The following is a 72,089-nucleotide window of genomic DNA, read 5'->3' as shown; positions in this document are numbered from 1 at the left end:
ATGACCATATATGGCTCTCACTGCTAGAGCATAGCATACCAGAATACCGCGTCAACTGGATTCAACTGCTTTATGTAGATCCACTGAGCTATGTTCAGGCCGCCGCGGGAGCATCCAGTGACTTTCCTATCACCGTCGGCGTTCATCAAGATTCAGCGCTGACACTGCTCTTGTTCATTCTAGTAATGGGCACTGAAATAGCAGACATGCGCCGTTATTTGCCATGGACGCTTCTCTACGCAGACGATGTTACGTTGTTTTCTGAGACCCAGGTTGATCTGCAAGAATGGAGCGACCGACTGGCGCAATACAGCCAGCACCTAAGTAGAAAGAAGACTGAATATATGAGGTCAGATCCACAAGCAATCGGAACCATTCAGGTAGACGATGAAATGGCGTATTGCTTTTTAGTACCGGGAGATCCCAGGGCGGGTTCGGCTAGCCAGGTGCAGGTCTTTTGATTTGACTCCCATAGGCGAACTGCGCGTCGTGATGAGGATGAAGTGATGATTAAGACAACACATACACCAAGCCCCCGTGCCAGGGAAATTAACCAATGATGGTTAAAATTCCCGACCCTGCCAGGAATCGAACTTGGAACCCCTGTGACCAAAGGCCAGCACGCTAAACATTTAGCCATGGAGCCTGACAGGTAGACGATGAAGCCCTGCCACGAGTGACAAGATTCAATTATCCGAGTTCCACGGTCACTGGCGATGGCCAACTTGTCGAACATGTCAGTGCAAGGATAACTGCAGCTTGGATTAAATGGAGAATAACAACCGGCCTCACATGAAACCGGAGGATGAAAGATAATCTCAAAACAAAAAATCTATCGTACTGTCAGCCGACATGTTGCACTGTATAGTTGTGAATGTTAGCCGACTACGACTGAGATAGAGCGTCCACCGGGTGTCGTGAAGACTAAGATGTGAAGATGGACAGCTGGCGTCACTAAAACTGGATCTCTAATGCATTTATCACGGAGAGATTTGGCGATATACCGATTCAAGAAAAAATGCGCGAGTGTCTTCTACGTTGGTTTGTACATGTACTAAGGGCAGACGATGACAACATCGCGAAGATGGAATACATGTTAGAAGTCGCCGGTAAGAGACCAAAAGGACGACCAAAACAGCGATGGGCCGATACTCCTCACAACGATATGAAGAGCGTCAATCTCCACCCTGACATGGCCCAGGACAGAAATAAATGGTACCGGCGAGTTGGCTCTGCGGTTAGGATCGCGCAGCTGTGGGCTTGTATCCGGGAGATAGTGGGTTCGAGCCCCACTGTCGGCAGCCCTGAAAATGGTTCTCCGTGGTTTCCCATTTTCACACCAGGCAAATTATGGGGCTGTACCTTAATTTTGGCATCGGCCCCTTCCTTCCCACTTCTAGCTTTGTCCTCTCACATTGTCGTCATAAGACATATCTGTGACGGTGCGACGTAAATCCAATTGCAAACAAAAAATAAAAGAACTAAATACAGACGATTCCATAGAGAGGACTCCACCAGCAGAAGAGACAATCGCTGAAGGAAAAAAGGAAAAAAAAAAAGGAAGAAATGGTTGCCCAGTTGTTCTTCGTCTTAAAACAGTAATCGCCGGCATTATTTGTAGTATATTGACAATAATCAACAAAAGCTCTCGTAAGCCACTTTTATATTCTCGAATTAGTGAAATTTTGGTGGTAATTTGACCTGGAACAGGATCCAGGAGCTGAGCAATATTGAAACAACGGTTTGCTGATATAGCGGCAAATGTGTTCAGTACCGGTACGTAGAAATGTGACCGGTTGATGGTGCTGATGCAATTGATTTATCTAAGGCTAGTGACAAAAATGAGTTCAATTGTACTAGGCAGAACAGTGCTTGAATGGGTGGCTATATGTCTAGAAAACAGAACTCAGAGAATTGGAATAGGTGAAGCACTATCTGATCTTGTAATCATTAAGAGGGGAATTCCTCAATGCATTAACGTTGGACCCTAATGTTTCTTTTTATATATAAATGATATGATTATAAAACTGGAATCAAAAGTGAAGTTTTTTGTGGATGATGTTATACTACGCTATATACAGTAGAGTGCTGATAAGATACAGGACTGTGAGCGACTGCAAAAAAGAACTCGACACCCTTGCGTGATGGACAGCTGTCGTGACCTACCTGTCCTGCGAGACGTTATAGTACTTTGATCACCGGCCGATGATGTTGGCGTATTACCTCTCCTGCCCAGCGGTTATGTAGGGAGGTAAAATGTAGGTGCGAACTCTGTCCCGCAACTTCCGATATAAAACATGAAATAATTTCACTGTCCTTTATTACCCAGGACGACTATGTACACTATATACAAATTCATTTACAGGTTCTGAATATGCTGGTCTGACCAGAGCTTGCTTCTCGATCCTAACCTACGGCTACGTGCTAAGTCCGAATACTGCCCTGTGGCACGTATATACAACTTCACTGTCACGAATTGCTGCTCGAAAGAGGCTGGTCAAGAGAGTACGAATTACTGGTCGAGAGAGAGACCCGCGCCATCTTGGCTTAGGGTTATATCTGCTCCCCTAGAAGCAAAGGTCGGCCCTTCCCACTACCTTAGGGGTTGGGCCCATGGACGTTACCTAGCTGATCGCCTTGTAGGTGGTGCCCTCAATTACTATTCCGAACTAATTGTCTCAGTAGTTGCTGCTCTCTGGGCAATACTGTCTCTGTCCTTCTCCTTACACTTTTGTTTCCTTATCTTTACTAGAGTACAAGTGTATTGGCTTTGAGCTCTTTGTCGGCGAGTCGCCTGCTCCAATATCGACTACTAGACTCCGCTTGTCAATACACAAACAAGCAAACATCCTCTATTGTAAACATATTTTTGTAGGCGCGTTTCGCAAGCCCTCTGCCTGACTAATGCTCTCCACTACTTGTAACTTCACTGAAAAGCTCCTTCTTCCTTCTAATTATTAAATCTTAATATAATTACCATACAAATGTTCTGAAACTACAAGGTGTCCCTTATTACTGGTTATTACTCTGACACTTATTTATTTCCCTTGATATTCTAAGATCGAATCTCGGCTGCGAATCCCGGCTGCCGTTCATCTGACAGTCCGCCGGTTCGAACCCTTGGGGAGGTCGGTACACGACACAACAGACAATGGTATAATATTAAATGGGAGGAAAAGACGGATTGTGAGCTTCACAAAGAGGAAATGTGCTCTCGGTTTTAATTACTGCTTTTATGGGAGAAAGCTCCTCATGGGGATCATTGTAAGTACCTGGAAGTTAATATGGGGAATGATCTTCATTGAGATAATCACATAAATGGGATTGCAAATAAAGTTTTCAGATCCCTTCATATGGTTGTCCGACTCCTTGGCTAAATGGTCAGCCTGCTTGCCTTCGGTTCAGAGGGGCCTGGGTTCAATTCCCAGTGGGGTCGGAGATTTTAACTGTGCATGGTTAATTTCCACGGATCTCGGACTGGGTGTTTGTGTTTGTCCCAACACATTCATCTTCATATTCACACAACACACCACATTATCAACCAAACACACGCAATAGTAAGTATATTCCTCCCTCAGGAAAGTGTTGACGTCGGGAAGGGCATCCTACAGTGAAACGGGGCCAGATACACATGTGACACAGTTCGCACCCACAACCCCACCAATGTGGGAATAACTGTAGAATAATAATAACATCTCTTCAAATGGTTATGCAGATATTTAGGGATTGTAGTAAGGATGTAAAGCAGAGGGCACATAAGTCTCTGGTAAGACCGCAATTTGAGCTTGGTTCAAGCTTATAGGACCGTCATGAGGATTATTTGATTCGGAAACTAGCGAAACAAATGTAACTCGGTTTGCTCCGACAAAAGAGTAGCGTTACCAAAGTGTTGCAAAATTTGGGCTGGGACAACTTTGGAGGAAGGGGACCAGCTGCTCGACTAAGCGGTACTTTCTGAGCTGTCGGTGAAAAGATGCCTAGGAATGGCTTTAGTAGGCTAATAAGCTTGAGTGGTGTTTGTGAAAGTAGGAAAGATCACATTATGAAGATAAATTTGGAATTCATGAGTACGAATTTGGATAAATATTCGTTTATAGAAAGAGGAGCTAGAGTCTGGAATAACTTACCTAGTGAAGTGTTCTTTGAAATTAGCGAAGACGAGACTTGGTAAAAAATTGACAGGGAATCTGCTAACTGGGTGACTGCCCTAAATGCGGGTCAATGGTGTTTGATTGATTGACTGCATAACTGAAAAGATATTAACCAACCTAAGGAGGTATAATTTTGACTCCCAAATTTCGCCTTTCATATCTTCGAGTAGTCGGATATAGGATGCAGAGCTGACCTTCAATAACAAGGCGGAGGACAATTTTAAATGACCGGTACTCAGCATAACCACTACTCCACCAGGGTGTGGGAAGAGCGGTAGAAGAATGTGCAACTCGACAAGGAAGCGGAGATGGAAGACTATATGATTGAAATCAAGTACCACATTCATGGCCTACGTCAGATCTATGTTATACTTCCATTCTAACTCGCAATATACAGAGACCGAACAGAACCATTCTCTCTGGCATTTGCATAAATATAGAGTGTACTGTAGGGATATTAAAAGACAGTTTTGATACTGATGACAACAGCACAAAATTCGCCTTTCCTATGAACTCCCATGAATATTTATAGCCGGTGTTTGCGGTACAGTGCACACACAGAAATGTATTTAGCTTCAATACTGGTATGGCCCTGAACTCTGTGAAAGGCACACCAATACAGCAGCTGTGGTCTATAGCAGAAATCTTTCATAACAAGCACGCCTGTAAAAAAATGTGGTACTTAATTGTGTTTTCCGAAAAATAGTCAGTTTCGATTTCTTTTGAATCTAACAATTTCATTAATATCATTAAACATCCATTTCAATCACATGAAAAGGTTTCCCATCAATGCGTTTTGTATTTGTATAAAAAATCCACCACAAAGGCATCTGCTTCAACGGGATGTTGGCTTCAGAGAATAGCTGCTGACGTCAGTAATACTTATCATCATGTCCCCTCCACCATGACTATTCATTAATCCTCTGATTACTCAATTGTTATATCCTGTCCGTATAGGCACGTTAATGGATGGGTTTAAAGCAATTGTTCATGAATGTGAAAATAGGTTTGTACCTATAGGTTTGTACCTTTAAAGGTGGTAAGGAATGGTAAAGATCCACTACATTATAACAGAAAAGTAAAGGGATTAAGAAAGAGGTGCAGGTTGGAAAGAAATAGAGTTAGAAATGGCTGTGGAATTAAGGAGAAATTGAAGGAACTTACTAGGAATTTGAATCTAGCAAAGAAGTCAGATAAGGATAACATGATGGCAAGCATAATTGGCGACCATACAAATTTAGTGAAAAATGAAAGAGTATGACTGTATAGGTACTTTACGGCAGAAACAGGTTCCAAGAAGGACATTCGAGGAATCATTAATGAGCAAGGGGAGTGTGTGTGCGAGGATCTTCAAAAGGCGAAAGTATTCAGTCAGCAGTGTGTAAAGATTGTTGGTTACAAGGATAATGTCCAGATAGAGGAAGTGACTAACACTAAAGAAGTATTAAAATTTACCTATGATAGCAAAGACATTTACAGTAAGATACAAAAGTTGAAAAATAGAAAAGCAGCCGGAATTGATAAGGTTTCGGAGGATATAGTAAAGAAAATGGGTTGGGATATAGTACCATATCTGAAGTACTTGTTTAATTATTGTTTACATGAAGAAACTTTACCAACTGAATGGAGAGTTGCTATAGTAGCCCCTGTATATAAAGGAAAGGGTGATAGACATAAAGCTGAAAATTACAGACCAGTCAGTTTGACATGCATTGTATGTAAGCTTTGAGAAAGCATTCTTTCTGATTATATAAGACATGTTTGCGAAATTAATAACTGGTTCGATAGAAGGCAGTTTGGGTTTAGGAAAGGTTATTCGACTGAAGCTCAACCTGTAGGATTCCAGCAAGATATAGCAGATATCCTGGATTCAGGAGGTCAATTGGACTGTATAGCGATTGACCTGTCTAAGGCATTCGATAAGGTAGATCAAGGGAGACTACTGGCAAAAATGAGTGCAATTGGACTTGACAAAAGGGTGACTAAATGGGTGGCTCTGTTTCTAGAAAATAGAACTCAGAGAATTACAGTAGGTGAAGCTTTATCTGTCCCTGTAATAATTAAGAGGGAAATTCATCAAGGCAGTATTAATAGACCTTTAAGTTTTCTTATATATATATCAATGATATGTGTAAAGAAGTGGAATCAGAGATAAGGCTTTTTACAGATGGTGTTATTCTGTACAGAGTAATAAATAATTTACAAGATTGTGATCAACTGCAAAATGACCTCGATAATGTTGTGAGATGGACAATAGGTAATGGTATGATAAACGGGGATAAAAGTCAGGTTGTCAGTTTCACAAATAGGAAAAGTTCTCCCAGTTTTAATTACTGTGTTGATGGGGCGAAAGTTCCCTTTGGGGATCATTGTAAATACCTAGGTATTAATATAAGGAAAGATCTTCATTGGGGTAATCGCATAAATATGATTGTAAATAAAGGGTGCAGTTCTCTGCACATGGTTATGAGAGTATTTGGGTGTTGCAGTAAGGATGTAAAGGAGAGAGCATATTCGCCTCTGGTAAGACCTCAACTAGAGTATGGTTCCAATCTATGGGACCCTCACCAGGATTACTTGATTCAGGAACTGGAAAAAATCCAAAGAAAAGCAGCTCGATTTGTTCTGGGCGATTTCCGGCAAAAGAGTAGCGTTAGAAAATTGTTGCAAAGTTTGTGCTGGGAAGACTGAGACGAGCTGCTCGAATAAGTGGTATGTTCCGAGGTGTCAGTGGAGAGATGGCATGGCAGGACATCAGTAGACGAATAAGTTTGAGTGGTGTCTTTAAAGGGAGGAAAGATCACAATATGAAGATAAAGTTAGATATCAAGAGGACAAATTTGGACAAATATTTATAGGAAGGGGAGTTAGGGATTGGAATAACTTACCAAGGGAAATGTTCAATAAATTTCCAATTTCTTCGAAATCATTTAAGAAAAGGCTAGGAAAACAACAGATAGGGAATCTGCCATCTGGGCGACTGCCCTAAATGGAGATCAGTAGTGATTGTAGTGATTGTTGTATGATGGGCTTTACAATCAAATGTTAAATTACATACCCTACTTTGTGGACAACGAGTAATTAACCAATAATTCAATATAGAACTTCTCAAGTTAGCAAATCAAGGTGCAGAAGTACATTTCCTCGCGTTCTGATCAAATGTATTTCATATAAGATTATTATTATTATTATTATTATTATTATTATTATTATTATTATTATTGGTTTTACGCCCCTATAACTATTGTCATGGTTTTCAGAGACGCCGAGGTCCTGCACGAGTTCATTTGCATGCCAGATCGTTATGTTAGGCACGGCGTCCATCCGACCACATTTCACCAGTTGTCCATTTCTCGTCTCGTGAAGTCCCAAAAGTCATGATGCTTGTTCTGATAAGGTCTCGTCTTTGCGCGTCATATGGTCGAAGACCCATTTCTTCGTGGTCTTTCTTAACGTTGACATACCAGGGAATTGTCGTTTTTGGTTTTGAGTCAAAACGCGTTTTGTCCATCGAGTGTCGCCTAGTCATCGTAGGTGACCGAAGAAGCGAGCTCTGCGTTTGCGCATTGAGTTTGCGATGTTCTGTATTTAGAGTAGATTTATTGTCCGGATTTTCTTATGTAGATCACGTTTTTTGTAGTTTGGGCCAAGTGTGTTGTGAGGAATCTTTCTCTCATTTTGCTCTAACTTATCGATCACACATTTCTGAGAGAGGATAAGGCATTCTGACGCATAGAGAGTTACCGGCTTGGTGGCAGTGCTGTAACGATGAATTTTGGTATTTATGGAAAAGCACCTTTAGGTACATATGTTGGGGGTGGTTTGGAAAGCTACCTCCAAAGCTTCTGTATCTAGTCCGTTTGATTAGATGCACACAACAAGATATTTAATGTTTCATATTCGGTTTTTAGTTGGGTCGTTTTGTATTTGATGTTTGACATTACTCTCGTCGTTCTTAAGAATATCCTCAAGCCTGTTTGTTCTGCTATCTCTTTCAGCACGTGAATTTCTTCTGTTCCAGTTTCAACATTTTCTCTCGATTTCCACTCCGTTCTTCTTCGCCCCAGTCCTTAAAGGTCTGAACAAGTTTCTGTCTTGTAGTATCTAAAGCCATTTCCGTATTACTTTCCCCAGTACGCAGTTGAACAAGAGTGGCGAGAGTCCATCTCCATGCCTAACACCCATTTAAATTTCAAACGTGCAGAGAAGCATCCTTGGAATTTTACTTTGGAAATGATAGGCTATTATTAATGGTTGCTCGTATTGCCGATAGCAGTTTTTCGTCGACTCCCATTTCTGCAATTATTTGAAGCAACACATCACGATCAGTGGATTTGTATGTTCTTCTGAAGTCTAAAAATATACATACATATGTTCGGCCTCTCAACATACATCTTATCATCGTTTTCAGATTGTGGACTGCTCTGCTGCTGATCGGCCGTTCCGAAAACCTCCTTGGTATTATTATTATTATTATTATTATTATTATTATTATTATTATTATTAACTATCGGAAAGTTTAGTCTATTAAGAGTGCCAAAGGTGGTCTAGAAATTCACAGAGGGTAGGTTAAATTCACCCCCCCCCCCATGGCACTACAGCCCTTGAAGGGCCTTGGCCTACGAAGCGACCGCTGCTCAGCCCGAAGGCCTGAAGATTACGGGGTGTCGTGTGGTCAGCACGACGAACCCTCTCGGCCGTTATTCTTCGCTTTTTAGACCGGGGCCGCTATCTCACCGTCAGATAGCTCCTCACTTCTAATCACGTAGGCTGAGTGGACCTCGAACCAGCCCTCAGGTACAGGTAAACATCCCTGACCTGGCCGGGAATCGAACCCGGGACCTCCGGGTAAGAGACAGGCACGCTACCCCTACACCACGGGGCCGGCTAGGTTAGATTACAAAGCCCGAAATGCTGTGATATTTAATTTGGCCACGCTAGCACAAAATCTGTTACCAGAGACGTTTGATTTGCCGATATTATAACCTTCCAATGTATGTCAGGATGAGATTGGTGAACACATTGGAAGTTTATGTCGAGAAATAATGTCAATGAAATCTTATGTCCGATTATCACACCTCCAGATGAATTAGAAGGCAGTTGATTTGTCTAATTACGTGAACGGCATCGCTGAATTGAAGATATCAGCGGATTGATAACAAGCTCTAAACCCCGTGGTATCTCGGAAATGTTGAGGCAGTTAAACATCGTGAAACATAGGGCAGGATTATATGAATAATACGTATTCTTCAAGTAAAGTTTCCGAAATGCATGAACGGCAGAATATCTATGACGGAATGCTACTGAGGGCCATGAAATATGTAAATAATAAATTCATATGAGAGGGCCATACCTTGTACATCTAGTCTCGCACGATCCAACGATCGAGATGAAGAAAAGAAACTGTCGATTAATAACCTAAATACGAGGCGGCAATTATTAAATAAGTTCCTTTGCTAGTACAGCTGATTTGTACGAGATCGTCTTACATTATGTGTCAAATGTTTCCAATTGTCAAGAACATAGGGGAGCTAGAAGCTGAGAAGAAATCCCGAAAAGCAAACCGTCTGCAATTATTATGTTGTAGTAGAATCTGTTTTGTCTCTGAAGAAGTTGACACACTCTCAATCGGCATCTCAGAAAGATCGGAAGCAAGAATTCATAGGGAAAAGATCGTATTGAAAGGAAATATTAGAGAGATATTGGCATATCATAAACATATAATATTGTAAAACAAGATATCTTGTTATTGAATGAAAAAGGCAAGTGTATCATTTGAACTGTAAAGATTGTATTAAGGTGTATAACTTTGTTCTAATTGATATCTCTGAGTTTCAGGTAATATGGAACCGTCAGCAATCAAATATTTAGACGAAGTGAATGCACGCATCAACATGAACAACTAAAATAGAGGGACCTCAAAGGATCTGACCAGAAATGCGATGGACAATACTTGATAATGTTATTGAGTGAGAGCTGAACTCGGAAGGTGACACCGTCGTGGAGCAACAACCCAGGATGAGTACTTGAATATCTTATATATTCCGCCACGTAATTGCTTATTGTAGATGTAGAGTAGTATTCATTTTAATGTCGATTTGACATGAACAATTTTAACTTGAAAGCGACCGTTATTTGTAGGATATTGCGTTATAATACTTATGATCGTTTCGTCTAGTATGGTGAGCCAGACTACGTTGTGATAATATGCGATGGTTGTGTAAGATTTCTTTAATGTTTGCTAGCAAGGTTTTACGAAAGATTTTTCGACATGGATGTTATTGGTATCGTAATGGTGTTATGGTACTGAACGTTAATTTTAACTTGTAGCTCAGAATACCTCGGAGGAGCTCGGTATTTTGCGACGCGCGTTTCTGTGGTCTTCAAAATGTTATGTGCTTGTGTGGAAATACAGTGTTTTGATAATAGAAGTGTGATACTATTGTGGTGATATGGAGTTAATGCGGCAACGTATTTAGTAATTTTACGTAATTGCCTGAATGGATTGTTCTTTAGTATTGTGAATTCGCTGTGCATGACGAGTTGTGCGATGTAACAAGGTGTTAATTACGGTAGGATCTTTGAAAGTATTTACGTGGATAGAGAGATGTGATGATTATAGACGTGTCATTAGGATTGCGAATTTTATAATGATGTTATGTGAAGATCCTGATGATGGTATTGATGGTAGGAAATATGTTGGTCATGCGTGAATTTTGATGTTGTCGTGATGAATAATTTATTTAGGTACGAGGCCGTATTTTAGAATAATGTTATAGGATGTTGCACTCACGAACACTAGTAGTTGGTCGTCACATTTATCCTATTTAAATACAAGATTGACCAGAGCGCACGATATTAAAGGGATGTTTAGGATCTTCGCAGGATAATCGGTAACGTAAAGATATTGAGGTCATGTCGTAAAGGAAATATGATCTTCTATGGTAAGTAAATCATTTCTTTGCTAGTTGGACTCTGTAGATCATTTGAGTTGACGCCTAGTGCTAATGTAGTATTACAGGTCAAACGTCGCAGTGGTATCCGGAGGCGCAGAATCAACGTAGTTAGACAAGAGTATTGTAGACGTTGCAATGTCTTTTGATGTCTTTTATCTAGGTGCAGTCACCGATGAATGTACGGGAGGATCGAGTCTGTCTTTTAAATGCATGATTTTGATGGATGTCATATTATGTTACGATCCTGTGTCTTTCAAACATTTCTGTTGCATTTATGGTGATTTTATGAAGTTAGAATAACGGTATTTTTCAAGTTGCTAGATAGACAGATACCGACATACAATGCGGTAATTTTTAAAAGAGAAATGACGGAATATTGTGAGATATTTGGGTAGAAAATAGCATTCTGAAGTGGATGATTCCACTATTCCCAGTGATTCATTTTAGAAAAATGCGAGATTGATAACTGATCTTTCACTGTAAGCCTTCAGCAGAGGGACACTTTGTCTCTTTTGTTTCGATTGACGATGTTGTATTTATTTGTAACAAGAGCATGAAGTTAAGTGTTTATATGAATTTAACATAATATTTTCCTTCCATATCCGTTTGTGTTGCCAATAATTTGCTCTTAATGTAGTTGATGCATTTGAAGTTATTTTAAAATCATTAAACGGGAGATCCTTCCATAAATAAAACATTTTACGAAGTTCTCATTTAAAGTAGTGTAGGAACATTAGGATAGTTATTTAATTTAGGATAAGATTAAATGTTGAACAATGTATCTCGTCGAATATGCCAATATTCTCGATCTCTTAATACTCTATTGTGGAATATTCACGTAATTTAGGCAGGAAATGGTGATTACATTCTACGTTAAAAACCACGATGATAACAGTCCACTTAATTAACCTGTGACCCAACTCTTCGGACTTGCACGTCCCTTGAGTGGAGCCTTCATGGATCTCCGACTGCATTGCTTCGCCGCGGCCTAACCCAACACTGAGATACAGAATTAAGATTTACAAAATGGTCACAGGGATTGCCGTCAGGGCACATATTTAATTTTACTTGGCGCCCAACTGTGGGGCCAGAGTTGAATTATTTTATTACCGAACGACTAGAGTCGAATTACTTATCGCTTGGCAGTGGACTTGAGCTGTATACATCATCGTTTAATGCCTGTCAGTGGAATTCGTGACGAAGAGAACAGTGTAGAGATTATTAAAGAAAGGAAAACTCGAAAAGACATTGGTAATCAGAGAACATTGAATCTACAACGTTGTTGGTGAAGGATGTTTGAAATATTTATTTAATCGTGTATTTTATGAGTAATATTGGAAGGATTTGGCCGTTAATCAGTACTACGATTTTACTTAGTTTTATTTTATGACATTATGGAAGGATTTTCCGTAGAGTTTCAGCTCTTGTTAATCGGGATAATGAGTCATTTAACTTTGATAGAGCGATAGGTTGTTCCGTGTCACTTATTATTGGATGTCCGTCATATTTCGGGTCAGATCCGGAGAGACCCATACGTTCATTTATTGAATTTAATTCGTGAGGTGCTAGGCAGGTATAGGTGTTGTGGAAACACTGGATAAGGACTATAGAGAGATTGAGGGTGATATATTCTTGATAAGGAACGATATAGGAAATTACGATGGCGTCTCTTGCTCAAGTAAAACTGTTATTGGAGGAGCTCGCTGGAAAAATGAATAAAATGCAGGAATCGCAAGAGAGTACAGAAAAGAGAATTCAAGAGGTACGAGAATCGCAAGAAAGTACAGAAAAGAGAATTCAAGAAGCACAAGAAAATACAGAAAAGAAAATTCAGGAGGCACAGGAAAGTACTGAGAAAAGGATTCAAGAAGTACGTGAGTCACAAGAAAGTACCGAGAAGAGGATTCAGGAAGTACGAGAATCGCAAGAAAATACCGAGAAGAAAATCCAGGAATCACAGGATACTACTAGAGCAGAAATTCACGAATCCCACGAGAAAATGCAAGGAACTTTTGACAGAATCACCGATATGGTGCAAGAAAATATGAAGCTGATGCAAGAAGAGATTGTATTGTTAGGATCGAAAGTCGCTGAGGTACAAGGGGAAGTATTAAATTTAAAAGAAGAAGTGAATGCGGCGATGAATGAGAATAAGAGGAATTTTCAAGAAAAATTCGAAGAATTGAAGGATGATTTTAAGTCGAACATCCAAGAGTTGCGAGTTCAAGTCGACCATGACCTTAAAGAGCTCAAAGAAGAAGTAGATGTGATGCAGGAAAAGATGAAAGAGTCTGATAATAATTGGGATGGAAAACTCAAGAAGGTAACGGATGAAGTCAACATCACCAATGAGAATATACGGAAAGAGATAACCCAAGCAAGAGAACAGATCAATGACAGATTCAATTTGATAACGGAAGAATCTGAAGAGAATAAAGCTTTGATGAATCAGCAAATAAAAGGATTAAAAGACGACTTAAATGCTATTCAAAAGGACGTACAGAACCTGAGGATTGAAAACGAAACAAATAGGAATTTGGTATCATCGTTGAACGACCGACAGACGATAATTGAGGATGGAAGGAAGACTGAAGTAAACAGTCAATTTGAGATACCTCAGCTTTGCGTTGATATTAATGACAACGGGACAATTCATACAGGAAGTGGAACCCAGATTGTTAACATTATACGCACTTATGAAGATAGGCCTAAGAAATTTAACGGAAATATAGGATCCAGTATGACTCCTCGTGGTTTTCTAAGAGAGATTGAGGAATACTTTAGGGAAGCAAAGGTAACTACGGAGCGTCAGTTAAAGACAGTGGAGAAACACCTAGAGGGTGCACCACTCATTTGGTTTAAGGCTTTTCGCTACGTTTTTGAAGATTATGCAGGCTTTAAACAAGCTTTCTTGGATAAATTCTGGGGGATCGACGTTCAGCAAGGAATCAGACTCGATCTATACTCAAAGAAATATTCTTTAACAGGACCGAGTAGGTTTGCCGAATACTTCACGATGCAATTTCATCGACTGAAGGAGCTCGATTCTCCACCTACAGAGACAGAAATGGTACGAGCAATAATCAAACAGTTCCCTGCGGATATACAGAGATTATTGACGGCGGCAAACATTCAATCAGCCGTGCAAGCGGAGTCGATACTTCGGCAAATTGACAGCACGACAACACATACTAATAGCCGCATAGTAAGACACGTCGATCCGACGGTAAATGTTGTGACACCAGCAGGAGATGAAGGCGTAGAAAGAAACCAGGGATACAATAGTCATGGTCAAGGAGATGGACCTAGGACGAATGAAAGCTACAGAAGAGTGGAACATAGGGATGAGAAGAGTGACAAGACGCGCCAGAAGTGGACACCGTTTCGAAACGAAGAGCGGAGATATCCTAGGTATTACAGAAATACAAGGTGGAGTCGGAACAGAGACAAATGGCCGTACCGCAGAAATAGGTATCGAGAAAATTCAAGACAATCAGATATTCGACAGGATGAGGAGATAAACAAAGAAAGAGAAAGGTACCTTGGCGAATTAAGAAAGCAGCAGGAATGCAAACAATGGGAACGAGCGATATTGAATCAAGATATGAACGCTGATTGCGTGGGCGCAGCTAGTCTGTTGTATCAGCAAGAACAAAGGAAAGAAAGCACTGATAAAACGTTAAATCCCGCAGCCACACCATTTGACAAGAACAATCAAGGCAATGACGGGGTGAAAAAAAAAACTTCGTTTTGGAATCAGTAACAAATAATAGAATTAGTAAGCTAAATCCAAATTATAGGCAGCATGAATGGGTCATAGCAGGAATCGAATCGTGGGAATTTGAACCCGAGGAATTGTTGCACGAAGACGGTCGACCAGAAGGAACGAAATTAAAGAGAGGACTACCCGTTATTTACGTCACAATATTGGGTATTCGAGTATTGTCATTATTGGATACTGGAGCGAGTATAAGTATCATCTCCAAATTATTATTCTCAGAGTTACAAGACAAAGCACACCTGCCTGTAATTCCGATTGCCAACATGAAAATCAAGGGCATAATTCCAGACAAGGTCACGAAATGCAAGATACAAACTTATTTGCCAATAGAGATCGGAGGAAATTTAATGGAACATCCATTTGTAGTCATGGATAAAATCCAATATAACTTAATTATTGGGTCCGATTTTATCAGGGAAAACAACATAGTAATTGATTTAAAGAGAGAAGAGATAAGGATCAGATGTGACGGTGAAAGAGGACAGGACATTACAGCTAGAATAGAAAACAAAGAAACGAGTGAGCTACAGAAAACCATGAACATTTCAATAAATGAAGCTGCACATGTTGCCGAGAAGATAATGGAAAGATACGACACAGAAGATGCTGTATGTGAACAGATAATCGACAGTGGAATAGGAGGAAATCCTGAACAGCAAGGGATAATTGAGAATCTGCTGAAAAGGTATAGCAATGCTTTTAAGAGCCAGCCTGGAGCAATAAAGAACTTTGAGTACAAGTTATTAGTGAAAGATTGGAGGCCGTTTAAGATTAAACCGTACCCTATACCAGATAAATTCATGCCCGAGGCTAGGAAGGTAATACAAGAAATGATTGATAATGGTATAATATCTAAAGCACATACACCATTCGTTAGCCCTCTGGTAGTGGTAAGAAAAAGCAACGGATCGATTCGCGTGTGCATTGATGCGAGACAGGTCAACTCCAAATTAATTCCTGAGTATGATAAAGCCCCAGTAATAAAGGAGATAATAAGAGGATTTCGAAACAAGAGATTTTTCACGATATTAGATTTGACTTCCTCATACTTCCACATAGTTTTGGAGAGTAAATCCAAGCTATTTACTGGTTTCATGTTTGATAATCAAACATATATCTTTGAAAGACTCCCATTCGGCATTTCTAATTCTGCGGCTGCGTTGGTACGAGCTTTAGACAGGAACTTGAAACCGGAAGTAAAAGAATTTATAACCATTTATGTTGATGACATCGTACTGGCGACAGCAACTTTCGAGGAGCATGTAGTCAAGTTGGAACAGCTGCTAAGAAATTTAGATGAGGCTGGATTCAAAATCAATCGATCCAAGTCAAAATTCTGCCAATCTGAAATCTTGTTTGTTGGACATGTAATTGATGGAACTGGAATAAGACCAAATCCAGTTAAGATACAGGCCATATGTAACTTTCCGAAGCCCAGAAGGATTAAACATATCCGACAATTCTTGGGAATGACGGGATTTTTCGCTAGCCACTGTCCAAGGTATACAGAGATATTAGCTCCCCTGCAAGATTTATTGAAGACCAATAATCGTTGGCGATGGAATGAGAGTCATGATCGAGCTTTTGTTAACGCGAAGGAATTACTAGCTAACAGTATAAAACTTGGATATCCGGACTTCGATCGTGAGTTTATTATTCAATCTGATGCCTCAGCAGTTGGAGTTGGAGCTGTACTGTATCAGGAGAGCAATGGGGAGAATAATATAAACTATTTGGCCTTCGTTAGTAGAAAATTAAGAAACCATGAGCTTAAGTATACGACCACTGAACTTGAGATGTTGGCCATTGTTTACGCATTACAACAGTGGAGGAAAATCGTGTATGGGTATCCAGTAGTCATCAGGACGGACCATAAGGCACTAACGTTTGTATTAAAAACCACCTTATCCAGCGAGAGAGTATCACGATGGGCACTTTATGCGCAACAATTTAATTTAAGAATTGAGTTCTGCCCGGGTAAAAGTAATGTGTTAGCAGACAGTCTAAGCCGAAATCCAACAGAAGAGCCTCTGGAGGTCAATGTGATCGAAGTAACTCAAGAGGATGAAGAATGTTTGGAAAGTCTAAAACGATTGCCGGAGTTGCAACTTGAGGATTCGTCTCTGAAGGAGATTATTGAGTATTGTCTAAGAAGGTCAGCTAATGATGGATCCGAAGATCAAATAGATGATTATGTGCTGACGAATAACATCTTGTATAAATACATAGACAAAGATCGGAAGAAATTAAGAGTGGTGGTGCCACGCAAATTAAGATGTAAACTCATATGGTACATCCATAGAATGATTGGTCATGGTGGACTAGATAAATTAGCGGCTACAATAGGAGAGACTTTCACATGGACTGGGTTCCGGAGAACCATAGGGAGAATAGTAAAAACCTGTGATATATGCCAGAGGGTGAAATACAACTCCGTATTATTGTATCAACCACCGATAGCTGTAATACCAGACCGACCTAGGGAAGTATATGCCATGGATTTGTATGGGAGTTTACCCGTAGGTAAACGTGGAAACCGTTTTGTATTGGTAGTCCTCGATGTGATGTCAAAATTTGTATCACTTCAGCCCATTAGGAAGGCCAACTCTAAGTCCATAATTAGGAGTTTAGAAAGAGTAACTATACCAAAGATGGGTAAACCAAAATGCATAATAACGGACCATGGAACACAGTTTACGTCAAACGAATTTGCAGAAGCGTTAAGGAAAATGAACATTCAACACCGGTTTAGTTCCATAAGGCACCCTGAATCCAATGCAGCTGAGAGGGTCATGAAGGAAATTGCGAAGTATTGTAGGATTTTCTGCCATGAACGCCATTGGACATGGACTTCTTGTTTACCGACAATAGCCGATTGTATAAATTTTACATGGCACGAGTCTATCGGCAATATTCCGAGTATTCTTCACATGAACGAGCAACCAAGACGACCCTGGAACGAGATCATTGCTAGACCAGTCGAAGAAAGTCCTAGCGTCGAAGAGAACATAAAGCAAGCTCAGGCGTGTATGAAAAGGCAGGCCGAAAAACGTCTAAAGAAGTTAAGGCATAAGAGATTTCGAGAACCTTTGGAGGTTGGAACCTATGTTCTTGTAAGAAAACCAGCCGTGTCTTGTCCCATGGAAAAATTCTATTCCAAGTTTGCACATTTGTACATTGGGCCGTTCAAGGTTATTGAAGCACTGGGCAATAACGCCTATAAAATACAGAGTTTGGAATCCAACAATATTGCTATTTTCAATGCTTCAAGTCTTAAGCAGTACAGTTTCCCGATCGTTGATGAGGAGGAAGTTAACATCATCGTAGAGGACGAAGGAAACGGAGATGCTTGGGATGTTTATTCGCTGACCGACGGATCAGACGACGAATGATGAAGTCCAGACAAGATTGGAAGGCAGGATATAGTATAACAGTATCTCAAGACCAGAGTTGTTTTCGTTCATTTCAGACTTGATAAAAGAAGATTTCATTGAAGAAGAGAATTATGATTAGATCTGGCATAAACATGAAATTTCTCCTTTCATACGAAATTTCATTTCTTGAGTAGAGGAGGAATATAACCTTCCAATGTATGTCAGGATGAGATTGGTGAACACATTGGAAGTTTATGTCGAGAAATAATGTCAATGAAATCTTATGTCCGATTATCACACCTCCAGATGAATTAGAAGGCAGTTGATTTGTCTAATTACGTGAACGGCATCGCTGAATTGAAGATATCAGCGGATTGATAACAAGCTCTAAACCCCGTGGTATCTCGGAAATGTTGAGGCAGTTAAACATCGTGAAACATAGGGCAGGATTATATGAATAATACGTATTCTTCAAGTAAAGTTTCCGAAATGCATGAACGGCAGAATATCTATGACGGAATGCTACTGAGGGCCATGAAATATGTAAATAATAAATTCATATGAGAGGGCCATACCTTGTACATCTAGTCTCGCACGATCCAACGATCGAGATGAAGAAAAGAAACTGTCGATTAATAACCTAAATACGAGGCGGCAATTATTAAATAAGTTCCTTTGCTAGTACAGCTGATTTGTACGAGATCGTCTTACATTATGTGTCAAATGTTTCCAATTGTCAAGAACATAGGGGAGCTAGAAGCTGAGAAGAAATCCCGAAAAGCAAACCGTCTGCAATTATTATGTTGTAGTAGAATCTGTTTTGTCTCTGAAGAAGTTGACACACTCTCAATCGGCATCTCAGAAAGATCGGAAGCAAGAATTCATAGGGAAAAGATCGTATTGAAAGGAAATATTAGAGAGATATTGGCATATCATAAACATATAATATTGTAAAACAAGATATCTTGTTATTGAATGAAAAAGGCAAGTGTATCATTTGAACTGTAAAGATTGTATTAAGGTGTATAACTTTGTTCTAATTGATATCTCTGAGTTTCAGGTAATATGGAACCGTCAGCAATCAAATATTTAGACGAAGTGAATGCACGCATCAACATGAACAACTAAAATAGAGGGACCTCAAAGGATCTGACCAGAAATGCGATGGACAATACTTGATAATGTTATTGAGTGAGAGCTGAACTCGGAAGGTGACACCGTCGTGGAGCAACAACCCAGGATGAGTACTTGAATATCTTATATATTCCGCCACGTAATTGCTTATTGTAGATGTAGAGTAGTATTCATTTTAATGTCGATTTGACATGAACAATTTTAACTTGAAAGCGACCGTTATTTGTAGGATATTGCGTTATAATACTTATGATCGTTTCGTCTAGTATGGTGAGCCAGACTACGTTGTGATAATATGCGATGGTTGTGTAAGATTTCTTTAATGTTTGCTAGCAAGGTTTTACGAAAGATTTTTCGACATGGATGTTATTGGTATCGTAATGGTGTTATGGTACTGAACGTTAATTTTAACTTGTAGCTCAGAATACCTCGGAGGAGCTCGGTATTTTGCGACGCGCGTTTCTGTGGTCTTCAAAATGTTATGTGCTTGTGTGGAAATACAGTGTTTTGATAATAGAAGTGTGATACTATTGTGGTGATATGGAGTTAATGCGGCAACGTATTTAGTAATTTTACGTAATTGCCTGAATGGATTGTTCTTTAGTATTGTGAATTCGCTGTGCATGACGAGTTGTGCGATGTAACAAGGTGTTAATTACGGTAGGATCTTTGAAAGTATTTACGTGGATAGAGAGATGTGATGATTATAGACGTGTCATTAGGATTGCGAATTTTATAATGATGTTATGTGAAGATCCTGATGATGGTATTGATGGTAGGAAATATGTTGGTCATGCGTGAATTTTGATGTTGTCGTGATGAATAATTTATTTAGGTACGAGGCCGTATTTTAGAATAATGTTATAGGATGTTGCACTCACGAACACTAGTAGTTGGTCGTCACATTTATCCTATTTAAATACAAGATTGACCAGAGCGCACGATATTAAAGGGATGTTTAGGATCTTCGCAGGATAATCGGTAACGTAAAGATATTGAGGTCATGTCGTAAAGGAAATATGATCTTCTATGGTAAGTAAATCATTTCTTTGCTAGTTGGACTCTGTAGATCATTTGAGTTGACGCCTAGTGCTAATGTAGTATTACAGGTCAAACGTCGCAGTGGTATCCGGAGGCGCAGAATCAACGTAGTTAGACAAGAGTATTGTAGACGTTGCAATGTCTTTTGATGTCTTTTATCTAGGTGCAGTCACCGATGAATATACGGGAGGATCGAGTCTGTCTTTTAAATGCATGATTTTGATGGATGTCATATTATGTTACGATCCTGTGTCTTTCAAACATTTCTGTTGCATTTATGGTGATTTTATGAAGTTAGAATAACGGTATTTTTCAAGTTGCTAGATAGACAGATACCGACATACAATGCGGTAATTTTTAAAAGAGAAATGACGGAATATTGTGAGATATTTGGGTAGAAAATAGCATTCTGAAGTGGATGATTCTACTATTCCCAGTGATTCATTTTAGAAAAATGCGAGATTGATAACTGATCTTTCACTGTAAGCCTTCAGCAGAGGGACACTTTGTCTCTTTTGTTTCGATTGACGATGTTGTATTTATTTGTAACAAGAGCATGAAGTTAAGTGTTTATATGAATTTAACATAATATTTTCCTTCCATATCCGTTTGTGTTGCCAATAATTTGCTCTTAATGTAGTTGATGCATTTGAAGTTATTTTAAAATCATTAAACGGGAGATCCTTCCATAAATAAAACATTTTACGAAGTTCTCATTTAAAGTAGTGTAGGAACATTAGGATAGTTATTTAATTTAGGATAAGATTAAATGTTGAACAATGTATCTCGTCGAATATGCCAATATTCTCGATCTCTTAATACTCTATTGTGGAATATTCACGTAATTTAGGCAGGAAATGGTGATTACATTCTACGTTAAAAACCACGATGATAACAGTCCACTTAATTAACCTGTGACCCAACTCGTCGGACTTGCACGTCCCTTGAGTGGAGCCTTCATGGATCTCCGACTGCATTGCTTCGCCGCGGCCTAACCCAACACTGAGATACAGAATTAAGATTTACAAAATGGTCACAGGGATTGCCGTCAGGGCACAATATGGAGTGTCGAATGGTCATTTTCTACCCCTCGGTAGTCCGACTACCTCGGCTGAGTTTGAACCCGTGATCTTGGGAACCGAAAGGTGAAAATCTACTACTGATCGACACAGGGAGTTAGAAACACGCGTTTAAGTTATACGTAAAATAACACATATTATGGTGTGGATATCACACAAATAATTATTTGCATGGACCTAATTATCATAATTCCCAAATGTAACATCGGAGAGTTAATTTATGGCCGATGATCTGTAACGTAAATCTTTGAATAAGTACGTGGTGCAAATAGGGCACGTAATTGGAGCATTTCAGACACAACTATGTAAACTTTGTGTAAAGTGGAGAAGATCCCCATTTTATTCCCTCGGGTTAGTATTTATCGTGTTACTGCCGTGTCAACAGTCGAAAGAGCGCAATGAAAGACTTCGATTATACTCTCTAATTGAATGGCATGCAGTGGTACAGAAAAACAATCTATTTGCGAAATAACAGTGTACATTGATGGACTCTTGATGAAACCGAACTGAACATTTCGCTACCGGTAGAGCAAGCCAACGAGCACGTAATTGCTTCGCCGAGTTTAATCAGGGCTTAGTGATACGCCCACAAGCTATCAAGGAGGATATGAGCGTAGGATGAGCCAAGGTGCATTAGGATGGCCTTTTGTTGTTCAAGTATTTCATAAAATAATCATCTACAGATGGTAATAACAGGTAATGGAGAACGAACTTTTTTTAAATCTGACCCACTCGGGAATAATCTGTTGTTAATCTTCGTGGTCAGGAAATTACTTTAACAGTGTTGGAAATTTTCACACACAAACACATACGCGCGCGGGCGTGTACTTACTGTCCACGCACACCGGTGATTTCGCGGTTCGATTATTGAAGTCTTGTGCAATGATGCTACATACGAACTGAGTGAATACAGAGCGGTTCTTTTCAATATAAAACAGACAATTTCGAGTGGTCATGAGTATGACTCATAGTCATAGGGTAGGCGGGAGAGTTGAGTTAAATTATTTCCCGAATGTCAGATAACTTAAAATACTGATTTTAAACTACAGAGTAAACTAACAGCCTACCTATTTACTAGCTAGGTACTTTGGAATTATGTTATGACTACCATTAGAACACTGCAAATAAATCCATCTATAATTTAAACCTCCAAACTTAACAATATAGATAGTAAATGTTTCCGCTTAGAATAAAAAAGCATCGTAGCCATAAGACCTATCTGTGTGGGTGCGACGTAAAGCCACTAGCAAAAAAAAATAAATAAATAAAATGCTGATCTCCGTAGCCCTAAGAAGTCGACTACAAGAGGCAGCAGGGAACTGAATGTACCTCAAACAAATTATGGCATCTGTTACGAAGGTGCCTGAAGATAAAGTCATATCGCTTACAGCTGCGGATTGTGATCAGATGCTCTTACCCTGGCCACCACGTTCACCGGATTTAACACTGTGTGATTTCTTCCAGTGGGGATTCGTTAAAGATCAAGTGTTTGTTCCTGTTCTACCGGTGAATATTCTGGAAATGAAGCAGCGCATCCGAGCTGCCTTCCTAAACACCACCGCTGGCATGTTGGGGCGTGTGTGGGAAGAGATGGATTATCGAGTAGATGTGTGCAAAGTGACAAAAGGTGCACATATTGAGAATTTTAAATGTACGTAAACAAACTTTATGAGTCACAGTACACAATAAAACAAGTTCCGTACTCCTACGTTAGTTATGATTTGTGAAACCCCGACAATCGTTTTGAATAACCCTGTATTTAATAAATAATAAACTATATCGTCTCTCTTCAAATGGCCCACCCAATACAATAGCTTCCATGCTAACAGCTAACATATCGTAATAGATGCACGGTGTTGCGCTAGGTACCAATACGGATAGGTAAAGTAAACTCGTGTATTCATGCCGAGGTGGTGCAGCTCTTTTCAGGCACACCCCCATTGGAGGTGAGCTGCAGATACCATTTCAACCACACACCAGGCCTCCTGCTATTCTTAAATTTCTGGCAGTACCGAGAATCGAACCCGGGCCCCCGAGGACGGCAGGTACTAACACTAACCGTAACGCTACAGAATCGGACTACGGATAGTGTATGATAAGCAGCCATCGGATGCATATCGAGCAGGCGGTGGTTATCCTTATAGGTCGGTAGATGCAGAGTGGGTCTTGTCCCATTAGTGACCATGGCTGATCCGTAGCAGACGTTGGGTGGCCACGGCTTTACCGTTGCTCTACGCCTCTGCGTTTGGGGGACGGGCCAGGCTGGACCTCATGGCTGGTCCCAACCGTCGTCTGTCCTGAGAATGGTTTTCCGTGGTTTTTCGACCCCCGGGACAGTTCCTAGCATAGGCCACGGCTGCCAACTCACCTTCTCCGTACATCTCCCTCACCGTAACAAATCTCCCGGTCTGAAAGACGACGTCACTGTCTAAGAGGCCTCCCTCCCCCTTCAGCGGAGGAATGAACATATTTTCGTAGTAGTAGTAGTATCCTTATAGTTGCACGTTCTCCCGCTAGGTAGCAACATGGGTAGAGCATTCTTAAGAAAATCCACAGCCTGTTTCCAGTCTAGCGTCGAGGATAGGAATTGTGGTGGCTGCCGAAGCCTCTCGTACTCCTCTGGGGCAATGATTAATGACAGACAGATGAGATGAAATCATATTGGAGAGTGTTGCTGGAAATGAAATGACAGGGAAGAACGGAGTAACTGGAGAAAAGGCCACGGAGGCTCAGGGCATTCTCATACTTGCATTATTTGAACATACGTGCGCAAATCTAGTGTTATTATACACTGACTGACAGAGCAAATGCAACACCAAGAAGGAGTGGTCAGAACTTTATGCCAATTGCACGGTAGACTGACGTCACTGAGGTATGCTCATGATGTGAAATGCGCCGCTGTGCTGCGCACGTAGCGAACGATAAATGGGACACGGCGTTGGCGAATGGCCCACTTCGTACCGTGATTTCTCAGCCAACAGTCATTGTAGAACGTGTTGTCGTGTGCCACAGGACACGTGTATAGCTAAGAATGCCAGGCCGCCGTCAACGGAGGCATTTCCAGCAGACAGACGACTTTACGAGGGGTATGGTGATCGGGCTGAGAAGGGCAGGTTGGTCGCTTCGTCAAATCGCAGCCTATACCCATAGGGATGTGTCCACGGTGCAGCGCCTGTGGCGAAGATGGTTGGCGCAGGGACATGTGGCACGTGCGAGGGGTTCAGGCGCAGCCCGAGTGACGTCAGCACGCGAGGATCGGCGCATCCGCTGCCAAGCGGTGGCAGCCCCGCACGCCACGTCAACCGCCATTCCTCAGCATGTGCAAGACACCCTGGCTGTTCCAATATCGACCAGAACAATTTCCCGTCGATTGGTTGAAGGAGGCCTGCACTCCCGGCGTCCGCTCACAAGACTACCATTGACTCCACAGCATAGACGTGCACGCCTGGCATGGTGCCGGGCTAGAGCGACTTGGATGAGGGAATGGCGGAACGTCGTGTTCTCCGATGAGTCACGCTTCTGTTCTGTCAGTGATAGTCACCGCAGACGAGTGTGGCGTCGGCGTGGAGAAAGGTCAAATCCGGCAGTAACTGTGGAGCGCCCTACCGCTAGACAACGCGGCATCATGGTTTGGGGCGCTATTGCGTATGATTCCACGTCACCTCTAGTGCGTATTCAAGGCACGTTAAATGCCCACCGCTACGTGCAGCATGTGCTGCGGCCGGTGGCACTCCCGTACCTTCAGGGGCTGCCCAATGCTCTGTTTCAGCAGGATAATGCCCGCCCACACACTGCTCGCATCTCCCAACAGGCTCTACGAGGTGTACAGATGCTTCCGTGGCCAGCGTACTCTCCGGATCTCTCACCAATCGAACACGTGTGGGATCTCATTGGACGCCGTTTGCAAACTCTGCCCCAGCCTCGTACGGACGACCAACTGTGGCAAATGGTTGACAGAGAATGGAGAACCATCCCTCAGGACACCATCCGCACTCTTATTGACTCTGTACCTCGACGTGTTTCTGCGTGCATCGCCGCTCGCGGTGGTCCTACATCCTACTGAGTCGACGCCGTGCGCGTTGTGTAACCTGCATATCGGTTTGAAATAAACATCAATTATTCGTCCGTGCCGTCTCTGTTTTTTTCCCCAACTTTCATCCCTTTCGAACCACTCCTTCTTGGTGTTGCATTTGCTCTGTCAGTCAGTGTATTTGTATGTCCTTCGGCTAGGCAACAACATCCGTCAACATGCCGCCATTATTATTAAATGTTTATAGTGAATACCTCATTCGAGGCGTCTTAGATAAGTGGTATGGAGATTGGAATTAAGATCTCAAACCTCTGTTTTGCTAGCAACGCTGTTCTCATTGCATCAAGCCAAGAATAATTTGAAGAACTGAAGAACTCGAGGATGTTAGTGCTGAACACAGTTTATGCATCAACGTCGGTAAAACCAAGCTTAAGCCTATGATTGTGGACCTGAATCGGCCAAATGTTCACAGAGGCGGTGCATTTTTTGGGAAACGTTGTGAGGAGTGACGGTAAGTGTGAGCAGAAGACACGTGAACAACCGGGGTTCATTACTATGACGCAGCTGACGAAAATGTGGTCGCAAACGTTAATAACCAATGAGACCCCTTTGCGTTCTTTTGTTACGTCCTACGCATTGTGTGAGAAGCAAAATGTGTAGTAAAAATGTAAAGTAAATGTATCATTTAAGTATCAACGTCGGTAAAACCAAGCTTATGATTGTGAACCGCGAAAACCTGAATCGGCCAAATGTTCACAGAGTCGGTGTAATTTTGGGAAACATTGTGAGGAGTGACAGTCAGCTGCATCATATCAATGCGCCCCGGTTTTTCACGTGTCTCATGCTCACACTTGCTGTGGCTCCTCACAATGTTTCCCCAAAAATGCATCGACTGTGTGAACATTTGGCCGATTCAGGTTTTCGCGGTCCACGATCATAAGCTTGGTTTTACCGACGTAAATGTAAAGTAAAAACCGTGGTGTGTTAACACAGGTGATAGTGAAGTGTTGATAAGCAGCCATTCCCTAGTAACTGGATGAAGAATATGCCACCCAAAGATAAGCAAGTTTCAATGGACACCCTGGTAAAGCAGGCCGTGCAGGAAACGCTGAGCGACAAGGGCACGCTGAGCTGTCTAGCCAACATAATTCTGGAACAGGTAACCAATGAAGTAGTGGAGAAACTGAAAGAAACTTTAGACTTCAATACAAAAGTGACTGAAGACCTGAAGGGAGCGTTAGCTGAGATAAACTCTCATATTAAGAACCTCGAGACCAAGCTGCACGAGAAGACGGACGAGCTCGAGCAGAACCTCGAGGCAGCAGTCTTCGAGTGTTCGGGGTGCCCGAATCCGACCGAGAAAACACAGATGATACGGTCATTAACTTGGCTAGAGATATAGGAGTTGACCTCAGTCTGCAGGATATAGATAGGTCACAAAGTGTGTGGAAGGGGAAACCAGGACAGCCGAGACATATCATAGTAATGTTCGTATCCTACAGGAAGAGGAATGAAGTATTCACTAACAATGAAAATAACCAACAAAACGATCGGTGAAGACTTCGCGCAGGCCCGTTCACAGATTCTCCAGGAGGCCATCTCCAAATTTGGTATCTGGTAGACGTGGACCGGGGACGTGACTATTGTAGTTAAACACCATGATAGGACGTTTTATGTTACAAACAAAGAAGACTTAAAAACATTCGCTCACCACTAACGAAGATTTGGTTAAAACTTTGTGAACCAATATTTTAATTAGATATAATTTAGGTATAGAATAGCGCTGTCATTAGTAATTAAGATAGGTTAGTCACTTCTAAATTTTACTTACTTACTATCTAAGGATCAAAGTTTAGGTTAGATTAGTAAAGGTGAAGTTGGCAACGCAAAGGTATAGGGAAACAACTGTCTCTAATCTCAGCCTGCATACTCCGGGAAGAGCACAACCGGTAGAAACACTCACTCCTCCTGTACCTAGTAACGCTAATTGCCTGGCAGATCTTGAATCTAAGCTGCGAGGTTCCTTGTTTGTTAGCCATGTCAATACACAAAGCATAGTCCCTCATTTTACGGATTTCTCTTATATATTCACCGGAAATGTTATTTACGTAATAATGATATCTGAGTCTAGGCTTAAAGAATCAATCCCTTCTTCATTTTTCCATATGGAAGGCTACTCACTTATCAGGAACGACAGAATGAGGAAGGGAGTGAACGGTGTGGCAATGTATATACGAAATGACCGGAAGTTTTAAATAATTCTTAAAACGCCGAATCTGTTCACCAATAGTCCCAAATTCCTATTAATTGAATTGCAAGTTCATAGTGTGAAGTTCCTACTTAGTGTCGTGTATCGTGCGGCAAAAACTAGACATATGGAAGAGCTGGAAGGAGCAATTCAGGACTTACTACCCAGGTATGAGCATGTAATTTTAATGGGAGACTTTAATACTGATTTGAAAAATCATGATTCGTTGGAGACTGAACCATTTAGAAACATGTTTACTTCCCTTAATATGCAAATCACATCCCTAAATCCTATCCACCATACAGCTACATCCCTACACCTGTTAGACCTAAGCGTAACCAATAACACAGATAGAATACAGACCTACGGACAGTTACCCGCCCCTGGATTATCATACCATGACCTCATTTATGTTGCCTACTCCCTCAAGTGCCCAATATACAAACCCGAATTGACGTTACGACCGTAGTATCTTAAATAAAATCGGACGCCATTGGCTGTGACGGAATACACTTGCCGCAGAAAGAAAACTTACGGAAATTGTTCTTTCCACAATCACACACATTACAAACACTTCTCTCATGACTGGAATTTTACCTTCTGAATCGAAGTGTGGCATAATACATCCTTTAGGGAAACAAGAGAACCCCAGCAAACAAGAAGAGTTTCAACCAATATCTACATTCCCCTGCCTAGGTGAAATACTCGAAAAAATCATACATAAACAATTCTCTATTTATCTACAAAAACACAACCTACTGGACAGACATCAATCAGGATTCCGACATAACCACAGCACTACGACAGCATTACTGAGAGTTACCAATGAAATTAATTAGAAATGGACAAAGGATGAATGACAGTTCTCATACTATTAGACTTAAGTAAAGAACTTGACTGCGTATACAAAGATATATTAGTGGCAAAATTCAAAGCTATTAATTTTTCCCCTACACCTTTATCTTGGCTGCAGTCATATCTCAGAGGACGTCAACAATGTTTATCAGTAGGCACTAATACCTCAGACTGGGAACAAACAGAAGTCAGTGTCCTGGCACCACTCCTCTTCTCCATGTACCTAAATGACTTACCAGAAAATCTAAGAAACTGTAATTATCACTTATATGCAGAAGACATACGGTTATACAAACACGCACACCCAAAATACATTTACTTGGCCATAAATAACGTGAACAACAACCTAAACAGAATTCGATACTGGACTGTTAATAATTCCCTTAAAGCTAATACCAAAAAATCACAAGCCGTCATAGTAGGATCTGAAGAAACCACAATAAATTGGAGAGAAAAACATTCCTCCGATTATGTTCCAAGGAACAGAAATTGGTCGGAAAGACTTCGTGTAGAATCTTGGCCTAATCATTAACAAAACTCTAAACTGGTCTGAACACGCAACAAAAATCTGCCAGCGAACTTTCTACACACTACACTCATTTAAAAGGTTCAGAAATCTTCTCCCATTTAAAACAAAGAAATTACTTATACAAAGTTTAATTCTACCCATTTTCGACTACGGATACGTTAGATCCAACAGTTTTAACAGCAATCTCAGTACCAAACTACAGCGTACATACAACGCATGTATCCGCTTTATCTTCCATAAACCGAAACATTGCCATATATCCCCCTAACTCAATCAGTTATCTTGGCAATATTATTTAGAGGAGAGACGAACGCTGCGCCCTGTGTCAGTTATTCATAGTGTTCTACGGAATGAAACACCGGTTTACTTGAGAGATTACCTTCAGTAGGCCTACCTATCATCCACAAATGGTCACCAAAGAAGGTCATTAACTAACTCCCTGCCAAGTTTCCCTATCCATCACACTGCTACTAAAAAAGTGGTTACAGTGATTCATTCATCTCCGCTACAATCCGCCTGTGGAATTCCCTGCTGACTGAAATTAGAGACTAACATTCATCTGTTCAAAAGAAGTCGCTGCAAATATTACTTACATATAACAACGTAATCTATAGCACATATCTAAAATAATTTACTTTCTTCATGTAAATATTAACCGTAGGAAGTAGACGATAAGCTTTTCCATTTAATCGATAAGTAGTATGTTGTAGAATTTAACACAAATTAAACAGTGTATTATAGTTGGGCATAATAGGAGGCTCTATAGTCTGAGCCACGCCATACAAAACAAGACGATAATAAATAAATAAATAAATAAATAAATAAATAAATAAATAAATAAATAAATAAATAAATAAATAAATAAATAAATAAATAAATAAATATTCACTTCAATAGTAATTTGAAAATGGCATCGTTTATTGTACTTCAGGCAAGAGACAACATTATATGAAGTACTAGTTCCCCTGTGGTTTATTTCACATTGTAGCGCACTGTTGAATAGCGTGAATTTCTGTAACTCACTGTAGATGGTTGACGTGTAATATGAGAACAAAGCTGGTAAAAGCAGGCGTGCGGCTGTGTTAACACCGTCTCATAGCAAAGCCCTTAGGTCTCCTCAGCTGGTGATTGAATTGAAGCTCATCTCACAGTGGTGAAACAGGGACGCGTTTCATTAAAGTCGAGTGACAAGGGCGATTGATCGATTCGCAAGGTATGCAAATAGACTGTCTAATTAAATATTTGCATGGATATGAAATGTCCCCAGAATTCCCTGCACTAGCCACACATTTAATCCTGAGAGTAAAACCTCTCCATCCTATCGTTCTCTAGCGTAGGTATTGATTTCTGGAAGATGAAATAATAATAATAAATAATAATAATAATAATAATAATAATAATAATAATAATAATGTTTTGCGTTTGTATATATGCACAGAGTGAGTCACCTAACATTACCATCGGCAATATTTCTTAAACAACATGGAATTTTGAACTACAACTTCCAGTAACTGAACATTAGGAGAGGTGCGCCTGAAATTAGTGGATACAGTTAATTTAAAAATGTACGGAAGTATAAATTTCAACACAAACTTACGCATTTTTGAATTATCTTTATCATAATTGAAAGCAAGAAAAAAGAGATTACTAATGTCGTTTGTTGCATTGTTGCATCGATACATTCATACATGCTCGTACAGTACTACAGACTCTTCCGCTATCTCTCTCTTTTTATGCTGGTGATTTAACGTCACTTCCACTATCACATTTAACACTGTCATCATTTCATTGCTGTCCGGCTCCTTGGCTGAATGGTCAGCGCAATGCTCTTCATTTCAGAGGGCTCCGGGTTCGATTCCCGGCTGGGTTGGAGATTTTAACTTTAAATGGTTAATTCGCTTGGCTCGGGGACTGGGTATTTATGCTGTCCCCAACATCCCTGCAACTCACACACCACACATAACACTCCTCAACCACATTAACACGCAGTTACCTACACATGGCAGATGCCGCCCACCCTCATCGGAGGGTCTGCCTTACTAAGAGCTGCACCCAGCTAGACATAGCGACACGAAATTATTTCATTGCTAAAGAAGGGTACTGGTAGGTTCTCTCCTTGTGTGCATTCATGATGAATGCACTATGTAGAGCTGTAGAAAATGTGGTCAAAATTAAGGGTTTCCGTACGGTATACCTTTTCTTATTCTACGTGTGCGGGATATCCTGAAAGTTTGGCCATACCCTATTGTTACACCCCGTATCTGCGCATCGGAGGTAAATGGCCTTATATCCACCTTTTTATTTTACATTTTGACTTACGTTGACAGTATTTTCTGTGATATTTCTGGGGTGAAAAACGCTATCTCCTATGCTCAATAATAATCGACTTATCCAGTTTGAGGCCAAAGGCACCAAATCCAGTGTACTTTCAAAACAAATGAAGGGAATTTGAGAAACGGGTGTTAAAAAGTCGAAATATAGACGACTATGTGTATTGCTGTGTGAAAGAGATTTAACGAATATTTTGTTAAAAACGGGCAGGTGAAACAAGCACTGAATAACCTTCTTTCAACTCTCGTGTAAAAAACTGTACACTTGTAACATGGTGTCTTTTACCTCTGGGATGTATAATAACATCAGAATTATTGAAATTACTTCAGTCAAACTTACTAGGATGAAATAACTGCGTCCGAGTTTGCAAAAATGTCATATTTCGGTATCACCATTGTTATCAAATTAGGCACATCCCCAAATGAAATTTCGGAATCCTCTGCATTTGTAATCAGGGCAAAGATTTTAATGACATTTCGTCTATTAATTGGTGCACCATTGCACCATACATATCACTGACTTATGTACATATCATGAAGTTGATCTCCGAATAACAGAACTGCATATTTATTTTTATATTCTTTGCCATATTTTATATACGCTATAGATCATATTTTCAACATTGCATCGTTAATTTGTCATTTTCAGAAATTCATTTTATTGATTTCTTATATACAGTTAGTCATTTCTCTAGTTCTATGTAATCTGGTCTAAAATTGGCTTGTGATCAGATGGGGAGGGGAGGTACTATATGTTGTAAGATAACGACAGCTCCAGATTCTATGGGGTCGCATTCATTTTGACTGCTGGAATGGAATGGCGTATGGCTTTTAGTGCCGGGAATGTCCGAAGACAAGTTCGGCTTGCCAAATGCAGGTCTTTTGATTTGACTCCCGTAGGCGACCTGCGCTTCGTGATGAGGATGATATGATGATGAAGACGTCACATACACCCAACCCCCGTGCCAGCGAAATTAACCAATGATGGTTCATGTTTGTGGGTTACTGTAATCACGTCCTAGTGCGTGAACCATGGGCAACGGCTGAGTGACCTAGAAAGTGGTCCCCAGAGTCGCGATACCAGTTGCTATGGAATGGGAGTGGGCATCTCGGACATATTCAGAGTCATGGCCCTCCTTGTGCTCAGGCGGCTAGGACTATACAATTCACCGGTGGTCCATAACCCGTTAGAGGAGAGATCCTCACTTGGACTATGTGCAAGTAGGGTAGCACCCTGCTTCATGAATTTACCGAGCTGGGAACATTTTAAGCAAGCCACGGACCAATGGGAGTAACGAAGTCCCACTCCCATTTGACAGGCGAGGGACTCCTTGGAAACAACTTGGCGAACGAAATGGAATTCGATGGGGAGCTATCAATATTAATGGGGCTTCTGGAAGAAAGAAGGTAGAACTGGCAGAGTCAGCAAAGAGGATGCATCTGGATGTGCTAGGAGTAAGTGATATTCGGGTAAGGGGAGATAACGGGGAAGATATAGGAGGTTATAAAGTGTACCTGACGGGTGTTAGAAAGGGAAGGATAGAGTCTGGGGTAGGGCTCTTTATCAGGATTACCACTGCACGCAATATAATTTCTGTTGGGCACGTAAATGAGCGAATGATGTGGGTAGATTTGTCAGTTGGAGGAAATAGGACAAGAATTGTGTCCGTGTATTCACCATGTGAGGGTGCATATGAGGATGAAGTTGACAAGTTTTATGGAGCATTGAGTGACATCGTGCTCAGGGACAACAGCAGGGATAGAATAGTGCTAATGGGCGATTTCAGTGCGAGAGTTGGGAATAGAACTGAAGGATACGAAAGGGTGATAGGTAAATGCGAGGAAGAAGTGGAAGCTGATGGGAATGGGAAGCGTTTGCTGGACTTCTGTGCTAGTATGAGTTTAGCTGTCACGAATACATTCTTCAAGCATAAGACTATTCACCGCTACACATGGAAGGCTAGGGGTACCAGATCCATAATAGACTATATCTTAACAGACTTTGAATTCAGGAAATATGTTAGGAATGCACGAGTTTTCCGGGGATTTTTCGATGATACAGACCACTCTCTGATCTGTAGTGAACTAAGTATCTCTAGGCCTAGGGTAGGGAAAGTGAAACCTGTCTGAAAACGAATAAGGGTAGAAAATCTCCAGGACGAGGAAATTAGACAGAAGTACATGGATATTATTAGTGAGAAGTTTCGAACAGTAGACAGTAAGCAGGTTCAGGATATAGAAAGTGAACGGGTGGCATACAGGGATGCTGTAGTAGAAACATCAAGGGGATGCCTAGAAACAACTGTGTGTAAAGATGGGAAAAGGCGACCATCTTGATGGAATGATGAAGTGAGAGCAGCCTGTAAACGTAAAAAGAAGGCTTATCAGAAATGGCTCCAAAACGAGGGCCGAGGCAGACAGGGATTTGTACGTAGATGAAAGAAACAGAGCGAAACAAATAGTTGTTGAATCCAAAAAGAAGTCATGGGAAGATTTTGGTAATAACCTGGAAAGGCTAGGTCAAGCAGCAGGGAAACCTTTCTGGACAGTAATAAAGAATCTTAGGAAGGGAGGGATAAAGGAAATGAACAGTGTTATGAGTAATTCAGGTGAACTCATAGTAGATCCCAGGGAATCACTGGAGAGGTGGAGGGAATATTTTGAACATCTTCTCAATGTAAAAGGAAATCACCTTGGTGGTGTTGCAAACTGCCAAGCTCATGGGGAGGAGGAAAATGATGTTGGTGAAGTTATGCTTAAAGAAGTGGAAAGGATGGTAAATAAACTCCATTGTCAAAAGGCAGCAGGAATAGATGAAATTAGACCTGAAATGGTGAAGTATAGTGGGAAGGCAGGCATGAAATGGCTTCATAGAGTAGTAAAATTAGCATGGAGTGTTGGTAAGGTACCTTCAGATTGGACAAAAGCAGTAATTGCACCAGGGAGGGATTCAGTTAGGTGGAAATATAGTAAGCAGTTTCGCCTATGCTGACGACTTGGTCTTAATGGCAGACTGTGCCGAAAGCCTGCAGTCTAATATCTTGGAACTTGAAAATAGGTGCAATGAGTATGGTATGAAAATTAGCCTCTCGAAGATGAAATTGATGTCAGAAGGTAAGAAATTCAACAGAATTGAATGTCAGATTGGTGATACAAAGCTAGAGCAGGTCTATAATTTCAAGTATTTAGGTTGTGTGTTCTCCCAGGATGGTAATATAGTAAGTGAGATTGAATCAAGGTGTAGTACAACTGATGCAGTGAGCTCGCAGTTGCGATCAGCAGTATTCTGTAAGAAGGAAGTCAGCTCCCAGACGAAATTATCTTTACATCGGTCTGTTTTCAGATCAACTTTGCTTTACGGGAGTGAAAGATGGGTGGACTCAGGATATCTTATTCATAAGTTAGAAGTAACAGACATGAAAGTAGCAAGAATGATTGCTGGTACAAACAGGTGGGAACATTGGCAGGAGGGTACTCGGAATGAGGAGATAAAGGCTAATTTAGGAATGAACTCTATGGACGAAGCTGTACGCATAAACCGGCCTCGGTGGTGGGGTCATGTGAGGCGAATGGAGTAGAATAGCTTACCTAGGAGACGGACGGTAAAAGAAGTAGAGGGAGACCAAGACGACGATGGTTTGACTCGGTTTCTAACGTTTCAAAGATAAGAGGTATAGAACTAAATGACGCCACAACACTAGTTGTAAATCGAGGATTGTAGCGATGTTTAGTAAATTCTGAATGCTGAAAGGCATAACAGTCTATAATGATAATGTATGTATGTTTAAAATTCCCGACCCTGCCGGGAATCTAACCTGAGAGCCCTGTGAGCAAAGGCCAGCACGCTAACCATTTAGCTACGGAGCCGGACATTTTGACTACTTACCGAATACCTACAGGGTTGAATAATAATAACAAACGTGCACAAATGTTAAAGAAATCGAAGTCATAGGTATTCATAACCTATACAGAGAACAAAACTTTAGCAAGGAAATATACACGTTTATCTTAGCATTTAAACTCTTTGGATCGCATTCTACCATTATTTTACGTCTTGTTGATTATGCGGTTTTTGGTCAAATGTATCACTGAAGATTTTTCACTGTGCTATTCCGATGAATTTATATTTAAAAACAGGGCACATAGGTGCGACAAAATGAAAGCTGTAAAGTTACAGCACTGAATGTTTGAAGTTCCCGTTATTATACAGGATTGGTCATTGTAGGCATGAGCTTAAGCACTGAAGTAGGTCCAGTTTAAATTTAATTCAGGTTGTTGAAGTACCCCAGTGCAAACGTAAGTAAGTACTATACTTGTTTCTTGGTTTCATTCTATATAGTGCGAGATTTACTTATTCATATGTGATTCATTTCGAGTGTTAGAATGTCAAAGATAAAGCCTTAAAGCTGTACATTAAGTAGAACATATTTCTGGATTCGGGAAGGATATTTTTCTGCAAATGGTCAGGTATTTTCCTGTAAAATATATGAATTGAAAGTGGCAGTAGATAGATGATTTACCATGCAGTAATATACTGGTCGCGATGAACATGTACTTGGTATAATGTTTTATAGAACTGATAAGTTTGCCTTTAAACATTGGTTGAAATCCTGTGTCTGTAAACATTAAGATATGTGTTATTATGCGGTTGGCCTTAGGGCCCTATTTCATTTTCCTGTAATTTCTGCCTACTGTTTAAAATACTGTATGACTCTTGTTCTTAATGCATATCATTTACCTGGAGCGCTAAACGGCAGTGGATGTTAACCGTACTTTGGCCCTATCTAGCGGTTAGTCGCGCAACTTCTAATACAGTCACTTATCGAGTTCAAACTGCTCATGATAATGAACTGATCGTCGGTTGTTTTACCTCACTGTGTAAGAGAATCGTCACACATTTGGTGCAGGTCCGAAGTTTTCTCTAATTTCTACGATGGAAAGGAGTGAGATGGAACCTCATTTGGATCCGGGGTGATGAAATCATCCTTGGGCAATATGCATTGATTTTTACTGCCTGGATTTTTTTTAATTTCCTGAATTCTTATTTGTAAGTATCGTTGTCGGTCTTCCCTTGGTGCCTGGATGAAACATTCTAGTATAGTCAACATATTATTCTTCATAATTTTGGGCGACTATAATTTTATTGTGTCCTAAAAACTGGAAAATCCTAAACGATCCTGAAGCTATATTACCTTAATAAACGAGAAATAATGGTGGACTGGAAACCATATAAATTTATTCAAAATTGATCTGGACTGTTGGAAGTTAAATTATCATTAGAAATTAATATGGGCTTCTTGTATTATAATTTAAGTAAAAATATTTTCTGGTAACATATACAATAGTTCCCTCGGAGGATATACAGGGTGTTAGGTGTATACGTGCAGATATTAAGCTAGTCGGCAAAGAAAAAGACATATCACAATATATGCTATGTACTTTTTACCTTGTCCTATTAGTTTGCCCATAACTGAGCCAAACATTTCAGGACCTAATGTGTTTTGAACGGCCGTAGCAGGTTATGCCGGTTACGTCATTCTGTCCACGCGTAGTGGAAGTACAGTAGCAGAATATAGGGCTTGTTGAACCTGTTTCTTATCGCAGGCCAACGCATGTTGTTGTGCACTTCCCCTAAAGGCTTGGCAAGTAGGAGAGGATGGCTCACGTGCCAGCCACTTGCTGTACTTGAAAACCGGTCTAGGGTACTCTGTATGAAATGTACACAGAATCGTTACAGTGACCTCGAAGATACGTACCAGCACATACATGCGAATCAAGTATTGTGTAGGTGTGTGTGATTCATAAGACGTCAATGGCAATACTCAGTGATCCAAGCTGACAAAATGAAAGGAAATAGTTAATACGTAAATGAAAAATGAGCGCAACATTTCGGTGCTGTTATTGCGACAGGCTACGATGGATTTCTGACAATAGACAATGCGAGTTGTCTATGCTTATTCATAAACTTTTCAGATCAATGAAATGACGGTGGACACTGAAAGAAAAGGCTGTAAGTATTCAGTCATATTGTTATTAATGAGACAGATTTCAAAAACCGTAGTTGCAACCATGCGTGAACATTGCTCGAAGGAAAAATAGCTACTGTGGATTTTTTTGCTAGTTGCTTTACGTCGCACCGACACAGATAGGTCTTATGGCGACGATGGGACAGGAAAGGGCTAGGAGTGGGAAGGAAGCGGCCGTGGCCTTAATTAAGGTACAGCCCCAGCATTTGACTGGTGTGAAAATGGGAAACCACGGAAAACCATCTTCACGGCCGCCGACATTGGGGTTCGAATCTGCTATCTCCCGATACTGGATACTGGCCGCACTTAAGCGACTGCAGCTATCGAGCTCGGTCTACTGTGGAATTGCCGCCGGGCATTTCTAATAGAAGGCTTATTCTTCTTTTTCCTAATCTGTTTACCCTCCAGGGTAGGTTTACCCTCGGACTCAGCGAGGGATCCCACCTCTACCGCCTCAAGGGCAGTGACCGGAAGCGTGAGACATTGGGTCGGGGGATACAACTGGGGAGAATGACCAGTACCTCGCCCAGGCGGCCTCACCTTCTATGCTGAACAGGGGCCTTGCGGGGGAATGGGGAGATTGGAAGGGATATACAAGGAAGAGGGAAGGAAGCGGCCGTGGCCTTCATGACGTTACAGCCCTAGCATTTGCCTGGTGTAAACATGGCAAACCACGGAAAACCATCTTTAGGGCTGCCAACAGAGGGGTTCGAACCCACTATACCCCACTCATGAGCTGTGGAACATCTCCATTCAATAGGACAAGGCGATTTCCAGCACCGCTTCTAATTAACATCTGGATGGGTGTAGTTGGAGGTCGGTTACATCTTTTTATTAATGTAGAGGCAGTACGTTACTGGAGCTTTCAGAGGATGTGTCGCTTCGACTACGCCGAACCACGTGGATTTTACACGATGGTGCAGACATTTCCTCAACGGTAGACAGGACGATGTGGAACTATCAATTGGCCAGCCCTTATTCCAGTGGATTGTTATGTCTGGCGGGACATGAAACACAAAGTATACTGAACTGAAGTAACCACTTCGGATGACCTCTGTAAACATAATTTTTCGGCACCAGAGGATATTCTGAACAACACAGGTTCCTTGTCTCGAATGCGTCGCAACTGCATTCGGAGAAGTGAAGCCTGCAGAGAAGCCCAGGGTGGTCACTGTGAACAATTGCTACGAGTTTCGCTTTGGTATGTCAGATGTTACGCCATTTCTGCCCCGTAATGACTTGGGAGTACAGTACAGTATCGATATAGTATTTTGAGTCCCGATAGTTCGATATTCTCATAAATCCGAGCAGTGAAATTGAAGTACCGGTAACAAAAATTATAAATCGAGAGTTTCAGTGCGCGAGTGACTTGTACGTGCCGAAAGCTGAACACAACACAGGGAAGACGTGCTTGTTAAAACTCTAGACATTGACCTTGAACGCATTTTGGCAGTTCCTCAATTCTACCCTGCATGTGGTTTTGGTTTTTTACGTGTGTTCGAGCAATTTATATTTTGTTTCTTATTCACTACGAGTTAAAACAAAAGGCTCTTTTAAGGGCCGATGACCTTAAAACAGCAATCATCATCATCATCACCATCATCATCATTAACACGTATAAAAATTCAATAAAATGCTTGTGTTATATTCATCACTACTGAAATAGGAAAAAATTCAATCAAATTAGTTATTTCATTCCCAGACCTCGTGGAGGAGTGGGTGGGCCTTCAGCTATGCGTGTAGCTCATGGGCCATGTAGTAAGAAAGTAGAGTTGTGAGGATGAAATAATTCAAGTTGGACGTATGTCTTGTACATACAATACATTGAATTGAATACGTTAGTAAATATGCTTGTTGTTTAAAGGGGCCTAACATCGAGGTCATCGGCCCTGTTAGTAAATACCTGACCGCGCAGAGAGATAACCGCAGCAACAACACGGACCCAAGAGGAGGTCCGCAGAGCACCCCACCCAGGACAGAGGTCCCCCCAAACACCCCGTTTATTGAGTAAATTTTCATGGTACGATGTTGACATAGTACAGTGTTGACATACATACATACATTGGTAAATAAACAAACAAACAGAGAGAAGTGGTTGGCCTTGAACTTGCTGGGCCGATTGAGACGCGTTCTTAGTCCAGTTATGTGAACAAAACAAGCACTGAGGTCATTGACCATGCTACACTCTTAAAGGCTACAGAGCAGATTAAAGGTGATGTATCACAAGGTCAAACTTAAACATGTAACAGAACGTAAGATGTAATTGTGACACATGAGAAACGAAACGCAATCCGGGCTGGGAAAACAAACACAGACCTTGCAGCACTGTCTTGAAGCACAGACAGAAACATAGATGTACCGGCACACGACACAAAAGGTGAATTAAAGACGGAAAAAGTATTGTGTCACGTGAAGCTAAAGAGAAGTTATAAATAAACGAAATAAACTAAATCTAAATAATAAAAATAACAATAATAATATAAAAATAACAATAATATTAATAACAAAATATCAAATATGAATAAGAAGTATACGACTTAAAAGGAGAGTAAAAAGAGGAATAAGACGAAAATATGAACAGGTGAATAATAATAATAATAATAATAATAATAATAATAATAATAATAATAATAATCAGACGAGGAAAAGAGTAATAAGAAGTAGTTCAATATGAGTAGTAGCAATAATAATAATAAGACTGAATAATAATAATAATAATAATAATAATAATAATAATAATAATAGTAATAATACCGGTAATGTTATTTGCTTTATGTCCCACTAACTACTCGTACTGTTTCTGGAGGCGCTGTAGCCTAATTTAGTCCCACAGGAGTTCTTTTTACGTGCCAGTAAATCTACCGACACCTTCGAATACCACCGGATTGACCCAAGATCGAGCCTGCTAAGTTGGAACCAAGAAACCAGTGCTTTAACCGTCTGAGCAACTCAGACTGGCCACTTTTATTTTGATAAATTTATTAAGCACTGCAAAGGAAGCAGTACGTTATACTTTATTTTACCATTACACATATGCTTTTCGTTTGTAAGCACGAAATAATAATGTAATTTTTTACGTCCTAATAATTACTTTGACAGATTTTGGAGACGCCGAGGCGCCGGAATGTTGTACCGCAGGACTTTTTTTAATGCAAGTAAATCTACAGACACGAAACTGGCGTATTTCAGCACCTTCAAATACCCCCGAATTGAGCCTCCATCGAACCTGCCAAGATGGGATCAGAATACCAGCGAACTATCGTCCGAGGTACTCAGCCCGGCATTAGAGCTTGGAATACGTTGGTCGTGCGGTTAGGGGCGCGAAATTGTGAACTTTCATTGGGGAGATACTGGGTTCGAACTCCACTGTCGACAGCCCTGAAGATGGTTCTCCGTGGTTTCCCATTTTCACATCAGGAAAATGCTGGAGCTGAACCTTTATTAAGGCCACGAACGCTTCCTTCTCACTTCTACACCTTTTCTCTCCCATCGTCACCATAAGACCTATCTGTGTCGGTGCGACGTAAAGCCAATTTTGAAAATCATCATATTTAGGACATTATACAACTGTCGAGATCCATAGTTATAAACGATGAGAAGTATTTTCTGGGCAGACATTATTGGCGAGTAGTCAATAAAAATAATAATAATAATAATAATTGTTACCGTGTTTTAGCGGTAGGTAGAGGCGTAAGAAGGTGCGGGCGTGAATGGGTTTCAAACTACGGAATCAAAGTTAATGTAAAATTAATTTAAAATTTAACTAGGTTATATTTTCTTTTCAAAAACAAGAGATAACAATCATAACAGGTACAGAGTAGCAAAAATGTAGGTACAAGATTACTGGGTTCGGGCTCAGTGCCCTTACTTCATAACTCTTGGGCAATCAGCCCCGCCTTACTCCAAAAAAAAATTTTAGCCAAGGGGCAGAAAACCCCATTCATTCCCAGGAGCACTGGCTCCAAAAATTACACATAAAGCCTGCACGAGGCATACAGAAACAAATTTCAAAGCGCGATCCGCTCTCAAAATTGTAAGCCTATCACAAGGCCACACCAAACTCTACCTTCAAGCTGTCCTCTAAGGACGTATTTACAGGGGTAAAATACCCAAACTACGGAGGTCTATTACATGAAAAGAAGGTTGATTACATGACCTCTAAAATAACAATTTGAGAGGAGGCGATCTTGCACTCCTAATACACTTTGTTTTTAAAACCTAATCTGGCTCTGGGCCACTAACGCAAGGGCTAATCCCATACTACAGAGGTGACTTAGAGAAGAACACTTTACATTACATAACCGAAGAATAGTTTGAGAAAATAAGTTCACCTCAAAACAAATGTGAGTGGGAGCTCGAGAGGGTTAGCACTCTCTATCCCAATATGTAGCTTTACAAGAAAAAGATGAAAAGAGTAATTACATTTTAGGAAAAGGTTACATGATGGAAATGCTTCGAACCCGCCGCGAGTGTTAAACTGCCGACCTAGCAAGAAAAGAAGTTATTAATAGGCCATTACCTGGTGTTGAACGGCTGAAGAAGAAAGAGGCGCTTCCCGCCTCCTGCTATGTACTTAATACACTGAAAGATGGAACAGAAGTGGCCCGGAGCCCCCAAAATCAGCAGTTTATATCCTCTCGCGGAAGATTCTAGGCGTTAGGGGAAATAAAACGCCCTCCCACAAAATCTTTATTGGTTCGGGAAAAGAAACCCCTACATAGAGGAAGAAGAAACACATTATTGGTGGAAAATTAATTAAAGAAATTCGGGATTGGCTAGATCCAAAATAAGGGGAGAAAGAGGGGTATACAGCCAACGTAAACCATGACAGAAAAAAAATTTAACAAAGAACAAACTCTTGAAATAAAAATTTCTCCAACAAAATAGTTCTTTGATTTCGCACTAGGTTGCACTATTGTAATTCTTCAGTAGTGTCCTCTAGAAGAGAAAGTTCACACTTCTTACTTCAAGCGAAACAAAAACACATCAAAAGTGACACAGTTCAAAAACTCAAAATTTTCCACGTGGTGACATCTTCTGAGAAAGTAGAGAATTAATAGAATAGATAAAGTTCAACCTTCCTCCAGAAGAGGAGTTTCAACTGGCGCAACTTTTAAATAAACGGTGTAGAGGTGTACCGCCCGGTACAGACCTCCCCCCCCAAAGGTTCCTCCAAGGGGTAACACAGAAGAACATAAGCTTTGTTTCCAAAATAAGGTCCAAGTTTTGATGTTGATATTAAGATTGATAGCAGAAGCATTTACAAGATTTCTTAATTCAGTTTCAAAATGTTGTTGTTGCAGGTAAATGAAAGTCTTTATGTTTGTAGAATTTGAATTTCTGAAGATAAACTTTTAATACTTGAAGGTGATGAAAAATTTGGCAATGTCCACCAAATATTGTTGTTGAATTCCCCAGTGTAGTTATTGCTTATGGTGACTGTCCATGTAGTTGATGTAGATTGAGTCGGATGGCCAGACCGGCCGTTGCAGCTTGCGTCCAACGGAGGCCGCTCGGACCCCTCAAGTACCCTGAGATACCGCTCGCCCGCACTATGAGGGGAGCAGAGGTGTTGAAGTACGCCGCGCCCGCGGTGAACAGATACAGGCTGCGGGCATGTAGCAGGTCGTGCGCCGCACATCAGCCTTGGCCGGGAGGTGAGCTCCGGCTCGCCGTGCACATGTCGTCCTCGCTGGAGAGGAGGGGGCCCATCCCCCTCCCCAGTCGCTGCACTGCGCTGCGCGGCTGCGGGGGCGCTGAAACATTAAAGCTAGGCGGCAGAATTGTGTTGGACAATCATTTTCTTTGAGGGTACAGGCTTGTGGAGAGGTTGAGGGGCCAGCGGCGTGTAGATATCCATGGCATTTACTATTATGAAGCCACAGTGTAAGGTGGAGCAGGAGACGGGAGCGTGGTAATGGCCGTGGCAAGAACAGGATGGCAGTTTAACGGGTCGGGGCAGGTTTTACACAAGGCTTACATCTAAAACCAAAATATTACAGAAGGGGCAGAATGCCTTAAAGTGAAACTCAAAAAAAAAATATAACCTTCATATCCTTTCAAAATAATATGAAGCAAGTTAACACAGAAATTACACCGGTTTCACCTGGGACAGGTGAACCCTAAATATCTTCTCGGTGGCTGGATTACTTAGCAATAAGGTAACCGGCGTAAGAAAATCGAGAATGATACAAGGCCCATGAAATCTGGGGGCAAGCTTGCCCGCGGGAACAAAATTTTTGACCATAACCTGGTCACCTACCTTCAAAGTGGTGGGTCTCCGTCCACGATCATACCTTTCCCTAACCTTTTCATGAGACACTTTAAGATTGGCTTTAGCCTTCTTCCAAAGATCTTTAATGTTGTCCGGATCTATTGTCTCGGGCAGAATGCCATTCAGAGACCAGAGGTTAGAGAGCGGCGTGTTGGGAACGAACTTAAACATCAAAGAAGCTGGAGTAAATTTGTGAGATTCATGAACCGCCGAATTCAAAGCAAAAGCTAACCAATGCAGGGACGTGTCCCACCTAGAATGATCTTCATGATGATAGGCAATAAGTGCGGACCTGAGATTACGGTTAACCCGTTCAGCCAGAGATGGTTGAGGGTAATAAGCAGATGTAGTTACATGAGAGATGGACAAGTCAAAACAGAATTTACGAAACAGATTTGATGTAAAAGCTTTAGCATTATCAGATACAATGTATTGGCACGGACCAAAAGAAGCAAAAATAGAATTTAGGCAAGTAATGGTGGACTGAGCGGTAGCCAGCTTAGTCGGAAATAACCAGGAAAATCTTGTAAAACCATCTACACACACAAAGATGAACTTGTTGGCATTACCCTTTGACTGGGGGAAGGGTCCCACATAATCGATATACAGGCGTTCCATGGGGCGCGACGCTTGATGAGAAGACAAAAGGCCTACTTTAGTGGACATGGTGGGTTTACTGATCAAACAAAATTTACAAGCTTTTACAAGTTCCCGAATTTCACCGTCCATACCTTTCCATATGAACATTTCACGAATCTTTTCACGAGTTTTAAAGATTCCAAGATGCCCCCCCAATGGGGTCTCATGATAGTATTTGAAGATCATAGGTACAAGAACCGCTGGAACAACAACTTTCATCAACTTATCATGCCTCGAAGGGCAACATAGAACACCATTCCTCAGAACATAAGGGACAGCATGTTCCCCAGAAGAAAGGGTTTCCATTATCGGAGCCAGCGTCGGATCTTCACGTTGGTATTTCTCAATATCCCTAAAAAGCATGGGGGCATCCGTTAGGATGGCATTAACCTCGGATAGTATGGACTCGGAAGGTGATGAACTGTCGACCGGTTCGTGGGTTTCGACGTCGTTATGAAACATACGGCTGAGTCCATCAGCAACAACATTTTCGGTACCTCTGATATGTCGTACATCAAATTGGAAGGCAGAAATACGGATGGCCCAACGGGCTATACGACCAGTACGACGCGGCCTACCTAAGACCCAGCTTAAGGCTTGATTATCTGTTTCCAGGTCGAATTTGACATGTTCCAGATAGAGACGGAACTTTTCTAAGGCGAATAAGACTGCCAAACCTTCAAGCTCATATATGGAGTACTTGGCTTCTTGAGCCGATAGAGTCCTAGATGCATAGGCGATGGGACGCCTCCCTAGTTCAGTCTCTTGAAGAAGGACTGCAGCTACAGCTGACGACGACGCGTCCGTTTGGACGATGAATTTCTTCGAGAAATCAGGCATAGCAAGTACAGGGGCATTACAGAGAGCTAATTTAAGATCTTCGAAAGCGGCTTGTTGAGAAGGTCCCCACTCGAATTTGATGCCTTTCCTACGAAGAAGGTTTAAGGGCGCCGCTCTATTAGCGAAGTTAGGAATAAACTTCCTGAAGAAATTCACCATACCAATGAATCTAGCGATACCTTTGATGTCCTTAGGAGGTTTAAAATCACGGATGGCCTGTGTTCTAGAATGATCGACAGCTACTCCATCGGGTGACACAATATGCCCTAGGAATGACATAGAGGGCTTAGCAAAGGCAACCTTGGACAACTTAACAGTTAACCCAGCCTTACGAAGGCGATTGAGAACTTCTCGCAAATGGTCTAGATGTTCTTCAAAGGTTTCGGAAAATACGACGACATCATCCAAGTAGTGATATAAGTACTCAAATTTGATGTCGGAAAAGACCCTATCTAGTAGCCTAGTGAGCACAGCTGCCCCCGTGGGGAGCCCGAAAGGCACGCGGTTGTATTCATATAAATTCCAGTCCGTGGCAAACGCTGTAAGATGTTTAGACTCTTCGGCAAGGGGAATTTGATTATAGGCCTGATTCAAGTCCAAGATAGTGAAGAACTTGGCCTTTCGAAACCATGAAAAGCAAGAATGAAGGTCGGGAAGGGGCACAGATTGCAACACCACCTTCCGATTGAGAGCCCTGTAATCAATGACAGGCCTGAAGCCTCCTTGGGGTTTCGGGACTAGAAAAATAGGCGAAGAATACGCTGACTTAGAGGGCCTAATAATACCATCCTTCAACATCTGATCGATGATTTCCTTCAGAGCCTTCATTTTAGGTGGAGATAGCCTATACGGTGGAAAACGGACAGGAATCGAATCCATAACCTCAATTTTGTATTCAATAAGGTCAGTAACACCAAGAGTATCAGAGAACACCTCGGGAAACGACTGACACAGTTTGCGAATACTATCAGCCTGCTCCTCAGGTAGATGTCTAAGGTCTAACAACATCTCATCCTGGGTAGGCGAAATAGATGAACATGATACAGAATTACACTTTAACAAGGGAATTCTACAATTGGACGCAAATTTGAATGTGCACGACCTACTCTGGAGATCGAGCACAAGACCAGTGTGAGAAATAAAGTCAGCTCCCAATATAATGGGGCAAGACAATTGCTTGGCCACAAACAATTTAACTTTCCATGTAAACTTAAAAACACGAATTTTGACCAGTAAGGAACCTAGAATTTCTAATGGAGATGAATTAGCCGAAACGTATTGAACAGGAGAAGAGACATAGTCAGGGAGTTTACAAACAGATTTCAATTTAGAATACCAATCAGCCGAAATAATGGAACAAACACTGCCTGAATCTAAGAGAGCTGTTATAGGCTCGTTATTTAACTCAATCTTAAGAAAAGGAACAGGTGCGGGGGTATCCGCCGCAATCCTAAGACACTCTTTAGGGCATTCAAAAGATGAATTTGAAGGCTGGTCGTTCTCTGCATTTACAACCTGTTTACTAGGGGCTGAGTCTCGGGAATATGGATTAGTCGGCTCAGCCGACGCCACTAGTCACTTTTTATTATTGGAATAGCTGGAATTTGCACCAGAAGTTGAGCAGGAGGGGGTGCTATTTGAGTTTGGGCAATTCTTGGCGATATGTGAGAAGGCCCCACACTTAAAACAGCCTTGTGATGACCCTACTCCATTCCTTGTCCCACTTGACTTGATCAGAGGACACTTATTCCGCAGATGTTCAGGCGACCCGCAAGCATAACATTTACGGGGATTGACTGGTCGGCGAGGTGGAGGCCGAGTGTTACTAAAGGAAGGCGGGGGTTCTTTCGCGACACGCAAAGAATCGGCATACCTAACTCCTTCCGCAGAGACGGCTAATGCTTCCAGTTCAGAGAAGGTTTGCGGGCACGCCGCGAAACACAAATATGACCTGTAGGGTGGTGAAATCCCTTCGACAATAGCTTGCACGATCTGATCCTCAGGGAAGTGGAGAGCAAACACCCTAGTGTAGAATTTGATATCTTGAATGAAATCAGCCAAGTTTTCATCCAAGCGCTGTACACGGTAATAGTACTTCTGAATCAGGGAGGACCTGGCCCTAGCCGGGATGAAGTTAGCTAGCAAATGGGCATGGAAATCCTCAATAGATGATTGCTCGGCAATGGCTCTTACGATTTTATCAGAGAGAATACCAATAGCATACGGATAGATAATTTGCAAAATTTGACATGGCGAAAGAGAAAAAACCAGAGCATGATCCTGAAATTCCACTAGAAATCTTAAAAATGAAATTACATCACTGGTGGTGTTGACGGAAAACTTAGAGATACCTCTAAGCAACATTGCCAATGGATGAGGCAAGCTACTGAACCCAGGTGACATAGTCGTTAAAGGTTTCAATGGCAAAGAAGTTAATTCCGAGCGGATGTTACCCAATGACGCACGGCGTTCAGATTCGTTGTTCGATGGGGCAGAGATAGTTTGAGCCGCAACGGTTATCCTATTGACTTCTCCCTGAGGAGGCTCTTCCTCGTTACCTACATTCACCGTGGCGGGTTGATCAGTTTTGGGAGGAGCTTCGCCGGTTAGCAATTGAGTGACCTTATTAGACAATTCAGAAATAGTTTCAAGGAGCGTATTAGCTTGCTTCCTCTGAACGTCATTCACCTTTAGAGACAACAGATCATTAACTCTATTTGCAAAGTGATACAGCCTGCCTTGCACACGCTTAATTTGATTGGGAGACGGATCGTTTTCATCAAAAAAGCTGACTACAGATGCTAGCCCAGTAATATTCTCGACGATCGTGGAAAGAGAGTCATCAATTTCTTTCTCTCCCAAATTGGGGATGGAAATGGGCAAATCAAGGGACGCTCTAAGCTTGTTAGTATCTATTGCAACCGTGCCTCCAGATTGAACGTTTCTGATAGTTAACTCATATATCAACTCCTCTTTGCGCAAGTAGTTAAGGAGGAGAACATCGCGAGGGCCGGGCATGATGACAGAACAATTTTGAAAAACTCAAAAATTCCAGCAACTGAGAAAATTGTTAGAGTTCGAATCAAAGCAATGTTTAGCCGTCAAAAGGGGCTAAATTGAGACCCATTCAACCACGCTCTGCTACCACTTGTTACCGTGTTTTAGCGGTAGGTAGAGGCGTAAGAAGGTGCGGGCGTGAATGGGTTTCAAACTACGGAATCAAAGTTAATGTAAAATTAATTTAAAATTTAACTAGGTTATATTTTCTTTTCAAAAACAAGAGATAACAATCATAACAGGTACAGAGTAGCAAAAATGTAGGTACAAGATTACTGGGTTCGGGCTCAGTGCCCTTACTTCATAACTCTTGGGCAATCAGCCCCGCCTTACTCCAAAAAAAAATTTTAGCCAAGGGGCAGAAAACCCCATTCATTCCCAGGAGCACTGGCTCCAAAAATTACACATAAAGCCTGCACGAGGCATACAGAAACAAATTTCAAAGCGCGATCCGCTCTCAAAATTGTAAGCCTATCACAAGGCCACACCAAACTCTACCTTCAAGCTGTCCTCTAAGGACGTATTTACAGGGGTAAAATACCCAAACTACGGAGGTCTATTACATGAAAAGAAGGTTGATTACATGACCTCTAAAATAACAATTTGAGAGGAGGCGATCTTGCACTCCTAATACACTTTGTTTTTAAAACCTAATCTGGCTCTGGGCCACTAACGCAAGGGCTAATCCCATACTACAGAGGTGACTTAGAGAAGAACACTTTACATTACATAACCGAAGAATAGTTTGAGAAAATAAGTTCACCTCAAAACAAATGTGAGTGGGAGCTCGAGAGGGTTAGCACTCTCTATCCCAATATGTAGCTTTACAAGAAAAAGATGAAAAGAGTAATTACATTTTAGGAAAAGGTTACATGATGGAAATGCTTCGAACCCGCCGCGAGTGTTAAACTGCCGACCTAGCAAGAAAAGAAGTTATTAATAGGCCATTACCTGGTGTTGAACGGCTGAAGAAGAAAGAGGCGCTTCCCGCCTCCTGCTATGTACTTAATACACTGAAAGATGGAACAGAAGTGGCCCGGAGCCCCCAAAATCAGCAGTTTATATCCTCTCGCGGAAGATTCTAGGCGTTAGGGGAAATAAAACGCCCTCCCACAAAATCTTTATTGGTTCGGGAAAAGAAACCCCTACATAGAGGAAGAAGAAACACATTATTGGTGGAAAATTAATTAAAGAAATTCGGGATTGGCTAGATCCAAAATAAGGGGAGAAAGAGGGGTATACAGCCAACGTAAACCATGACAGAAAAAAAATTTAACAAAGAACAAACTCTTGAAATAAAAATTTCTCCAACAAAATAGTTCTTTGATTTCGCACTAGGTTGCACTATTGTAATTCTTCAGTAGTGTCCTCTAGAAGAGAAAGTTCACACTTCTTACTTCAAGCGAAACAAAAACACATCAAAAGTGACACAGTTCAAAAACTCAAAATTTTCCACGTGGTGACATCTTCTGAGAAAGTAGAGAATTAATAGAATAGATAAAGTTCAACCTTCCTCCAGAAGAGGAGTTTCAACTGGCGCAACTTTTAAATAAACGGTGTAGAGGTGTACCGCCCGGTACAATAATAATAATAATAATAATAATAATAATAATAATAATAATAATAATGATGATGATGGTATTTGCGTTACGTTTACGGTTTTCGGAGACAATGAGGTCTCGCAGGGGTTCTATTTACGTGTCACTAAATCGACCGGCACGAGTGTGACGTATTTGAGCACATTCAAATACCACCGGACTGGGCCAGGTTCGAACCTGCGAGGTTGGAGTAAAAAGGCCAGCACCTCAACCGTCTGTGCCATACAGCCCGGCAGGAAGCACGAAATGTAGGTACGTACACCGGTAGCAGCCTTCAGCTGCTATCGTACTTCAGTTGCTCGTAAACATAAAACCAGTTTGGCAAGTATATTACGTAACATCTCGTTACAGTAGTACATTTGCTCTGAAACATAAACAGAAACCGGTTTGGCACGGGTGGCGCGTGACTTGCCTGTTATCAACGGAAAGCTATTCATTCGCAGAACAAGGCATACTACCTATTCTAAAAACATCGTACCCCTTTGCTTTCGAAAATAACTTCCGCTGATTACTAAAAGTTTGATATATAGTGGTTCGTGACATCGTTCTCTATTGCTACAAGAAATATCTGCACGTATACACCTAACTCCCTGTATGCATATCGTAGTAAGGAGGATGTAACTTACTCGGCTCCAATTACTAACATGTGAATCCTATCCAGTAAATTTATTGTTCAAGATAATTTTAAGTATTATTATCTGTAATGAAAATTCTGGTTACACTAGTCAACAGCCATTTTGCATCTGGAATGTGATACATCAACTAGTATGTATTTTGGTGTGTATAATCCGAATATACCTTTCAAAATGTTCTAGCACGTACCATTTTTGAGTTTTTAAAGGTTTTTTATTTTTGTATTCAGTATTTCGCTTTTGGCTGCTCTTCTGTTTTGATGTCTAATTGTTTCTTTTTGATTTGCTGAGGAGAGCTAAAAGATCTAGAAACCCCGACAACTTTTGTTATGTGTGTGGGAAATTCACTCCAAAGTCCAAAGAAAACCAATCACTGATTTGGTTAAGAAGGCATATAAATTTTATTTTGATTGTCCTGTTGGTGATCAAGATAAAAATTTTGCACCTCATATTGCCTGCATAACCTGTACTACAACCTTAACCGAGTGGTTGAAAGGAAAACGCCGAGCCATGCCATTCGCTGTTTCGATGGTGTGGTGTGAGCCTAAAGACCATTATTCAGACTGTTACTTCTGTTATTTCGGGACATTCAAGCAAAACTAGACATAAAATAAAATATCCAAATGTATCTTCAGTGCATTTGCCTGTGCCCCATGATGAGGGGTTGCCTGTTCCTGTCTGTAACTTGAAAGCCACGGAACCAGACACCATGTCAAGTGAATCAGAAAGTACTGAACATATAGAAGAGTACTGCCCTCAATATCATGACACTTCACCTCAGCTCTTTAATCAAGAGGAATTGAACGATTTGGTTCGCGATCTAAAACTTTCGAAACAGCAAGCTGAACTCTTGGGGTCGAGACTGCAGCAACGGAACCTTCTAGCTCCAGAGACAAAAATTTCCTGTTTCAGATCAAGAGGTGCTTCCTTCGCTCAATATTTCGATATGCAGAATTCCAATGTGTGTATGTAGAGATGTCAATGGTCTGATGATGCAGCTAGGTGTACAACAAAATCCACAGGAGTGGCGACTGTTTATTGACTCCAGTAAAACCAGCCTGAAAGCAGTACTACTGCATAATGGCAATGCATTTCCATCGGTACCTTTGGCTTACGCAGTAGACATGAAAGAAACTTATGAAGCTATGGCTTTGCTGCTAGAGGCAATCAAATATAAGGATCATGAATGGCAGCTTTGCTGTGATTTAAAAGTTGTTGCACTCCTTACAGGTTTACAGGCTGGATTCACGAAATACTGCTGCTTTTTGTGCCTTTGGGACAGCCGTGACACCAAGAACCACTATACAGTCAAGGAATGGCCTATAAGGAATTCATATGTTCCTGGAAACGTAAATGTGAACAATACCCCATTGGTTGAGCCCGATAAAATCATTTTGCCTCCCCTTCATATCAAGTTGGGCTTTTGTAAAAGCTCTGGATAAAGAAGGTGAGGCCTTCAATCACTTAAAAGAAAAGTTTCCTAAATTAAGTGAGGCAAAGCTGAAAGAGGGTATATTTGTTGGACCACAAATAATAAAATTGCTGAAAGACCCAACCTTTGATACCAAACTCACAGATATCCAATTAGCTGCTTGGTCTTCTTTTAAAGCAATTGTGAAGGGCTTTTTGGGTAACAGGAAAGACAAAAACTATGTTACAATTGTGAATGATCTGTTGGACAACTATAAGAACATGGGGTGTAGAATGTCGCTTAAAATTCACTTTTTACATTCTCACCTTGATTTCCTCCCGGAAAATTTGGGAGCCGTAAGCAATGAGCATGGTGAACGCTTTCACCAAGACATTCTTACCATGGAACACCGTTACCAAGGCCATTGGAAACCTTTGATGAGGTGACTACTGCTGGGGTCTTGTTAGGGAGAGTGATGAAACGGCAAACAAAAGAAGAGCTCCGTCGTCGCATTTTTCAAAACCAAAGACGATTAAAGGTGAAAACATCTTCTGAACTAATTTGGACCTTTTATTGGCATCATGCCCATATATACATACAAAACAGTATTGATATCAAACGTTCTGAATGTGTATTTTTGTTTGACTTAATTGTGTCAATTTTCGCTATTGCCGTTTTTTATTCTGCTGTATATCTAGGAAATGGGACGTCATAGAGAAAAACTGATTTTACCAGTGTATTCAGCACCCCAAAATTAGGAAAATCCACCCATTTACAAACCAGATGCAAAAGAAAAGTTTAAATTTGTTAACTAGTGTTATTAGAGGCTGTTTAAGATATCAATTGTATGGACGTCCATGTGGACTTTCATGTATCTGAATTACCTTGGGATGTATATTCTCTTATTACATTGATTCGATTGTGGTTTAAGTTACTTGATTTTCTTCTTAATTTATACTACTTGATGTACCCGTGCTTGGCTACGGAATTCAATATTGTATACAGAATTCTAGGTTAGGTAGTGTACACGTTGTGAGTAAGAATGTATTAAATTGCATAACTCTTACCGTTGCCCCAGAAACACGATGGGGAAGTCACCAAGTGTCTTTTCTCATGAAAAGACTGGGTTAGGGAATTTTCATTGTCATGGTAGGCCCAATTGCCCACCATCAGTCACAATCAGGTAGGGGAGTTTTAGTTATAATGGCAGACACTCATTCTCCACCTGCCTTTTTACATCCACACAAAGACTGTCTTAGTGGTTTTCCCAACTGAAATGAACATAGGTCATTACAATGACGTCAGTAGGAACGGCGCGATTAAAAGCAATGCTTTTATATGAAATACTCGATCAAGTGAGAACCCACACTTTTTCTGACTTTTAACGGATAATACTACGCTGCCGATTTAACAGTCCAAAATTCCAGAGCTGGAATGACCAGGCCGCAGACATCCGTGATCCGTGAGCACCCTTCGTTTTTTTTATCGGCGGGGGGGGGGGGTTGAATAGTGGAGAGTCAGAGAGCAAAATCTATTATTGTTTACTTATCAGTTTCCTAGTAGTACACGATGAGTGGGAAAATCTCAATTCACTACACTGGCGGGGGGATAACCTATCTGACTTGAAGGAAAATTTTTCCTCCAAGACACAGGAGAAACCACATCTCCGCTGCTAATATGGAATAAAATAAATGTAGATTTAATAAACGTGAAGAGGAAGAAGCTTCTCTTAATAAACGGCTTTTTCAGGGTCGAATTTTGAGTTATTTAGTGAATTATGGTGCTATAATTTGGAATAGGCCAAAATTGTAATTCTAGACCAGGTCATAAGTGAGCATCTGCCATTTTTCCGTTAACTGTTCATACTGTTCATTCCAACCAGCGCGTCAGAGTAGGGATCAAATAGCTGGAATGCTATGATGAACCAGTGTGTTACGTACCAGCAGTATAAGAACATGTATGAACCAAAGGAATGACATGCTAAAGAAGAAAGTTTTATAACTCCCCAGCTATTTCCCGCCAATATTCAGTTAGGCTGTTATACTCGGTACGCAGCAGTAATCCCATCTATCGGAGATAAGTGCCAGCGTAAGAGACAAGGAATGTCACAACAAGTAATGGTCAATTTGATGTTATTGTTGATCTGTTTTATGAGCTTTCGATATTGTAGGTTTCCACATTTAGTTTCCTTCCGATCTGAAATACCACTCGTATCATAGTCGGTACGGTAAAATTGAATAAAACATAAATTATAGGAAATTGTATTCTTTATAACTTTTGTTGAATAGTAGGCCTACTTTTCGAAAGGACCAATAACATAGGTATTTAAGAATTACATTTTAGGCGTCTTCCCCTAAACTACCATTTCATCCAGGTTGAAAATGCTGTTTATAGGTTAAACTGTAGTTTCTTATTCCCCGAATCTATACACTGTTTTTCATTAAATTCTGTTTACCCATTTCCTCGTGGCTCGGCGGTGATATGGACTTAGCATTAAAAATACAAATTCATGAATATCTGTTACCCTAGCCGGTACGGTGAAAATGAATAAGATACAAATGATCGGAAATTGAATTCTATATAACTTTCACTATGTAGTATTTATCGATAGGACCACTAATAACATAAATATTTGAGAATTTAGTTTTTGGCCTTCCCCTAAACTACCATTTCACTCAGCGTGAATAAAATTATTTATAGCCTAGATTGTAGTGGCTCATTTCCCGTCTTTACATACCGATTTTTTTTAAAATTCTCTTCAGCCGTTTTCTCGTGATGCGTGTACAGACAGACAGACAGACAGACAGACAGACAGACAGACAGACAGACAGACAGACAGACAGACAGACAGACAGACAGACAGACAGACAGACAGACAGACAGACAGACAGACAGACAGACAGACAGACAGACAGACAGACAGACAGACAGACAGACAGACAGAAATTACGGAAAAGTAAAAAGTGGATTTCCTTGTTACGGTGGAGATGACCGATACAGAAATACAATTCGTTTCAAATTCTGAGCAATGTACGGGCATAACTCTTATTTTATATATACAGGTTATACATATAGAATGTATTCCTTAAATACCACCAAAGGATTAATTTAAATTAATGAGTTGAAAATCGTTTCTTGTTTCTATCTTCAGTCATGATATGGGACGCCATATTATTTTTCTCTTGTCACGTGATCTTGTTGCAATGACAGCTACTAATACCATTTTGGAGGCGTGTCCTATTGTTTGTGGAGTTGACATATGAGTAGTATAATAGGCGGGTTCTGCGGCCACCTCCACCTCAGGCCCCCAGTGGCCACCTCCACCTCCACCTCAGCCAGAGGCCTCCCAGATGCCTCCTCCACCTCCACCTCAGCCAGAGGCCTCCCAGAGGTCTCCTCCACCTCCCGCGGGAAATTTGAATTTGTAAACAAAGCCACGTGCTTTTTGACAGCTGTCATCGACAACAACGCATCGCTAACCTCAGTACTGCCATCTTGACGGGCCTAAACCTCAGTAGTGCCAACTTAACCTAACTAGCGCGAGGTAAACAAAGCCACGTGCTTTTTGACAGCCACGTGCTTTTTGACAGATTTGTAAACAAAGCCACGTGCTTTTTGACAGCTCTCATCAACAACAACGCATCGCAAACCTCAGTACTACCATCTTGACGGGCCTAAACCTCAGTAGTGCCAACTTAACCTAACTAGCATGAGGTAAACAAAGCCACGTGTTTTTTGACAGCCACGTGCTTTTTGACAGATTTGTAAACAAAGCCACGTGCTTTTTGACAGACAACAACGCATCGCTAACCTCAGTACTACCATCTTGACGGGCCTAAACCTCAGTAGTACCAACTTAACCTAACTAGCGCGAGATAAACAAAGCCACGTGCTTTTTGACAGCCACGTGCTTTTTTGACAGCTGTCATCCGCCATCTTTAAACTACAGAGCACCGTGCTGCCCTCTTTCGTCACCTGTCATCGGCAGTGCTGCCATCTTGACGGGCCTAAACCTTAGTGCTACCAACTTAACCTCACTAGCTCGAGATAAACAAATCCACGTGCTTTTTGACAGCTACGTGCTTTTTTGATAGCTGTCATCCGCCATCTTTAATCTATAGAGTACAGTGCTGCCCTCTTTAGCTACTTACCTTTGAAATGTGGTGGCGGATAATTTGAAAAATGCTTTTCGACAAGCAGCCATCTTTAATCCAGAGAGAACAGTGCTGCCCTCTATGTGGTGGCGGCAAATTGAAAAATTCCACATGCTCTTGTTTGAAAACAAACTCACGTGCTTTTTTGACAGCTGTCATCTGCCATCTTTAATCTATAGAGCACAGTGCTGCCCTCTTTAGTTTGAAATGTGGTGGTGGTAAATTCCACGTGCTCTTGTTTGGAAACAAAGCCACGTGCAGCTGTCATCCGCCATCTTTAATCAACAGAGCACTGTGCTACTATCATGCGGGCAATTTCATCACCTGTCATCCGCCATCTTTAATCCACAGAACACCGTGCTGCCCTCTTTATGGCTACTACCTTAAGCACGTAGTAGCGGACAATTTGAAAAGTTCTGTTAGCTATCATCCGCCATCTTTAATCAAGAGAGCACCGTGCTGCCATCTTTAGCTAGATACCTTTGAAATGTGGTGGCGGCAAATTGAAAAATTCCACGTGCTCTTGTTTGGAAACAAACTCACGTGCTTTTTCGACAGCTACCATCCGCCATCTTTAATCAACAGAGCATAGTGCTGCCCTCTTTAGTTTGAAATGTGATGGCGGCAAATTCCACGTGCTCTTGTTTGGTAAACATAGCCATGTGCTTTTTTGACAGCTGTCATCCGCCATCTTTAATACAGAGAGCACCGTGCTGCCCTCTTTATCGTAGTAGATGTAAATTCGTCACCTGTCATCCGCAGTGCTGCCATCTTTAGCTAGATACCTTTGAAATGTGGTGGCGGATAATTTAAAAAGAAAAATTCTACAGCAGCCCTCTCTCGACGCTAATTGCATAAGATGGCGGCTATACATGACTCCTTAAGGGTGCTTACGCAAGATGGCTGCTATACACAGGTTCTTATGAGACGCCCTTGGGATGCTTGCGCAAGATGGCAGTTATACATGCCTCCTTATGAGATACCCTAGGGATGCTTGCGCAAGATAGCGGCTGATCTTATGGGACGGCTTAAGGGTCCTTGGACAAGATGGCTTGAGACGCCCTAAGGATGCTTGCGCAAGATGGCGGACACAAGATGGCAGCTATACATAACTCCTTATGAGACGCTTTAAGGGTGCTTGCGCAAGATAGTTGCTACTCTTAGCTTAGAGGCTAACGTGTCATGCTAGTTCGATTCATTAAATTTGGGGCTTAAATGCAAAATGTTAAATATATCGAAAACGGTGCACCGTAGAGCAAAACGGACAAAATTTTTCTGCCTAATACCTCGGTTCGCAGTATGAGGAACAAGAAAAACATAGTCTAATGATGAGATCAACGGTTTGGTTCCTACTTAGGCCCTTTGGCATTCACTCTGTTTTAGCTTGTATTGAAGCGAGTCTTCGTAACATGATCAGGTTTAGCTATGGTAGAGAGTATAACGTGCCGTGCAGGTTCGATTCATTAAATTTGGGGCTTAAATGCAAAATGTTAAATATCTCGAAAACGATGCATCGTAGAGCAAAACGGACAAAATTTTTCCGCCTAATACGTAGGTTCGTAGTATCAGGAACAAGAAAAAACATAGTCTAATGATGAGATCAACGGTTCGATTCCTACTTAAGCCCTTTGGCATTCGCAGCTATCTATTTCCACAAGATGGTGGCTGCTCTTATGAGAAACAAGATGCCTTGAGACGTCCTAGGGATGCTTACGCAAGATGGCAGACACAAAATGGTGACTATACATAGCTCCTTATGAGACGGGCTAGGGGTGCTCGCACAAGATGGCGGCTACTCTTATGAAGAAAGTTAGCTTAGAGGCTACTGCGCAAGATAACAGCTGCTGTTATGCATGTGGTGGAGGGCAATTTGAAATTCTATGTGCTTAATCAACAGAGCACCCTGCTGCCCTCTTTAGCTGAAATGTGGTGGTGGATAATTTGAAAAATTCTTTTGACAGCTATCATCTTTAAAAACAATGGCGACTATACATAGGCTGTTAAGGCCTTATCATTCTCCTCCTCCTCCTCCTCCTCCCCCTCCTCCTCCCCCTTCTCTACCTCCTCCTCCGCCTCTTATGTCAAGGCATAGCTTTATATCGAACAAGTTTAAACCTGCATCGCGAAGGCAAGCGTGTGCAGCGATAACATTATTGTGCATGTTTAGACTTTCGAAACATAAGAAGAGTAGAATCAAACGCTGTACTCGATACGACATGTGATCAGAACATTGATTGATGCGTTCAGAAAACAAAATAAGTGATCAAGACTAGAATCGAACGATGTACTCAATACATCATGTGTTTAGAATATGTCAGGGGATACGCTTGTTCTAAGAAGATCATATTGAAACATAACAAGACTAGAATAGAACACTGTAATCGATGTTGTTAACTTCAACATGTGATCAGAACATTGATTGATGTGTTCAGAACACAAAATAAGTGATCATGACTAGAATCGAACACTGTACTCGATACAACATGTGATCAGAACATTGATCGACGTGTTCAGAACACGAAATAAGTGATCAAGACTAGAATCGAACACTGTACTCAATACAACATGTGTTTAGAACATGTTAGGGGGTACCCTTGTTATAAGAAGATCAGAATGAAACATAACAAGACTAGAATCGAACACTGTAATCGATGTTGTTAACCTCAACATATGATCAGAACATTGTTTGATGTGTTCAGAGCAAAAGTACAATTTTGATGATTTGCTTAGTGTAAAATCAAAAACTATGGAAACACACTGTGCACATATCGCGTAGCTAACTCGCTCAGTAAGCAATATCGCAAAACTACAACTTCAATGATTTGCATAGTGAAAACATCAAAAACACACTGTACCCATACTGCGCAGCTAACTCGCTCGGTAAACGATATAGCCAAAGTATAACTTCAAATTATTTACCTTCCATCATTCGTCTTGTGTGTAAAAATCAGTCGAACAAGTTATCGCATAAACATGGCTGAAAAAAAATCGTGATAGGGTATGGAACCCAGGGGTTACATCTTATCAGAAGGGCAAAAAGGATGAAAGGACTCTTCCTCCTCCTTACCGCACATTCCTTGAAGGGCTAATTGGCTGAAGGGCTAATGGGCAAAAGGGCTAAAGGGCTAAAGGGCTAATGGGCTAAAGGGCTAATGGGCTAAAGGGCTAAAGGAGCAACAACCTCGTCGATCGCTATCAACAAGAACGCTTGTACTTTGTTAAGTGTAGAAAATTAATCTTTATTTGTAAATGGTTTCATGTTCAGAACAAGGAATGGAAAATCCCCGAGGTGCGATGAGTTACGTTTTTCGAACTAGTGTTTGGAACACTGAACTTTTCAAGATGATAGCAGAGAGTTTAGCAATGTTCTGTTGTTGGATTTTAAATTCCGCGCTACAACATGCATAAGGTGGTAGCCTTGAGGTTTACCGCCGTAAAGATGGCAAGAGTGAGGTTAACAATGTTCTGTTGTTGGATTTTAAATTCCGCGCTATAACATGCATAAGGTGGCAGCCTTGAGGTTTACCGCCGTAAAGATGGCAGCAGTGAGGTTAGCGACGCTCTATTGTCCTTCAAAGTGAGGTTAGGGTTCGTCAAGAAGACAGCTGTCAAAAAAGCACGTGGCTATGTTTACCAAACAAGAGCACGTGGTCGTGACGTCACGGTCACGTAGTATGTTGCCTCAGCATGTATAGTTCAATGTCTACACCTACGTAGTTAACACTCTGCTATGTTCACAAGATTTTTTACACATAACTATTCTTTATGCTTTAAGTTCATGCACATAGGCTATGCTAAGATAGCAGTACAAACACATGCGAACTTTGTACATTCTAATGGAATAAGTTTAGTACTGTGTGCGTCATGGATACATGATGTGTGCACGCATTTAATCTTGACTATACGTAATGCTGCTGCTTTGTTTACAAGATTTTTATACATTGCTATTCTTTATGCTTTAAGTTCGTGCACGCACAAGCGATACTCGTACGCTCTAGCAGGAGAAGTTTAGTATGATATTCGATACATTATCGATAGGTGATGTGTACACGCTTTAGAACATAGCTCATCTTTATGCTTTAAGTTCGTGCACATGGGTTAGGGATACACAAAAGCGATTGCTACATGCTCTAGCGGAAGAAGTCTAGTACGATAGTCGATGCATGTAAAATCGATAGGTTATGCTAAGATAGCAGCACACTTACATGATTTTAGCACAATCTAGTGGAAAAAGTTTAGCATGATAGTCGTTTCGTGCAAAATCATTAGGTAATGTGTAAACGCTTTGAAACAAGGCTATTCTTTGTACTTTAAGTTCATGCGTACAGGTTATGCTAAGATAGCAGCACAATCTAGCGGAAGAAGTTTAGTACGATATTTGATGCATGCAAAATCGATAGGTGACGTGTACACGCTTTGAAGCATGGCTATTCTTTGTACTTTAAGTTCATGGGTATAAGTTATGCTAAGATACCAGCACAATCAAGCGGAAGAAGTTTAGTACGAGATTCGATGCATGCAAAATCGATAGGTGTTGTGTACACACTTTGAAACATAGCTATTCTTTGTACTTTAAGTTCATGTGTATGAGTTATGCTAAGATAGCAGCACAACCTAGCGGAAGAAGTTTTGTACGAGAGTCGATACATGCAAAGTCGATAGGTAATGTGTACACGCTTTGAAACATAGCTATACTTTGTACCTTAAAGTCATGCGTATAGGTTATGCTAAGATAGCAGCACAATCTAGCGGAAGAAGTTTAGTACGATATTCGATACATACATTATCGATAGGTAATGTGTACACGCTTTGAAACAAGGCTATTCTTTGTACTTTAAGTTCATGCGCCTTAGTTATGCTTGCGATAGTCGATGCATGTAAAATCGATAGGTTATGCTAAGATAGCAGCACGCTTACACGATTTTAGCACAATCTAGTGGAAGAAGTTTAGTACGAGAGTCGATGCTTGCAAAATCATTAGGTAATGTGTACACGCTTTGAAACAAAGCTATTCTTTGTACTTTAAGTTCATGCGTCGTAGTTATGCTAAGATAGCAGCACAATCTACCTGAAGAAGTTTTGTACGAGAGTCGATACATGCAAAATCGATAGTTGATGCGTACACGCTTTGAAACATGACTATTCATTGTACTTTAAGTTCATGGGTATAGGTTATGCTAAGATAGCAGCACAATCTAGCGGAAGAAATTTAGTACGAGATTCGATGAATGCAAAATCAATAAGTAATGTGTACACGCTTTGAAACATGGCTATTCTACGTACTTTAAGTTCATGTGTATAAGTTATGCTAAGATAGCAGCACAACCTAGCGGAAGAAGTTTAGTACGATATTTGTTGCATGCAAAGTCGATAGGTAATGTGTACACGCTTTGAAACATGGCTATTCTTTATACCTTGAGGTCATGCGTATAGGTTACGCTAAGATAGCAGCACAATCTAGCGGAAGAAGTTTAGTACGAGAGTCGATGCTTGCAAAATCGATAGGTAATGAATACACGTTTTGAGATATAGCTATTCTTTGTTCTTTAAGTTCATACGTCTTAGTTATGCTAAGATAGCAGCACAATCTACCTGCAGAAGTTTAGTATGAGAGTCGATACATGCAAATTCGATAGTTGATGTGTACACGCTTTGAAACATGACTATTCATTGTACTTTAAGTTCATGGGTATAGGTTATGCTAAGATAGCAGCACAATCTAGCGGAAGAAATTTAGTACGATATTTGATGCATGCAAAATCAATAAGTAATGTGTACACGCTTTGAAAAATGACTATTCTTTGTACTTTAAGTTCATGTGTATAAGTTATGCTAAGATAGCAGCACAACCTAGCGGAAGAAGTTTAGTACGATATTTGTTGCATGCAAAGTCGATAGGTAATGTGTACACGCTTTGAAACATGGCTATTCTTTATACCTTAAGGTCACGCGTATAGGTTATGCTAAGATAGCAGCACAATCTAGCGGAAGAAGTTTAGTACGAGAGTCGATGTGTGCAAAATCGATAGGTGATGTGTACACGCTTTGAAACATGGCTATGCATTGTTCTTTAATTTTATGGGTATAGGTTATGCTAAGATAGCAGCACGATCTAGCGGATGAAGTTTAGTTCGATGGTCGATGCATGTAAAATAGATAGGTCATCTGTACACGCTTTGAAACATAGCAATTCATACTGCTGCTCTGTTCCCAAGACTTTTAAGCATAGCTAACCCTAATACTGCTCTTAACGACGTCGAGCTAAGGATTGATTACGTGACCGTGACGTCACAGCCACGTGCTCTTGTTTGGTAAACATAGCCACGTGCTTTTTTGACAGCTGTCTTCTTGACGAACCCTAACCTCACTTTGAAGGACAATAGAGAGTCGCTAACCTCACTGCTGCCATCTTTACGGCGGTAAACCTCAAGGCTGCCACCTTATGCATGTTATAGCGCGGAATTTAAAATCCAACAACAGAACATTGTTAACCTCACTCTTGCCATCTTTACGGCGGTAAACCTCAAGGCTACCACCTTATGCATGTTGTAGCGCGGAATTTAAAATCCAACAACAGAACATTGCTAAACTCTCTGCTATCATCTTGAAAAGTTCAGTGTTCCAAACACTAGTTCGAAAAACGTAACTCATCGCACCTCGAGGATTTTCCATTCCTTGTTCTGAACATGAAACCATTTACAAATAAAGATTAATTTTCTACACTTAACAAAGTACAAGCGTTCTTGTTGATAGCGATCGACGAGGTTGTTGCTCCTTTAGCCCTTTAGCCCATTAACCCTTTAGCCCTTTAGCCCTTTTGCCCATTAGCCCTTCAGCCAATTAGCCCTTCAAGGAATGTGCGGTAAGGAGGAGGAAGAGTCCTTTCATCCTTTTTGCCCTTCTGATAAGATGTAACCCCTGGGTTCCATACCCTATCACGATTTTTTTTCAGCCATGTTTATGCGATAACTTGTTCGACTGATTTTTACACACAAGACGAATGATGGAAGGTAAATAATTTGAAGTTATACTTTGGCTATATCGTTTACCGAGCGAGTTAGCTGCGCAGTATGGGTACAGTGTGTTTTTGATGTTTTCACTATGCAAATCATTGAAGTTGTAGTTTTGCGATATTGCTTACTGAGCGAGTTAGCTACGCGATATGTGCACAGTGTGTTTCCATAGTTTTTGATTTTACACTAAGCAAATCATCAAAATTGTACTTTTGCTCTGAACACATCAAACAATGTTCTGATCATATGTTGAGGTTAACAACATCGATTACAGTGTTCGATTCTAGTCTTGTTATGTTTCATTCTGATCTTATAACAAGGGTACCCCCTAACATGTTCTAAACACATGTTGTATTGAGTACAGTGTTCGATTCTAGTCTTGATCACTTATTTCGTGTTCTGAACACGTCGATCAATGTTCTGATCACATGTTGTATCGAGTACAGTGTTCGATTCTAGTCATGATCACTTATTTTGTGTTCTGAACACATCAATCAATGTTCTGATCACATGTTGAAGTTAACAACATCGATTACAGTGTTCTATTCTAGTCTTGTTATGTTTCAATATGATCTTCTTAGAACAAGCGTATCCCCTGACATATTCTAAACACATGATGTATTGAGTACATCGTTCGATTCTAGTCTTGATCACTTATTTTGTTTTCTGAACGCATCAATCAATGTTCTGATCACATGTCGTATCGAGTACAGCGTTTGATTCTACTCTTCTTATGTTTCGAAAGTCTAAACATGCACAATAATGTTATCGCTGCACACGCTTGCCTTCGCGATGCAGGTTTAAACTTGTTCGATATAAAGCTATGCCTTGACATAAGAGGCGGAGGAGGAGGTAGAGAAGGGGGAGGAGGAGGGGGAGGAGGAGGAGGAGGAGGAGGAGGAGGAGAATGATAAGGCCTTAACAGCCTATGTATAGTCGCCATTGTTTTTAAAGATGATAGCTGTCAAAAGAATTTTTCAAATTATCCACCACCACATTTCAGCTAAAGAGGGCAGCAGGGTGCTCTGTTGATTAAGCACATAGAATTTCAAATTGCCCTCCACCACATGCATAACAGCAGCTGTTATCTTGCGCAGTAGCCTCTAAGCTAACTTTCTTCATAAGAGTAGCCGCCATCTTGTGCGAGCACCCCTAGCCCGTCTCATAAGGAGCTATGTATAGTCACCATTTTGTGTCTGCCATCTTGCGTAAGCATCCCTAGGACGTCTCAAGGCATCTTGTTTCTCATAAGAGCAGCCACCATCTTGTGGAAATAGATAGCTGCGAATGCCAAAGGGCTTAAGTAGGAATCGAACCGTTGATCTCATCATTAGACTATGTTTTTTCTTGTTCCTGATACTACGAACCTACGTATTAGGCGGAAAAATTTTGTCCGTTTTGCTCTACGATGCATCGTTTTCGAGATATTTAACATTTTGCATTTAAGCCCCAAATTTAATGAATCGAACCTGCACGGCACGTTATACTCTCTACCATAGCTAAACCTGATCATGTTACGAAGACTCGCTTCAATACAAGCTAAAACAGAGTGAATGCCAAAGGGCCTAAGTAGGAACCAAACCGTTGATCTCATCATTAGACTATGTTTTTCTTGTTCCTCATACTGCGAACCGAGGTATTAGGCAGAAAAATTTTGTCCGTTTTGCTCTACGGTGCACCGTTTTCGATATATTTAACATTTTGCATTTAAGCCCCAAATTTAATGAATCGAACTAGCATGACACGTTAGCCTCTAAGCTAAGAGTAGCAACTATCTTGCGCAAGCACCCTTAAAGCGTCTCATAAGGAGTTATGTATAGCTGCCATCTTGTGTCCGCCATCTTGCGCAAGCATCCTTAGGGCGTCTCAAGCCATCTTGTCCAAGGACCCTTAAGCCGTCCCATAAGATCAGCCGCTATCTTGCGCAAGCATCCCTAGGGTATCTCATAAGGAGGCATGTATAACTGCCATCTTGCGCAAGCATCCCAAGGGCGTCTCATAAGAACCTGTGTATAGCAGCCATCTTGCGTAAGCACCCTTAAGGAGTCATGTATAGCCGCCATCTTATGCAATTAGCGTCGAGAGAGGGCTGCTGTAGAATTTTTCTTTTTAAATTATCCGCCACCACATTTCAAAGGTATCTAGCTAAAGATGGCAGCACTGCGGATGACAGGTGACGAATTTACATCTACTACGATAAAGAGGGCAGCACGGTGCTCTCTGTATTAAAGATGGCGGATGACAGCTGTCAAAAAAGCACATGGCTATGTTTACCAAACAAGAGCACGTGGAATTTGCCGCCATCACATTTCAAACTAAAGAGGGCAGCACTATGCTCTGTTGATTAAAGATGGCGGATGGTAGCTGTCGAAAAAGCACGTGAGTTTGTTTCCAAACAAGAGCACGTGGAATTTTTCAATTTGCCGCCACCACATTTCAAAGGTATCTAGCTAAAGATGGCAGCACGGTGCTCTCTTGATTAAAGATGGCGGATGATAGCTAACAGAACTTTTCAAATTGTCCGCTACTACGTGCTTAAGGTAGTAGCCATAAAGAGGGCAGCACGGTGTTCTGTGGATTAAAGATGGCGGATGACAGGTGATGAAATTGCCCGCATGATAGTAGCACAGTGCTCTGTTGATTAAAGATGGCGGATGACAGCTGCACGTGGCTTTGTTTCCAAACAAGAGCACGTGGAATTTACCACCACCACATTTCAAACTAAAGAGGGCAGCACTGTGCTCTATAGATTAAAGATGGCAGATGACAGCTGTCAAAAAAGCACGTGAGTTTGTTTTCAAACAAGAGCATGTGGAATTTTTCAATTTGCCGCCACCACATAGAGGGCAGCACTGTTCTCTCTGGATTAAAGATGGCTGCTTGTCGAAAAGCATTTTTCAAATTATCCGCCACCACATTTCAAAGGTAAGTAGCTAAAGAGGGCAGCACTGTACTCTATAGATTAAAGATGGCGGATGACAGCTATCAAAAAAGCACGTAGCTGTCAAAAAGCACGTGGATTTGTTTATCTCGAGCTAGTGAGGTTAAGTTGGTAGCACTAAGGTTTAGGCCCGTCAAGATGGCAGCACTGCCGATGACAGGTGACGAAAGAGGGCAGCACGGTGCTCTGTAGTTTAAAGATGGCGGATGACAGCTGTCAAAAAAGCACGTGGCTGTCAAAAAGCACGTGGCTTTGTTTATCTCGCGCTAGTTAGGTTAAGTTGGTACTACTGAGGTTTAGGCCCGTCAAGATGGTAGTACTGAGGTTAGCGATGCGTTGTTGTCTGTCAAAAAGCACGTGGCTTTGTTTACAAATCTGTCAAAAAGCACGTGGCTGTCAAAAAACACGTGGCTTTGTTTACCTCATGCTAGTTAGGTTAAGTTGGCACTACTGAGGTTTAGGCCCGTCAAGATGGTAGTACTGAGGTTTGCGATGCGTTGTTGTTGATGAGAGCTGTCAAAAAGCACGTGGCTTTGTTTACAAATCTGTCAAAAAGCACGTGGCTGTCAAAAAGCACGTGGCTTTGTTTACCTCGCGCTAGTTAGGTTAAGTTGGCACTACTGAGGTTTAGGCCCGTCAAGATGGCAGTACTGAGGTTAGCGATGCGTTGTTGTCGATGACAGCTGTCAAAAAGCACGTGGCTTTGTTTACAAATTCAAATTTCCCGCGGGAGGTGGAGGAGACCTCTGGGAGGCCTCTGGCTGAGGTGGAGGTGGAGGAGGCATCTGGGAGGCCTCTGGCTGAGGTGGAGGTGGAGGTGGCCACTGGGAGCCTGAGGTGGAGGTGGCCGCAGAACCCGCCTATTATACTACTCATATGACATACGACCATTGAGTCTAAGTTCGACTGTTCTGATGCTAATTGATTTGCTTGATATGGTGGATGCCCGAACCTGGGGAAGTAGTATTTGATTTTAATTGGACTGCTCCTTTGAATAGTACTTATTCATTTTTAACGAGTTAATGACTATTACTAATATTTAAAATTGAAACCTTGTGATAACAGAGTAACCTTGTATTTCTTTAACGCAATTCATAAGGGTAGTATTATTCACGGGGTTTGCACAATGTAATCGGACTTCTAATCTTTTTACGTCAACTTGCATATCATTTAATAACCTGTCACGAGACAGATAAATCGTTTCAAAGAGGAGAGAGAAATACAAGGGTAAACTAAGAAAAGAAATTACTTAAACACAACTCCACTAAGATGCAAGATTATTACATCAATCAACAAGAATTAATAATCATCACCAACGCGACCATTCCCATGGCAACGAGCACACGCCATCAGTCCCAGGCAACGACCCATACCAAAACAAGATACAACAATGGTTGTTACAAGGGGAACCAAAGAACCAAATATCAAAACTTAGAAACACAAAGATACAAGGCGAAATACAGTTAAGGAGGAGCAGAAGATAAAATCCAATAAGGAAGCCGAATCGAAATTCCGATCCCCTGGTGTAAACTCACATGCACGTTAACCTATCCTAGGGTTAATTCCATCAAATTACATTCGAGGAGAACGCAAATTATTTCCTCCAAAAGAAAACGTTTAGTATTAATAATAACTTATCTATTCTCAGAATGGATTTATCATAATAAGCGAAAATTACGTACACAATGCGAAACACGAATACATGCATAACTTCAGTAACAAAATTGAAAAGGCACCGAATCAGGACCAAGGTTGTAAAGTCCTGTTATAAGAAACCAATCACACGGAATGTCCAAAGAAGAAGATATTTTCAAAATCATAGTTCCAGTCTCAAGAAACCACATAAAATTTAAAATGACGAAGGCAGTCACAGATTCTCTTTAAGTTTTGTGGTTCAGTTTAGGTTACCCTATATTTACATAGCTGGATTCATTGGTAATTACAAAATATTCTATAAAAATTTAAATGAAGAATGTCCCTGAGGGTGCGAAAAACCTCGCACAGAATTAATTATCCAGGATCCATGAAGAGGACCCAAGACATGTTGCTCTGTGAGCACACGAGACGTCCAAGCTTCATCATGATCACTCGGCGAGTCAATGCCGTATCTCACCTTACAAGAAGGAGAAGCTCCTTCTAAAAATGGCTAAGAGTTTTGATTGGTCAGAGGCGGATTCTCACTAGATACACCAGCCACCGCAAAGGGCAGCACACTGCAGACACCGAGCAGGCGTACCTCGCCACTCCCTTCGCCTATGTACGGACGGAGAGACCAACTTTGCAGGGGGGTTCATTCCAGACGAGTATCCAGCCACATACCTTGTGCAGCTCACATGAATTGAAAGCCAGTACGAGTATATTACGGATAGAGAGACTTAGCAAGAGCTTCGAGATTGACAAGGGAGTTATGAATATCAAGACAGAAGAGAATTCAGTCTGGAGCCCCAACATAAGGCACGTTTTCATTTCTTCAGATGCAACACTATTGGAGGCTAGAGGACCCTTAGAAAATTATCACAGTATTTCCCGTAACTATGTTATGAACGCTACTTGAGGAGTTAATTCGATTGCGATCGGGCTTTATAAGCACACTTGTTGCTAAGCCAGAGGACGTCAGCCAGCACTAAGGCAAGACCAGGATATCGCAGAAACGGATATCTCTTCTTTACGCATGAGCAATATGTCACTCTTTCAAGACTCTCGCAAGTCGTGTTTTTGGGGTATGTGCCTGCCATCTGTTGCCCTTACGGGAATTTACCTATGCAACAGAAAATAGTGCACATAACCAGCGCTAGTGTTGAAAAGCATCATTACTACTAAAAGTCACATTAAACTTTTAAACTCCAATTGATATCTTGTCCCAAATATACCATTACTTACTAAACATCTATTCATTTGCCTTATTTGGAATAATTACCTTTTGGAGAGAAACTTAACTTCAAATCATTGAGGCAAAGAATAGCGGCAAGGTAATACTAATGAAAACTTTTAAATATAGTTATTACTACTCCCATGATGACATCGGAAGCAGAAAGGACCCTGAAGAGAATAAAGACTTCCTAGCGCAGCACAATGGTCGAGGATAGACTTATTGCTCTTGCTATGTTGTCAAATGAAAGGAACTTTGTTGGAGACTCTGCGGACTTCAATAAAGCAGTTCTTTCTTATTTTGCGTGTGGTAAATTTCGGCATGTAGGCCTATCGTATTTTCTGTCTCGACGGAAATTGACGGTCTCCTCTCCCCCTCTCCCCCAGCACGTCTTCCGTCGTGGGCCGTAATCTCCTAAAATAAGATGACATAAGTTTTAGAAATGTGATCAAATACGAGAGAAACAGAAATCTTCTTTTGAATTGTTGATTGTCTCAGTTTCCATCATTATTTACGTAGCTATCTGGAAATGTTTATATTTGTGTAAAATCCGCGCAGTGCCATGTGTAATAATAATAATAATAATAATAATAATAATAATAATAATAATAATAATAATAATAATAAATGGCGAAGGGTTGTGGCGAACCCATCACCCAGTGCAATCAGCCACCCGAGTTTTGGCGGGAAAACCATAACTATTCGGGTAAGGAGGCATTGCCTGCCCGCAGCTGGAGAATATCTCGGGGCCCTCCAGGGCTAACAACCTTGGTTGTATTCAAAATGAGCAATTTGCTCGAAGCTAAGCTAAAGCTTCTGAAGCATGATGGTAAAACAAAGACATGAAGTGAATACCCCAGGTGGCAACTTTTCAAAGAAAACCACGGTCGCCGACAAGCGACGCATGCATCCCGTTCGGATTCCGGGGGTGGGGATGCAACATCATCCTAAAGACGAGTCGGAGCGTCTTGGAAATCCTGAACAGTCATGAAATCTGAAACCCATATCTAAGACTTTTTTTTGGCAACGTTCAACATAAACAGTCTAGAACAAATTGGTAAGATGAAACAGCTGACCAATGCCCTCCATGAAAATAAAATCGCAGTAATGGCTCTTCAAGAATCCCGCTTCATTGACGAAGGTACATTTGAGTCTGAAGGGTATCGGTTCTTGAAGAGCTAATCCCATAAGAGAGTACTGAAAAAAATCACTATCTTCGGTTCAGCTTTTGCTGTCAACACCTTAATCCTTAGATCAGTCTCAAATTTTGAAGCTGCGTTGTGCAAATAAAAGGAATAGGCTACTCAATGTACATGCTCCAACTAATGAACAAAACAAAAAGACCTGGAAGACACAGATAGATTCTGGAACGTCCTGGATACCAGATTAGCGAAAATCCCGCAACACCACGTCAAGACCCTAATGGGTGATTTTAATGCACAGGTAGGACGTGAACGGAAACACAGGAAAGTTGTTGGGCTCTACCCAGCACACAAAATAGCCAACAAGAATGGAGAACGCTTCGTTGAACTATGTGATAACCATAACCTCCGACTGATGTCAACACACTTTCGTCACTTACCAAGAAAACAGACGACATGGAGATGCCCAAACAAAACAATAGGAGAATTCCAAATAGACCATATTGTTGTACCTCGAAGATACTGTCCGTAAATCTTGAACGTTACCGTAAAAAAGGGAATAAATATAGACTCGGATCACTACGTATCAGTAATCAAGTTTCGGCTAATCCCTCTTCAATAAAAATTAAGAACAAACCTACCCTAATTCGCTTTGACACAGAAATGCTCAGAGAAAGAAAGAATGAATTCAAAGAACTTGCCCAACCAGTGGAGAAAGACTTCAACAGTACGGGAAAACAGATGATACAAGCTGCAAAAGGAGTGGCCGAAATAAAGAAGAGGAAGAAGCACACGTGGTGGAACGATAACTGCGAGAAGACCTTAGGGGATCGTCCGAATGCCTGGAAAAAGTATTATACCTGAAAAAAAGAAGAACATTGGAAGATGTACAAAACACAACAAGTACAAACAGCACAAATAATACACAGTGAGAAACGCAAGTATGAAAAGGAACTACCGAACCAGATTGAAGAAGACTTTCATAGAGGTGAAAACCGTGAATAAATCAGAAATTTTAAAGAGAAGGTACAAGGATACAAGGCACCTTCCCTTTGCTTTCTAAGGAAAGATGGAGCTCTTGCAACATCAAATGAAGGAAACTGCGAAATGTTAGCTAAGTATTTTAACGACCTTCTAAACTGTGAAAAACCGGCCAAGCCCATCAAAACAAACAAACCAGTGAGCCAAAACCTGCCATCTTCTCCAACAAATCACGATGAAATCAAACGCCACATAATGATACTGAAAAATAACAAGGCTCCTGGTGAAGACTCCATGATTGCGGAACTTCGCAAACATGCCGCGGAAGAAACAATTGACATCCTACACCAAGCCGTTATAGACATATCGGAAAAAGAACAACTACTAGAGGACTGGAAGCTAGTTTTGATTCATCCTTTACACCAGAAATGAAATACAAGAGATGTGAACAATTACCGAGGAATTTTTCTTCTGTCAATAGCTTACCAGATCCTGTCACTATCCATCCTTGAAAGACTAAAACAGCAAGTTGAACACAAACTCGGGGAAGACCAAGCAGGTTTTCGGAAAAGCCGATCAAGTGCAGAACAAGTACTTAACCTTAAAACCAGAATAAGATACCATATTCTGCGAGGTCGAACCCATGTATTGAACCCATGACATTTTTGCCCTAAGAATATTATGTATTAAATTGTCAATTGGAATAAGAAGTTCGATTTCTCGATATCACGGGAGTGACACGTGGCATGGGGGTGGCTACCTTCTGTCCCACGCTCTGGGATGCGTGACGTCATTCGCACGTGTCGACAGCGGAAGAATCTATGTCATTTCGGTGGATTATTTCAGAAGGACGCGCGTGTCTCGCTTACCCACGCCAAGTCGACAAAGTATAGTGACTATCAAATGAGATCATTTATCCAGCTAATTGAATATGTATAAATTTTAAATGTCCATGAACACTACCGCCGGCAATGTAGCAAGTATGTGGTTAGATTCAAAACTCT

This window comes from Anabrus simplex, chromosome 1 (assembly GCF_040414725.1).
Source record: "Anabrus simplex isolate iqAnaSimp1 chromosome 1, ASM4041472v1, whole genome shotgun sequence".
Taxonomy (NCBI): Eukaryota; Metazoa; Arthropoda; class Insecta; order Orthoptera; family Tettigoniidae; genus Anabrus; species Anabrus simplex.
The sequence above is the reverse complement of the archived record's forward strand: the minus strand, read 5'-3'. Positions refer to the sequence as shown.